Consider the following 72,089-nt stretch of genomic DNA (forward strand, 5'->3'; position numbering starts at 1 on the left):
GATTCGATTCCCCAACATGTTCCTTTATTTTTTTAATTTCATTACAACAAATCCACACTATAAATTATTCAAAAACTGAAATAATCACTAAATAAACTTGATATCAATTTATTTTAGCTCTCAGAAGAAAGTGAGCTAGAACATACATAGCTCCACGCCGAGGACCACGTTGTCGACCACGCGGTCCCTCGGAGAAAGTGAGCCAGAATATATATATATATATATATATATATATATATATATATATATATATATATATATATATATATATAGCCTACCTATTACAGCAGTAGTACGTTATAATATTATTATTAAGTCAGAGAAATAAGAAATTAAACGAAATTGAATTTTCGAATTTTCTGTTAGATATCGGAAATGATACATTGAATGATAAGAATGATTATATCGATATTTCTTAACAATGTATATTATCATCTACAACAAGCTTTGTTAATGACATTTTTGGCAAACTTATTCGTGACAAGAAAATGGATAAAATAGGTATATACAAATATGTATATGGGTAATTCTAGGCTATTTCGATTGACTTGTAACCCTTAGATTACGGATTTTTTTTTAATTTGGCACAATTGTTGTACACATAAAACTGAGATTTTTCCCAAATTTTGGAGACGATACATTAATTATATCAAAAGTTATTAACAATTAAAGAAAAATAATAAAAAATTTTCAAACAGCTATATTTTAAAAACTAATAAAGATATCGAAGTCGGATTTTTTTCAAAATACTTATAATGCCTTAAAATTTCGAAATAATTACAACAATAAACAATAAAAATTTTTTTTCGAAAGTTATTAACTTTTTGTTTAAACAATTGCTAATATCTCAAAAAGTATATTTTTTTTTTGAAAAATTCTTGCTCCTACGTATTCCTGAGGATTTTTGCTATCGAAATCAATCATAAAATTCAAGGGCCCGACATATCGGAAAGCGTAGCCCTAATCAAAAGAAGACGCCTCGGCGTAAGGCTGCGGTAGCGCTCCAGCGGGCTCACGGTCGAAAGGTACTTTAGCTTTAATCTAAAAAACTAATAAAGATACCGAATCGGAGTTTTCCCAAATTACTTATAATACCTTGAACTTTCGAAATAATTACAACAATAAACAATAAAAATTTTTTTTCGAAAGTTATTAACTTTTTGTTTAAACAATTGCTAATATCTCAAAAAGTATATTTTTTTTTTGAAAAATTCTTGCTCCTACGTATTCCTGAGGATTTTTGCTATCGAAATCAATCATAAAATTCAAGGGCCTGACATATCGGAAAGCGTAGCCCTAATCAAAAGAAGATGCCTCAGTGTACGTCGCAACGACAGCAGGACGTCTTCGTGGTCTTACGCTGAGGCGTCTTCTTTTGATTAGGGCTACGCTTTCCGATATGTCGGGCCCTTGAATTTTATGATTGATTTCGATAGCAAAAATCCTCAGGAATACGTAGGAGCAAGAATTTTTCAAAAAAAAAATATACTTTTTGAGATATTAGCAATTGTTTAAACAAAAAGTTAATAACTTTCGAAAAAAAATTTTTATTGTTTATTGTTGTAATTATTTCGAAAGTTCAAGGTATTATAAGTAATTTGGGAAAACTCCGATTCGGTATCTTTATTAGTTTTTTAGATTAAAGCTAAAGTACCTTTCGACCGTGAGTCCGCTGGAGCGCTACCGCAGCCTTACGCCGAGGCGTCTTCTTTTGATTAGGGCTACGCTTTCCGATATATCGGGCCCTTGAATTTTATGATTGATTTCGATAGCAAAAATCCTCAGGAATACGTAGGAGCAAGAATTTTTCAAAAAAAAATATACTTTTTGAGATATTAGCAATTGTTTAAACAAAAAGTTAATAACTTTCGAAAAAAAATTTTTATTGTTTATTGTTGTAATTATTTCGAAATTTTAAGGCATTATAAGTATTTTGAAAAAAATCCGACTTCGATATCTTTATTAGTTTTTAAAATATAGCTGTTTGAAAATTTTTTATCATTTTTCTTTAATTGTTAATAACTTTTGATATAATTAATGTATCGTCTCCAAAATTTGGGAAAAATCTCAGTTTTATGTGTACAATAATTGTGCCAAATTAAAAAAAAATCCGTAATCTAAGGGTTACAAGTCAATCGAAATAGCCTAGAATTACCCATATACTCGTATAGTTATACGACAATTTTCAATTAAATTAGCATAGTATACTATGACTAATTATAAATCTCAAGGACAAACTTTCGGAAAAGTAGTTATTGACTTACATATAGGGATGTCTTTAACCACAGATAATTATATACATTGCATTTCTTGAGTTGATAGAATCACGGAATTCTATTAAAATATTTTTTGGAAATCATGTGCATAAAAAAAATAAAAAATAACTTTTTTCGATATATTTAATAAAACTTTTGAATTTATTATTTTACTTTCATATAGTTGCAAATTTATAAAATATATAACAAATTATATAAAATAAGAATTTATATCGCGCGCGCGCGCGTGTGTGTGTGCACCTTCTCGTTATTTAAAGTATTGATAAGAATATTAGACTATAATTTGATTTCATTGATATATATAGTAGATTATTGATATATTGTTTCGATAAGAAAAATATCTTTTAATTGTAGAAAACACTGCTAATATATTGATCGCTTAGTGTCATTCTAAATTGGTCTTTTCCTATTATTACTGGTTTCATGCTTAAATATTATTACCAAAAATTACATGAATATTTAATTATTTAGAATTAAAAATTTACTAATTGTAAATATAAGAGTAGATTTTTGTATAAAAAATTTTTATTATGTGTTTTTTATAAAAATCTAAGTATAAACAAATAAAATCTATACTAAATTAATTGTTTCAGTCATCATTGATAATTTTTGTCTATAAATGAAATAATAATAATAATAATAATCAATCACGAAGTCCATGATATTTTATGAATTTATGCTGTGCTTGTGTCTCGAAAATATTTTAAATAACGCGGTTAAAAAACACATCTGGCAACATCGCGCTTTACACGTTGTGGTTGCCATCTCTCCTACTAAATCCTATTCATTGTTGTACACACAATATCAGGTGAGACAACGTGTGGCTGATGCATTTGTAGATGAATAATAAAATTCTGATATTTTTGTTATATATTATATATAGTTATATGTAACAAATAATCTTTACATTGTGTATTATTTCGCCGAATTCGCGCGTCAGCGCATCGTGCAATATAGACAAAGTTTAACCAACCTGCTGATCGAGTCATTATACCATTGTTCGGTTCCATTGCAATACCTATATATTAGAAACTCGCTGCTGAATAAGAAAAGCTACAGAACGCCATGCATAAATTGCAAGATTTCCGCATAGACTTCGATAAACCTGATGCCACTTACGAACCTGGAGAAAATGTGTCTGGAAAAGTTATTTTAAATCTTTCCGGCTCGAAAAATGTTAAAGGTGAGAACGACTAAATTCATTCGTATTTGTTAACGACTTTTTGAATCGGCTATATTTTTCAAATTGCTCAGTCGTGTTTCAGAATTTTACTATCAAATTATAATTAATCAATTTTGATGTAGCTTTACAATTTGCTCTTTCTACATTCGAAATTTCGTCAATACTATTACAAAACATTATTATGACATGTTAGTACAATATTTAATGCATATTTATAACAAATTTTGTAAATATTAGTTTTGATAGCACATGAATTTATAGATAGAAGGCCCGTAGAATAAGGGTAATATTCAAATAGTGCGAGCACATGCATACATGACAACTACCATCTGCCATCTGACAGTTGTGTGCGCGCGTGCGCACGCATGTGTGTATGTATACATATAACTTCCAAACGTAATATAGAGTAGGGATGATATCTGCTTTAATTGAAAATCTAATTTTTTTCGATCAGATGTTTTACTCTATCAACATTTTTCGAATAATAATATCTCAACATATGATGTCAAAATAACTTCAAATGTTATATCTATAAACATCGTTAAATTGTCTGTATTTCGATGTTTTTTCTCATCATTTGATTACTATAATATAGTCTGGAAACAAATTCCCTGGTCAAATTGACCTAGATAAATACAGTAATTTTAGTTTGATTCTAATTACTTTAAAATAATTTCTTGTAGAAGATTAACTTGAGAACGAATGTTGTCATAATTTTATAGAATAAAATCAAATGATTGTATTGATTTAGAGCAATTTTGCTAAGGAAGCTCAGAATTGAAAATAAATTAGATAATATTATACAACACTTTTTCGCGAAAACATAAATTAACGTTGGAAAATTCAGAGTGATAATCAATATCATCAATGAGTCACGGCGAACTATTTACAGATTATGAACTAATCATGAAATTGCAATGAACTCGAAAATCGCTTGTGATTCCGGATTACGAAGAAAAAAGAATTTGTTGCTCGTAACCGATGATCATGCATAGTATATAAAACGAAATTAAAAAGAGAAACGAAGAATAGACACAATGACATGATGAACGGAACTTCGGTATAACGCATTACGTAGTAATACGTTCTTGACACTTTTGTCACACTATCTACAATTGTGGTTATTGCATATTATTACAGAGATACGATTGGAAGCTCGTGGAGCAGCGGAAGTTCACTGGACCAAAAACCGCAAAGTTAAAGACAGTAGTGGTCGCCGTCACCGCCATACTGATCATTACAAAAACAGTGAACATTATTTTAGCATATCAAATCGATTACTCGGCAGTGGAACTGGTACGTATATAACGATTACGAAACTTCACGAACATTAGAACACAACTGCATTTTTTGCTTTAGTTTATTGCGCAATTTCAAAAAAATAACAGTAATCATAATAACATTTGAGAAGTCACGTAACATGTGCAAAAATGACATATTATACGTCAAAAAGTTTGGAGAATCTTTGTCAATGTCGTGTTGTAATTATGAATGTGCTACATAATGCAATTTTACGTTTTCAAAATACCAGCTCTTGTAACACATAATATTGTTAATGCATGCTAAATTGATTGACCAAAAACCTTAGTAAAATATCTTTCATTGATCACTACAACGTCCATCTCATTTTTATATAGTTCAAAAATAAAAGAATAATAAGTACGATTACGTCTTACAAGTATTACATATTTTATTATAAAGAAATTCATTTAATTTTATGAACTTATTATAAATTAAACCTGATAAATATTCGCATAATATTCTATGTTTGAACAGCAGATGGACAAACAACAATACCAGCGGGTCAACATTCTTATTTTTTTTCTTTTCAATTGCCTTTCAACATTCCCTGCAGTATAGAACATAAATATGGACGTGTTCGATATGTTGTGAACGCGATACTTCATCGACCCTGGAAATTCGATCACAAAGTTCTATCAGCATTTTCGGTTATAGCCCCGTATAATTTGAATACTCAGGAAAACGTTACTGTAAGTTCAACATTTATGGTTGGGGCACATTTGCATGTTCAACAGCATTGATATACCATACAATCTTTCCGTGAAATATAGTTGCAAAAAGCAAAAGTTATAGAGCTTTCTGACATATTTTACCAACTTCGAAAAGGAGGAAGTTCTCTATTCTATCTGAATATTTTATATGTATGATCGTGCCTATCTCTGGAACGGATCAACCGATTTCAGTGTGGGTAGGCTCATTTGATTATTCTTCCGTGGTGGTTGTTTTACTATTAGTTTAATCAAAACATTAGTGATTGCCAAAAAATGAATTTGAAGTTGACTTTGTTTTTAAAAAAATATTACTTTTCGTGCAGTAAGGCGCTACAGATAAGACTGCATTTTCTTCGTATATCTAGTATCGTAATGACCTGTTGAAGAATCGAGTCACACTATTCATGTACTATTAAACCATAATTTAATGTAACTATTTTTATTAAATAGGACAAACTTCATGTGACCTTCATAGACTAAAAAGAACATGAATAAAATTGTATTCGTATTCCAGTCGGGTATCCATGACGAGATTACACGCACATTCCTTTACTGCGGTTGCTGTACTTCTGGTGGAATGAAAATTAATGCGGACAGCCAAGTGAGCGGATTTGTTCCAGGAGAGATAATCAAAATGCTAATTAACTATGACAACTACTCTACTCGAGTTAACATAACAAAGTTGAAATTGAAATTGATTAAGGTAATTAATTGTTATAATTAGTACGTTAAAAGGTTTGAGAAAAAGTAACTAATTAAATTTCAAGTAAAAATTTTAATTAAAAATATTGGCTTTCTTGCAGAATATGACATTTCATGCTTCATCGCCAATTCCCGATAAAATGTTTGATACAGAAATTGTAGAAAAAGTTAAAAAAAATAGACCTTTTGGCAAGAAAGGTGAAAGTTTGTTAAATATTCAAGTACCGTCACTGCCTCCCTCAAATTTAGAATATTGTTCTATTATCCGTGTCAGTTATCAGCTTGCTCTCTGCATTAACGTTTCAGGATTGTGAGTTTAAAAATATTAAGAAGAAAAGTAGAAGTTTCTAATAATCATACTCAATGTTTCAGACACTTCAACATAAAGCGTCTTTATCCAGTGCAACTAGGAACAGTGCCTCTGTTTCATCAAACGGCAAATTTGTCACATTATTCAGTCACACCTTATATTCCTTCAGCTCCGCCAATCGATCAAGTCACTTCTATTCCACAACCGATGCCTCAGCCACCACACATTGGTTTTGCCTTAATGGACGCACACATCCGCACTCCTGCTTATCCATCACAACCAGAGATGGGTCTGTACTGTTTTAGAATTATTAAAATCACCTAACTTGAAAAAGTTTTATTTTTGATAAAATAGTTTTGATATTTCTCAATTTAACGTAATTTAATTAATTTAAAATCAATTGTTTACTTTCACACAGTAAATTATATTTTCTTTATAGTTTTAATAATTTATTTCATTATTAGTAATATAATACCGATCAGTTTTATTTATTATATTGAGTTTTGTTTAAGTTTTTTATGATTAAACTGTTCTGAAAGATGATTCCACAAAATGTATTTTCTGAATAAACAAAACTACAGATCCAATTTTAGAAAAAAAGACAATAAGAAATTACAACATGCATGACAAATATTAACAATTTTTTTCGTTATATTTATCAATAATTATTCTATGACTAATTTGAATATAAGTAGCGCTTTTTCATTGCGCGAAGTCTTTCAAAAATATTTCCCTTATCTGTAAAAAATGATCTATTTTAATGTTTTTACATACTTTTATCATAATTTAATCTTTTTTCTATTTCAGCGCCTCCATCATATGAAGAATGTGTTTATGGAGTTAACACCGTTTCTAATCAAAATGAACAAAGACTTCATGGATCTACGGTCCAATTTGTACCAAAATATCCCGTTTATAAATTTCCAATGCCAAATTCTGTATCCAATTCATGTTTGTAACTTGATTATTTCAGATCCGTCTTAATAAAATTGGCTAAAAGACAATATGATAATAAATCGAAGAAATACTCCACTTTAGATATCATAACAGCATCATAAATTACATTTTAGAAAATAATTTATAATAGAATGTTAAGTAGCATGCAGATACTAATTAGTTCAGATTATAATTAAAGAATGTTCGTTGAATTATTCATGAAACAAAGATTGAACAAACTTGATTGTGGCAAAAACTGAGTGTATTCTAAAATTTTCTGAGCTATGTACGAAGCTGACTGCATAACATGTAATTATTTATAATATTTCTACTTACACAAGTATTTTTATATGTTCATTTTATACTATTTATATTTTTATGCATTCAATAATAAAAATATTAGTTTTTTATTGGACTTCATTTTATTTTTATTATCCATTCATCAATATGATCTGTAACATTTCATCAGGAATATACTCATAACCAAAAAGTACTCATATGTATCTATTACCCTATCAAGAGTACGAGTAATATTCTTAAATTAATTAAGAGAAGGTTCCCTTGGCTTTTTTCAATTGTTTTGAAATTATTTCCCATATAAATCTTCTCTAATCATTGGTATTAGCATTATCTATACCTAATATTAAACTTGATCAATAGGTCATAGTAGAGTAAAAAAAATGTTATTATTTATATGTATTTACACAATTTATTTTATATGTCAACATTTTTATACGATACTTATAATTGTCATCAAGTCATATAATCGGTAGCAAAAGTAACACTAATTTGACAAATTACTGTGTAGAGTTCGTACAAATCTAAGAGTGTAGAACATTAAAAAAAAACTTTCATAAAAACTTTTTCAATTTCATAAGATTCAATTTAAAAGTACAAAATATAATGATTATTTTTGAAAAGTAATAGACGAATATTCTTATAAAACAATTTGCTTTCAAAATACATTTATTATAACCAATTCTATTAGATGACAATTTTCAAGTTTATCTATTAAAGTGAAACCAGTTCTTTAATTTATACTTAAACGATATCAATATGAATTGAAAATTGTCATTTACATAAAAATACTCAAGTTCGTATTCCACTTTCATTTGACAAAAAAGACGATACGTAAAATCAAAATTGATAAAATATAACTTCAATTATTATAAACTATCGACCATAATACACAAGCAAAGTTTTTGTTGTATAAATATACGTATCGTCTAATTAATCACCTCAGCTGTATTAATGAAGTACACCTACTACAACTTTAATTTATTCAAATAAATCCACATACGATTTCCATTAATAAAAGTTCATTAAAAGTAAATTAAAGAAACGAGATGCTTTTTACATTGTATTTCTCTTTCTATACATGCCAATTCTCTACATCTCGAATGCTATTTGCAAAAAGTAAGTTATTTGCTTTGATAGCAAATCCATAATCATATACAAGTATAAAAAAATATTATAAAATAGAATGTTCAAATAATTATCTTAAAATGTTTTTATGATAAAGATACATTTTCAAAAATCTATACGTGACAGAACGGCGTACATTTTCATTTCGTCTTAGTTTTTCTATTTTCCCTCAATATGTACTTCACAATGGTTTTCTTTTTCTCTACAGTGGTCCTGTTTATTTAGGAGGAAAAAGGAACTGTGCGCTCCGGCTTTACAAAATTTTTCAATTATCGTTATGTTACAATAATATTCACTTCCCTCGGTTCAGGACAATCAACATTTTATATATTATCATAAATAAATTTGGTCTATAGGTAATAATATGAATACGCCAATAAAAATACTGGCAGTATTTGGTTACAAAATCGCTTTTATTGAAAACTATAACGCTCAACCGAGGATATTCAGTTATTCTTTTATAAATAATGAATAAAGCTTAAAGAGAATCACAGAAGTTTTAATATAGAAAATAGCGTTACAGCTTGCAACAAGCGCGTCAGTGAAATTGTATCAACTGTTAGCCAGGCGTTTGAACTTCTAAGATATCAATTAGTATTGAAAAAATATTGCGAATTTATTAACATAATTTAGTAGAATTAATTGAAATTGTTCCAGAAAAATAAAAATTGTTATATATGGCATATTATCTTGACAAAAATGAAAGCAATAATACTGTTTGTTACAAGAATTTTCAGAAGTTACCTGGCCAACCACGTTATTATCTAAACCTTTTACTATAATTATTAGTATTATTGTATTTTTGTAGTATTTCTTTAAAAAATATAATTACTGTGATTCTAGTGTTATTGGGTTCAAGACGAACATCAACAAGCGGCTTAAATGCTGTTACAGTTTAATTTTTGAGATTGTTAAAATGAAAAAAATCATATCCAATTACTTGCTTTAGGTTAGTAGTTGTGTTGATCCTAGTCAAGAACCAGAGGCTTTTATATCTAGTGCGAATGTGTTTTAGATTGTTTGGTGTTCATATACGTGTGTTGTCAATGCCATCACTTTATAACATTACACTTTTGTTTTCAGTCTGCACGCTTTTTAAATATCTGAAAAATTTTTTTTTATCAATTATAATTGCATACAATTATTTTATTAAAATTAGATTCATTCAAAAGTTTTATTTGTTGACATGTCTTGTTTATGTTAAACTCAAAAATTTTTTTCCTTAATTATAAATATCACTTATAAATTTACAAAAAGATTTTGTTTGAATGCTTCAAAGGCTATCTAAGTTATACTACTTAAATTCTTATTACAATCTATGAATTACTTATAATTTTTATTGGTTTTTCTTAATTCTCTGGGGATTGTGGTGTACTAATTATAAGCTCTTTTCAATAATAACTTATTGTAGAAAACTAAAATTTAACTTAATAAAATTGAAAATATTACGATAAAAAAAGGAACAATGAGTGAATAAAACAAACTTTTAGTCACTAAATTTAGTCAATAACATTTTGTTAGTAATATCACTAACCTTATTGAGCTTTGTGTTTGAGGAGAAAGAGAATGTAACTCATTGCCAGTTCAACTATGATTATAATAGTATTTTTTACATTGAAACTATGATTATAATTGGACTGGCAATGAGTTATATTTTCTAGTTTACATATATATTTATTCCTAAAGCAAACAGCCTGATAAGGTCAGCAAAATTACTGACAAAACGATGTTGACTAAATTTAATGACTAAAAGTTTACTTTATTAACTCATTTCTCCCTTGTTTGATTGTAATATTATCAATTTAACTAAAAACATGGAGAGAAATACACATATAGTGGATAATATTTAACTTCTTTATTTATTAAATTTTAAATAGATATAAAAATGAAACATTTTATGAAATAAAGACACAAAAAATATTAGAATTATTATTACTACCTTCCATTATGTTCGTATGAACATTAATTATCAATAAGATAAGTCAACCTGTAAAATAATCTTTTTTTATTGAAACCTTCAATCAAATAGAGTTGCTGATTATTTTATGGGTTGACCTTACCTATTGATGATTAATGTTCATACTACACAAAAAATACCTTCATACCATAGAGAAGTTAAAAAATAACAAAAACAGCTTTTTAACTTACCGGAACAAATACATAATGAGTTTAACCTTCTCTTTTAATGGCACCTGGAGCTTCTGCTAATCCCTTAACTTTTAATCGATCCGCCGTTTTTAAAAATGCTGGCAACTGATCTTGCGATACATTAACCTCCCCTGCATACATAAATTCTAAAATTGCCTGAAGGTGACTATATGCTACATCCTTTAAAATGATTATAGGGTGTTTGGACGGATTCTCCTATAAAAATGGTTAATGAAGCTGTTAATACAGTAATATAAAAGTGCAATGTTTTTTCAAGGCATATTAATTATATTGATTACAATATATATATATATGCATGTGCACGGTAAGCATATATTTTAATCGTTTTAATAAAATTTATCTTCGATATTTCAGAAAATTGAGGGCATTATATATATATATATATATATATATATAGACACACACACACACACAATAAATTAAAGCTTATTAAAAAACTAAGAGAAGGACAAGGATCAAACTTTACCTCTAATAACGACTTGAAATATGGACTACATGCTGATAAGACCATTTTGTGTGCTTTACATGTCTGTCCATCGCAAGCTAGCGTTACATCTGTAAAACTTTTCTCGTCTCTTAAGTGTTTAAAGGAAGAAACCATATTAGATTGGAAATCATTCCATTTGAGAAAAAATTGCTGCTGTTCTCCAGACATTTTTAGATAATAATGTAGCAACTGTTATCTGCAAATAATTTTCATTAATTTTATAAATTCAATAAATTATTGTACATGTAATCAATTATTTTTTAATTATTTTGATTGAATAAACTTGAATACTGATAAAAAACTAAATATATTGATACAAGATTATTAATCCTATTAATGTTGCTTTCTAAATGTATTAATGTACATTATATATATAATTCATCCGTTTGAAAATATTCAATTTTCTTGTTTTCTGACATACATTTAGTAGAAGATAGAATAAATAACATGAGATTCATGAAGTGTTAATATAGATGTACATATCGTATTTATACAATCTCCACGCAGACTGACAATTTATGTGAAAACAAGACAAGAAAAAAAAAGTAAAAGTAGCAAATGAGGCCAAGTTGACTCGAGTGTGTAACCGTCTTTTTCTAGGTTAGCTTTGTTTGTGACGTACTTATCTACTAGAGAGAGAGAATATAATACACTGAAAAACTTTCGATTCTATAAAAATATAGGGATACAAAAATAAGGTCCTTATTAAGCCTAATTTTTGATTTAGGAAGTTCTAAGTCCACTTCTAAAAAAGGCAAAATGAATGACCACGTTAAAATCTGACTGAGGGTAATAGTATGTTGCTTAGCTGACTTAATGATTAGCGTGAATTTGCTATTATGAAAAACTACGTAGGCAGCGTCGTTTCAAAACGATATAAAATCATACCTTTTATTCTCGATGATGTGAATATGTTTATTGGCGAATGGCTTCGAAAAGCGTGTACTTAAGCAGGTGCGAATAGAACAAGCTCAAGACGCTTAATGCACAAGCCCTTGGAGGATACCTATAATGGAGAAAAACAGCTACGTGCGTACCGTTCGTGCTAATGCCAAAAACCTAAGCTCTTCCTCTCTCTCTCTCTCTCTCTCTCTCTCTCTCTCTCTCTCTCTCTCTCTCTCTCTCTCTCTTTCGCACTCGCTCGCTCACTCGTTCACTTGCTCTTTCTCGCTTTCTGTCTCTCTTTCTCTCTTTCTCTCTCTCTCTCTCTCTCTCTCTCTCTCTTTCCAAGTATAGTTTTTCAGAGTATACGAGAATGTTGTATATATATATAGTTTGTCTCTGCCTTTCAGGGAATACGCACACAGATACGCACTAGCATACCACTTCTCCTAGATCCCGTTTCTCGTTCTCGTAAAATTTGGCATTATGTGTGCGTCTACCTACATACACTCTACGGTCTACAGCTGTGTGATATTGATGACATTGATATGTTGCTTTAACATGTGTGCAACGTTGTATAGTAAAATATAGGGACCCTAGAAAGATCAAATCATTTAAATATAGTAAACTCAGCAGACGCTATTCGAAAAGAACTGGAAATACACTATAGCTAACCATTCGTCAGTGTTGTCGCTGGAAAATTTTTTCTCAGGGTCCCTAGAAATTATTGCATTATATTAAAAAATGCGATAATTTTTAGAGACCCTAAAAAAAATTTTCCCGCGATAACGCTATCATTCGTTTAATTTTATGCATATTAGGTGATAAATAATTATATTAGGTGATAAATATCTATATCAGAGATTTTCTTATCTATGGATGGCCTTAATCAATTAAAAAAACAGTAGATAATTTCCTGAGAGATGTAATAATAATTTATAAAATAAAATTACTTGTACACATGGTTGCAAATTAATTTATAGATGTTTCGGTCAACAGCATTAAAAAAATCCCCTTGAACTAAAAGAAGTCTTTTTGGTATAAACAGATTTTTCGTTTAATAAAACTGTAAAATGATCTTTTTCTAGAATAAGAGGACTTGATACAAGCAGAGGAATAGTTTTTCTCATTCCAGAATAATTTCAAATCATAATCTCTTGTTTTCTTAAAACAACATATTTATTGATTGTGCATTTTCATTTTTATTACCCATGTCAATTATTCATAAATTTAATATACTATTAAAATATAAATCCCCTACTTCTAGACATGTAATGCAAAAATTTTTCTAATAGCAATGCTGTTGCAATGAGTTATTTTGAATTCTTAAGTTGGAAACAATTTGTTGCATACGATTTTCATGGCTAATGGAGAATCAGCCTTAGTGCGCTTCGTGCGCTCTATAAATATTCTTTAAATTTAATATTTTGATAATTAGATTTGATTTCATGCATAGCTCTAAAATTACAATGCAAAAAATAAAAATGTAATTTCCTCCATTTTATTCTATTCATTTTTTCTCTCTTCTAATCATAGTTTAAGATGGTATTATTAATTTCACATATGCTCATTAAATTATAGATGCGTACTAATTACATTCTAGCGTAATTTGAAAAAATAACTTATTTTCTTAAAACGATTGACGGCTTTTATCCATTTTCGCATATAAGGTTATCCATGTTAATTATTCAAGAATTGAATTTACTGCTGAAATATAAATCTCATACTTATAGATACATAATATAGTTATTTGAAAGTATAAGAAAATTCTATGAGAAATATAGTAATTAACAGCTATATATAATTATATTTTCAACATTTTTATGAAAAAATAAACAATACACATTTTTTTTCTTTCTATGAAGGAAATATTTGAATGTTAATCAAATGGTATAAATTTCACAAAGAGGAATTCTTTTATATTTAATAGAATTGCCTTTTTTGAACACTTTCGTTTGATTGAGTTCATCTCTACACTTATTTGATACTTTCGTATTTTCACAATATTTCCTTACGTACAAATCACACGCTATGAACAAAGTCTTCTCGTTATCATTACATATATTTTATATGTAGATAAGAAATATTACGAATCAAAAATTGTTTACATTAAATAGAATGCTATATATTGAAAACTAATTATTAAATAGTTTAAAGGTGTTTTTTAGATGTTAATTAAACATTCTATGAATCAAAATATATCATCAAGTTGGAGTGTCTACATTCTTCAAAGATTTAACAATACATCAACGTACTTAATTTTTCTTTCTTCCTTCAAATCAAAAGTGTCGGCCAGGTGTTGGTTGTCGTTCAAACCTTTTACCATTAATATTTTAATAATCAATAAGACATACTTTTCGTACTAAATATTTGTGCCCGACTACTCAAATCTCTGCTAACTTAAAAAATATGACCTCTTGCAAAAATTTTCATTTTCTTTTTAGCATTTTAATCAATTAGAACACCTTTTTAATTAATTGAAATTAAAATATCTAGTTTAAGTATTATAAATATTCAGTTATAATGTGAAATTCTATATAGCGTTTGTTGTCATAAAATTTTGTACAACACTTTTAAAAGTTCAAACAGTTTTACAAAATAAGGCATTATATGCTATAGGCCGGGTACACGGCATCCTTATGAGAGAAGCTATCGAATTCTTTCGCCTTAATCATGATTATTTTACCTGAATTTACCGCTTTGATCGTTATTTATTCCAAAATCCAGAAGATCGTCATCGCTCAGCGGATGCGTCTAACTTCATAGCATTGAGTTTTTCGCCGTGTAAACACGTCAAAAGGAAAAGAAAGGGAAATTTTGCTCTTTTTTCAAGGGATTAAAACTAATTATTTTAATATTAGTACTCTTATTCTACCATCTAAACATGAACTCGGAAGTTCAGAATAGCGATGACAGTGAGGCTGACATTGACAGTGAGACATCGACTGTGGAATCACCGAGCAGGTTATCTAGCAATTCGGAGACTGATTCCGAGACTAATGGACACGCCAATTATGTTCACCCAAGAAGCTTACCACCTCGAAAGAGAGCACGCACTGACAGCCGTCATCCTAACGCTCTTTATGTTATGCAGCAACAAATAAATTGTTTATCTGAAGTAGTTATCCTTACCCATTTCAAATTCTGCCTCATGTTCTTCATTTAAAGGTATGACTGAAAATCCAACAGCATTTTTGACCAGACCTGCTGAATCTAAAACTTTGTCATTTGGTGATTTGAAAACATCTGTCGATGAAAAACGCACCGTTCCTTTAACCCGTCCAATTCGTTTAAACGAACTTGTTAATTTACAAAGATTCTGCACGAGTGACTGGAAAGATGTTAGGTATTCTTCTGCTTTGAGAAGTTTTTTGTCTACCCCTGGTTTTATCGAGTTGAAAGTCAACGAAGAGCTTTGCCACTTAGAAAAAGGCAAAGATCCTGTTGCTCCTACTGAACGCGCTTTGGCAGGACTCTCAAATGCCATACTGGAACACAGAGATTTGCTTCAAAAGAATTCGCGAAGTATTGCTGATTGGACTACAACAAATCCAAACGATTTGAATCCTCAAACATTATTCGAACGTCTAGATTCTCTATTTGGCTCAAATTCTTTAATTATTAAAAATTATGAGCAAGTTTTACAGATTTGATGTGGCAAAAGAGCTGAGTGTGTCGAGGCTAGGCGGGAAAAACTGATTTTAGAGATCCCGAATAAAAATTTGCGGATGGCTTTGCGCAGACTTCCTCCAAGCTCCGAGCATCTTTTTACAAAAGAAAACCTTTGTTCGCTCATGCAATCTCTAGGAGGAGCTCAGGTTTGGTTGAATACTCCATCCTATCTCAAAAAACCTTTTAGACAACACCAGCAACAACAGCAGAATACTTCAAGAGGTTATCAACGTAACAATCAACAACGCAACAATAACGGTTCTCAGCCGATTCCAACTCAGAGAGATGAGCAAAATCATCGTTCAAATCATAACAAGGGTTATAGAGGCAACTTTCGAAAAACAGACCAGGCTAAACCAAAGAATGACGATTCCTTTCGTAAAAAAGCAGATAAGTGACTGTATGATAGACGAACAATTTTCAGGAGGCCGACTCATAAATTTTCAAGAGCGATGGAAAGAACTCGGGGCCCCACTTCATATTCTCAAAATAATCTCTGGAACTCGAATTCCTCTTGTGTCGAGACCTCCGTTGCTTCGAAATTGGAGAGCGTTAATTTTAAAACGGAGAAATCGTCAATGATGTCCGAACAAATTCAACTGTTGAAGCAACAAAAAATTTTGGAAAATCCTTCGAAAATCGAGCACAGCTTCATTTCAAAGATGTTTTTGGTAAAAAAGTCCTCCGGCGGAAGTCGTCCAATTTTCGATTTGAGAGATTTGAACGATCACGTTCAAGTAACAAAATTCAGTCTCATTTCGCATTTCCAAATTCCAAGATTTTTACAGGACAACGACTGGATGGTAAAAATCGATTTCAGTCAGGCATACTTTCACATTCCAATAGCGGAATCTCATCGCAACCTCCTTCGTCTCGTTTACAAGGAGGAATTGCTTCAGATGACGAGCTTGCCCTTCGGCCTCTCATCTGCACCTTACATCTTTGCGATGATAACGAATTAGGTTGCAGAGATCCTTCGTTCGCAAGGTGTAAGAGTGATTGTCTACCTAGACGACTTCCTTCTGGCCTCTCAAAACAGAACCAAATTGATTTCGCAAATACCCGAGGTCCTCAAATTTTTGAGATCACTGGGTTGGCTGATCAAGCCGCAAAAATGCGTTCTGGAGCCATCTCAAGAGATCGAATTTCTCGGACTCGTTTGGAACACCAAGTTAAACCTTGTGCGTTTACCGAAAGACAAAATCATAAAAATTTTGGAGACACTGGACCAAATTTTAATAGAAAAGAGCTGTACTCTCAAAGCACTTCAAAGTCTATTGGGCACTCTCAATTTTGCCAATTTCGCTGTCCACAGAGGTCGACTTCATTGCCGCAACTTACAACGTTTTCAAAAACAATTTCGTCAGTCGAGACAACGAGAAAGGCGCGCCGTTCATTTTCCTGCAATAGCCGAACTCAGTTGGTGGAACAATGCAGTTTACACCTCAACTCAACTTCACAAGGGTCCTGTCACAAACTTTCTTACAACGGATGCTGCAGATGCAGGTTGGGGAGCTCTACTAGACAACAGTCATCTATCGGGCTCGTGGACAATGGCTCAGATGTCTTGGCACTCGAACAAGAAAGAGTTGTTCGCAGTTTTTGCGGCAATTCGACAATTCTCGCGAATTCTCCAGAACTCTCACATTCTCGTTCAGTCGGACAACCGCACTCTCGTTGCATACATCAACAAGGAAGGTGGTACTCGCTCGATAGAACTTCTCAATTTGACGTATCAACTGCTCGAAATTGTCGATTCACTAAATGTGACACTGACAGCAGCATATCTACCAGGCAAGTACAACGGTATCGCGGATCGTCTATCCAGGAAAAAGTCGTTCCCCGAGTGGCATCTATTACCGGAGGCAACAAACAAGATTTTTAATCGGTGGGGCACTCCGGAGGTCGATCTGCTTGCATCAACGAGATCAGCGGTGGTGGATCGATATGTAACAATCGACTCGACAGACAGTCAAGCCCTTTTCATCGACGCTTTCAGCAAAATTTGGCAGTTCAAGTTGGCTTGGGTCTTTCCACCTCCGAGTCTGATTCCCAGAGTCCTGGCGCACCTAAACAAGTGTCAAGGTCAGTATGTGATAATTGCACCCAAGTGGAGTCAGACATTTTGGATGTCGGATCTAGAGAATCGGAGCACTCAACCACCGATAGAGATCACGGAATTGAGTCGGTTATTGATCGATCTATCGACAGGTCATCCACCGAGCCAAGTAGATCAACTTACTTTGCAAGCGTGGATAGTTGGATGTGGTCAAGATTAACGACTAACTGGCCTACAGAGGCACTCAATTTATTTAAACAAAGTTGGCGTCAGTCAACTTTGAACACCTATAAAGTTCCACTAAAGAGATGGTTAGATTGGTGCTCCAAAAATCAAGTAGAACCTCATTTTCCTTCCGGCAGTGACTTGGCAAGATTTTTAGCTAGCTTATTTATTGAAGACAAATTAGCGTACAATACAATTCTTTTGCATAAATCTGCAATTTTAACATTTTGTTCAGGAGGACTATCAGCTGATCTTTCTTCTGATTTCTTAGTTCGACAAATTTTTAAAGCCATTTCTATTGCTAATCCCGTCGAAAAGAAAAAGTTTGTGTGGGATGCTAAAATTTTAATGAATTGGCTAGCTGTTGAACCAGTGAAACTATCTCTATTTGAATTGTCTAGACGAACTGCTGCTTTACTTTTGTTAATGTCTGGAAGAAGAGAGCACGACTTGACTCTATTAAAAGTTTCTGAACAACATTTTGAAAAGTCTGATAGCGAGATTATATTTTGGCCAAGCTTTGGTTCTAAAACTGACCGTGCGACTTTCAGACAATCAGGCTGGAAACTAAGTAGAAATCCGAACAAATGGCTTTGTCCTATTTATTTATTAGACTCCTATTTAAAAAATTCAAGTGAAAGAAGAAAGGATTTAGTTGAAGAACCTTTATTTGTTTCAATAACAGCTAAAAAGAAAGCTGCTTTTAGCACTATCATAGTGAATTGGATTCGTACTGTTTTGAAAGATGCGAATATAGATGCCTCTCCCGGAAGTGTTCGTTCAGCAGTAGCTTCTCGCGCTTGGCTAGATAATATTCCAATTCAGGATATTCTAGATCATGGAAATTGGAAATGTATCGAAACTTTCCGTAATCATTATTGCAAGGAAGTCCAGTGTATTAACCGAAATTCTACAAGTTTACTTTCAAGTAATTTTCATTGTGTTTGATAATCAAGTTTCAATTTATTTCTGTTAATAAAACCGAATTTTATTAACGATCCTTTAACGCAGTTTCATTGACTTACTATTGACATATTTTATTTAGTTTTTCACATAGCATTGAGTATTATCCAGTAGATAACAAACACGTCTCTCATAAGGATGCCGTGTACCCGGCCTATAGCATATAATATTAGTGTTTTGCATTATAACAAATCATGTATTATATGCGAGCGGGAACACGGCATCCTGGTAAGTATCTTACTGAATATGAGAAGACTATGAAGTTAGACGCATCCGCTGAGCGATGACGATCTTCTGGATTTTGGAATAAATAACGATCAAAGCGGTAAATTCAGGTAAAATAATCATGATTAAGGCGAAAGAATTTGATAGCTTCTCTCATAAGGATGCCGTGTTCCGGCTCGCATATAATACGTGTTTTGTTATAATGCAAAACACTAATATTTATTTTTTAGAATATTCGACAATAGTTTAAAATAACCTTCAATCTATATTTGAAAGTAAATATTTTCTGACTAAAAATGATTGAAGAATAATTTAATTATAACAAGAATTTCAGCGTAGCTATTGAACTCGGAAATAAATTCATTACTGAGCCTTGAAAAATTTATAAGTAATTTTTGGAGGAATTTTCTTGTAGATGATATGATTGAATCCCGAATTTTATTGACTAGACTAGATTAGAAACAGCACACTATATATACAGGGTGTTTCATTTTAATTCGACCATGCGTATAACCTAGTAAAAACAAACGTTATCAAAAGATGACCTCTACAAAAGTAATAGGGGACTGAGTAGGATACCAAATGCTATCACCAACTTTGACCCTTAATTCGATTTTCAAGGTCATCTGAAGGTTAAAGTGCTTTTTTTAATTGGAACCCCTATTTTTGACACCGGAATCGCGTACAGCGGGAAAAATTACATCCAAAATGATATTGCAAGTTCGTATTTATGACCCGAGAAGGTCAATTGAAGGTCAAATGCTCAAAAAACCTCCTAATAACTGGTTTTTTTATTTTTTTGGTAGAATAAATATTGTAAAGATACCTTTTGAAAGTAATTGTGTAAAATGCTATGCTGTCTTTGAAGTCATTTTGCAAGGTCATTTGAAAGTTACAGTGCTTGTTGTAACAGAACATTTTTTTTATCATGGAACCGAAAATGGAAAAATGTTCAATTTGAATATGATAATGTCCTGGGCCCTATTATCGATATTCAAGGTTATTTGAAGGTCAAATTTTAATCCTACCATTAGCATCACCCAGGAACAACGATGTGGACGTAACAGGATTGTGTTCCCTTTGGGATGCTTGATTAGACTCAGTCTCCTTGCCTCTCACTTTTCTTTAGAATTCAACGTACGTTTTCAAAGATACCACCATTTTTTTGAATACATAATTGTATTCGCTGCTTAAATTGTTCTACTGTTCTGAGTAATACAGACCTTGGGATGTTTTCTCAAGCGGTTCGAATTCTTTGCATCATGTCTTCTCTTGTTGTTGATTCGTGTTCATAAACAATATCTTTTAAATATCCCCATAAATAAAAATTATATGATGTTAAATTTGGAGATCTTAGTGGCTATCGAACACCAAAATTCCACGCTCGATGCGTCCAATCCACCTGTCACGATAATATTGATCGAGATATTGTCTAATTATTCTTACTATTTCTAATTATACTTCTATACTTTTGTAAAAATCTATTTCTTCGAGAAGTACTGGAAGATGGTCTCTCAGAAACTGTAAAAAATTATGCATATTTGTATTTCCATCGAAAAAGTACGGGCCTATAAGGTATCCATTAACAATTCCACACCATACGTTTAGGCTCCATCGATTTTGATTATCTATCTGCCTGTGCCAATGCGGATTAACATCCGACCAATACTGACAATTATGTCGATTAAGCTGCCCATTGCTTTGAAAGTTTGCTTCGTCTGAAAACATTACGATTTGAAAAAAGTTTGGATCATTGGCAATCATTTGTCGTACCCATTGGCAAAACTGTAGACGTAATCTCATATCAGCAGGTGTGATGGCTTGAGTCAAAGTGATATGATATGGATGATAACGATGATTTCTTAGTATTCTCCAAACAGTAGCCATTGGTTTACCAGTTTGCCTTTGAATGTCATGGGTACTGGTGTTACGATTTAAATGAACCATTGCCAGAACCACTATTACACGAATATCTTCTTCATTGTAATTACGACGTTGTCTAACCTGTGCTCGTTGCCCTTGTTGAGCTCTACGGTAAATTTCACAAATTGTTGTATGACTCGGATGTCTCCTGTCGGAATATCGATTTCGATAAAGAGCAGTAGCTTGTCAGTAATTACGCCTAGATTCACCAAGAACTAATAAAATATCGACCCTTTCAGCCGCTGAGTAATCAGCCATAGTGAAAATTTTGATTATAACATAGTAAAAAAAAACGAGATAATTTTTCTGCGACTATTAAATTTAAGAAGAAAACAATGTTAAACAAAAGAAATTTAATTAGTTTAACTATTCAATAAGTAGTGCTATATTAAATATAAACTATATGTAACAATAAACAGGGGTCAAAATCAATATGAAAAATTATTTTTAACTGAAAAAATTATCTACTTCAATAATAAATAGGGGACAAATTCATAATGGAGAATCAGAGATTTAATTAAGTTAATTAATTAATTATACAAAGACATCAGTATGATAAAAATACAGTTTTTTGAGCATTTGACCTTTAATTGACCTTCTCAGGTCGTAAATACAAACTTGAAATATCATTTTGGATGTTATTTTTCCCGCTCTACACGATTCCGGGATCAAAAATAGGGGTTCCAATTAAAAAAAGAACTTTAACCTTCAGATAACCTTGCAAATCGAATGAAGGGTCAAAGTTGATGATAGTATTTGGTAGCCCACTCAATCCCCTACAACTTTTGTAAAAGTCATCTTTTGATAACGTTTGTTTTTACTAGGTTATACGCATGGTCGGATTAAAATGAAACACCCTGTATATATTCTAGTCCTGTATTGCCACTTAATTTTAGCACAGCCTGTTGGTGTAAAAAAACTATTTAGTTGTATCTATAAAATGAAATAAAAATGATTGATAATAATTATTAATAAATAACTTATTGAATTTATTATATATGATTAATATGTATAGTCTCAGCGTTTGTGTTATTTTTGTAATAGAATCGTATGAATATTTTTTATGATTCTTTACAACAATTGAAAGTGGATTACAAAGTTAATATAAGAAAAAAAATTTGAAAGCTAAAGTTCATAACATCAGCTCTTACGGAAAGTTAGTTTATGAAGTAGGATATCAAACAAACTAAAAAACAGTAGATCTGTTCACCATCGCAGACATTTAGCGTTGTGTTGTTTGATACGGAAAAAAAGTACAAAATTTTGAAGTTTCCTATTTTATTATATATATCTAAAAATATAAGATTTACATTTCAGCAGTAAACTCAATTTATAAATAATTAATATTGACAATGATCTGCAAAAATGGAAATATGCCGTTAACAAATCGTTTTAAGAAAATAAGACATCATAGAAGTTATCTTTTGAAATCATACTGGAATATTTACTATGAATAGATCATTTAATTCGAACAGTATGATTTTTTCACATATATGTATACACTATTAAAATATCTCAATGTTTTTTTTTAATGGAACTCCTTGATGATACGGTCTCGAACTAGAGTGAGAAAGAGAGCACGTGATATAACTATACGTGGAGCAACGAATATATGGACGTCTGCAGAGGTAAGGTTGTTGGTGAAAGTAACAGGGTATAAGTTATGAGATATAAAAATAAAAAATTAATAGTATAACAATGGTATGCAAAAGCTATTGCTTATTTTATCTAGTACGCTCCAGCAGATCAAATTAATTATGCATTGAATAATGTTTGGGAATATATATTTGTAGTACATTACGATTACAAGCATGGGAAAGTAGATTCTCGCTTCGCTCGGGCGTAAACGCCACACGAGACGAGAAACTCTTTACTTGTATCGTAATGTACTACTTTATAATATGATAGTGATAAATGATAAATATTAGCAAGTAACGTCCAAAAATAATAATTAATTGGCACGAATAGTAAAAAAAATCATACAGAAAATATACGCATGTCGTAACGTGCATCCTGCAGAATGCAAGGTTGAAGGGCGAAAACAGACTCAGGCATTTGATACGTAGTCTACGGCCCTGACAAGCCAGCGTTGACGTTAGTGCTGTCGGAGGAAGCGGATGAGTGGAGCGCCACCTGGATCTGTACCCATAATGCATTGCGTTTACGCTTGGCGCGTCTACCATCTTCCTCCCCCATAGTCCCCACCCTTCTGCAGTGAGCGCGTCACTATAGTATACGTTCTGTCGAGGTCCTCATTGCTCGGTCGGTTCCATTCGACGGTCTGTACTCGTAGGGATAAGACAGATTTTGTTACTTCGTTGCCGTCTGACCTTTACAGTCTCATTTGCTATTTGCATAAATAGAAGTAGAAGCCTAGCTATGACTGAACAAGAGAATAAGGATTTCAGCGAGGACGTCGCCGAACAAAACTTTGAGCAGAATGGAGAAGCGGAAAATGGCGATCAGGAGAATGCCGGTGCTGGAGGAGGCGATGCTACCGAAAATGGACAAGAATCTCAGGAAGACAGGTACGTTATAATTTCGTTTTTTCGCTTTCCTACCTTTTGTCCTTCCTTCCTTTAGCTCGCTCGTCTATTCAATATTCGTTTGTCGACACATTCGAATTTTTCTAGCGTTGTATCGAATTATTTATCAAGCAATTTAATCCCACGTTTTTCAATCTAGACTACGTGTGATAGAACATTTTAACAGTAATTAGTTAATCGAAGCACGTGATGTGATAGTCTGTTGAATCGCCTCGTTTTTTAAGCGATAAATGTGTTCGCGTTGTCGATTAAAATGGCCGTCGCATCGAGGCTTTCAGCGAACGCCGCACACGGCCACCGAGAATTTTTCGGTAATCCGTAAACATCGCACTATTGCCGTAGATCTTGACAATTTTTTACATTTTTTCATGAAAAGCAAACTTTATCAACTCAATAATACACTTTCGTTTTTACAATTACAATTGCTTTAAGTGGTATTTTCAGCAATTTGCCCATTTAGCTGCAGCCACGCTGGCATTTGATTTTATGCTTCGATATTCGTCTAGGCTTTCAGAGTAAACGCGTAAAAATTATCGGTATTGACGTCTATTCCAAGTCACCAAGGAAATTGGTGTTCAATTCTGAATCTTCATGTGCTTGCTATATAAATGCGTTCCGTTGAGTTTTTTCTCATACCACCTAATGGCGTCGCTTTTGCGGCGTCACTATCTAACGCGGAAGTACGTGATTTTTTCCCTTTTCCCTATGAACATATTGTTGACTATACCATAATGAATGAAAATTGATTTTATGTAACATAAATATTTTTATTCTACGTTTTACTACGTACATTCGTTCATTGGATTTTACATCGATATGAAAGATATATAGAAATTATGACTTCTTAGAAATCAATTTTCATATTTAAGGTTATTACATAAACAATTTTTATTGAACTGTTTATCATATTCAAACATGTTGATTAATAATTGATAGATATATGTAAAACTTTATTCATTGGTACTCTCTTTAAGTTTTATTTTGAGATTTTCATTGTACATTAAATAAAGCATTTGATATGTAAACGGTAAGTTTATATAATGAATAATTGCATACTTTAATCAATTAGTAGAGATGTTAAAACTAAGTAATAACTATATTGTAACAGTAAGTCTAAAAATTCTTTTTAATACTCTATTCAACTGTTTATTCTATATCTCTCATTTCTTTAAATACAGTTTATTGAAACTTTTTTTTTAGAATGTTGAACTTCCATTTAAAACTGTAGGATCTAAAAATCACCTGGGGCTGTGTATACTAAGCACACACATTTACACTGAACACATAACATTTTAATTCAATTTCAGGTGGTAATTTTTGGAAAATTTTTCTGTTTTCCAACAGGATTAGTTTGTCATTTTTCTCGACAAACGTTTAATTAATTTATTTATTTTAAGATCCATAATAACATATCGAATTGAAAATCTTAAGTGTAATAAATTAATTAATTTTAATGTCCAGATAAGCTGTTTGAATTTGTAATCACTAGAATTTAAGTATTCAAGATTAATATTTTTTATAAGAAAAATTGCTGTAATTCATACTTTTTCAAAAAGTTTAGAATTTAGAATATTTTGCAGCTGTCTAACTGTTTATTTAACATCAAGATATTCAGAATACATCTTGCCTCTTGGGTTACCAATAATCAACGTTTGCTTCTACTACATCAATTCTTCAAACTTCGATACTTCAAAACGTCAGATCTACCTATAAATAGAATTCTCGCGAAGTCTCATAAAAAATTCATGATCAATCCAAAAACAGGTGCAATTGACATAATGTTGTACAGAATGAACATATTGATTAACAAATGTGATTGAATGTATGCATTCTATAATTAAATTTCCTAAGACAATTTTTGAGTTATAAATGCACCATCTTTTCATATATAGTTATAATGGACTCATGATTATTTTCTAAAAAGCTACTATTCCAAGGATTGCATCAAGTAAAAGTTTGTATAAATGGTGTTTTTGAACTTTGTACAGCAGTGAGACTTGAGATAAATGCTGAAGTGCACTCGCAATGTAAATTAGAGACTAATTTCCTAAAATAAATTTCTATTCTTTTAATTAATCAATAATTAGAAATAATAGTTCTGAATACATTGACTGTTCAAATTCAAGGATTGAATAAAGCTACTTATTGGAGTAATTTTTTTGAAGTTGGTCAGAGATTGCAATTATATTGACTACTATGAATTACAAGTTTTCATCTTGAAGGAAGATTGATACAGTCATTATTCACATTAACACGGTACCTTATAATGTGACGTTTCACTGAATTAATGAAAAACTATTTGTGGCTTTCAAAAGATAATGGTGAAAACCATGTTCAAAGATTGGATTGGATAGATGTTATAGATGTTGTAAAACCTCAGAATGTTCGAGTAATAGTGCTAATTTTATATTTGCGTGCTCAAATTTTCGACGCATTCTGATTAACTGTGAATATATTTCATGAATTCTAATGTCCTGTCTGAATAAAGCGCAAGTGTTGATAGTCGTATTACTGGATTGTGAGAGTTGTTAAGTAATTTTAACTGTAAAGTAATTGAAAAAACTTTCTGCACTCGAAAAAAAAAAAATAATGTTTCAGGCTTGTTGATAAAGTAATGTCTGTTGGCAGTTTATATTATATTTCAAGTTTTGAGTTGATTTAAAAACTCCAATATAAGTGCCAATTGCATCGTGAGCTGAAGCACAGTCTCTTTGTTAGCAAAAATTAAATGAGGTATCAAAGTAAAGACTAAAAATCTTGTCTAAATCATCAAACGAATATGGTATAGGATCTTGGAACGCCACTAACCCCAATTTGTGTGGCTTGGTCTGCAGGTAGCAAACCAACGAACGAGAAAATGGATCTCCGTGATGAAACTGGTGCTTGCTGATGGTTGCTTTCGTGGCTCCAACACCTGACAGCTACATCAGAGAGCAGATGACGTCTTTCGGAAGCACTTGCCTCCACGGTATTTATCAGCAGCGGAGTTCAAACCTCAAATTAAAAACTTTGATCTAGTCATACAAAGTGAATTCCCAAAGTTTCTGCGCGATCATTAGTAGGGTCGTGTTATCGAAAACTCTTGATTCTTTTATGACAAGATATAAATTGAAGATAATTTACGTGGTAAATTGTAAAAGTACAACTGATTTGGATCAATTTTGAAGACTGATTACAGCAATTGTGGTTAAGATGTGTTAATAGTATTATAATTCGCCTGAAATGCATTTTTTACGTCTTTTTTATAATAGTTTTTAAACTACTTGCGAATCTAATAATTCTTGTGAAAGTTTGTAATCTTAATTTTTTTTCTTGCGATGTTATGCGAGTTGTGTAAATTTTTATTTTTATGCTATTCAATCGTTTTCATGGATACAGTGATTTTATATTTGTTAATGTATTACAGTTGCGATGTCGTCGTCAATATTTAAATCTTATCAATTTTGTTGACATTATGTAAAGAATCAACTGAATTGGAGTTTTTCGGATTTCAATCGTTGAACCTATTTACTTAACAGGGCTATATTTTCTCGCACTCCAGGAGTTCATATTTTAGTAAATTACTAATTATCTAACTTGAACTGTGATGCAAAAAAACTCATTTTTCATTTATTTATTTTTTTTTTATTGGCCAAATGTTTAGTGGATTTTAAAGAAATAAGATAATCCTGTGGTATTTCTCAAAGTTAATACCACTAAAATTACCTTTACAGGTCTGCTAAGGAATTACAGGATACACTGAATGATAGGTACTTCCTTCCTTCCTTTCTTTCTTGGCTTTCCTTGATGAAGTTAGTCTTGAAATAAATTTTGAATACTGAACAGTTTTCTCTTTAATCCAGCAGATTGAAACTTCGTTTAGCTGACATCGAGTACCTGATAATTGTGTAATTTTTTATTAAATTGTGAATCAATAAATCTAATGTTTGATTGCCATAAATAAACAACTGTAAAATTTTGAGTTTTATTATCAAAAATAAACATTGCCTATTACTAAATTTGAATATTAATTCACAGCTTTTCAGTGATAATTATTTTGAACTTCCGATAGTTACATTATAATTAGTAATTTAACTGAACAAAAATGTTGTTATTTCAATAATTTTATCTAGAAACATATTTAATACTGATGTTTTCTTCTGTTTTCATCGTGTAGAAAGCTGTTTGTTGGTGGACTCAGCTGGGAGACAACAGAAAGTGAGTACAAATTAATTATGATAATGTATAGTTAGTTATATTGTATAATATAGTTCTTCAAAGTCGCAATCTATATTTTTATTATACTACTGGTAATGAATGTCAAGCTGTGATGTATATTACCTTAGGACACCTTCAGAAAGCAGAATGGCACTGCTATATGAGACAACTAAGAAATTCTGAGCTTAAAATTTTATCTAAATTTTTAATTTGGTTCTTTCTTCAGATCATTTGTCAAGAATCAATATATATTACTTTAATATTTATTTAATATTTTTCAGAAGAGCTGAGGAATCATTTCAGTCAGTTTGGTGACATTGAAAGTATCAATGTCAAAACTGATCCATTCACTGGCCGTTCAAGGGGATTTGCTTTCATTGTATTTTCCAAAGTTGAATCTTTAGACAAGGTATTATTAAAAGTCAAAATGATCTTAAAAATTTTAACTTTCCTCAAACTCATGTGATGATATAAAAAAGTCAGTTCTGCTACTGATTGGAATTGAAGAAATTAACTTTCTGAGAAATTTACGTTTGAAAAATAATTAACAAACATGCAATTTTATATAACTATAATTAAATAAAATTTATTGCAGGCAATGGCACATGGTGATCACATCATAAACAACAAGAAAGTTGACCCCAAAAAAGCCAAGGCAAAGGCACGCCATGGTAAAATTTTTGTTGGAGGTCTTTCTACCGAACTTTCAGATGATGACATTAAGAATTTCTTCATTCAGTTTGGAACGGTAAATATTTGAAAATCCTCGTAAACAGTAATATATGTCGAACGTTTCTTGTTTTCATGATCATTAATTTGCAGATCATTGATGTTGAGATGCCATTTGACAAGACGAAAAATCAGAGAAAGGGTTTCTGTTTCATAACTTTCGAGTCCGAACAAGTTGCTAACGATTTGTTGAAAACTTCAAAACAAACAATCAATGGCAAAGATGTTGAGGTGAAAAAAGCCACACCCAGGCCTGAAATGGGAGGTATGCGCGGAATGGGTCGCGGAGGTCGAGGTGCTCGCGGTGGACGCGGCCGAGGCTTTGGTAGCCAAGGTGGATGGGGCCAGGGTGGTTATGGCGGTGGTTATGGCCAAGGCGGATATGGAGGAGGATACGGTGGAGGCTATGATGGTTATGGGGGAAATTACGACTACTACGGAGGTGGCTATGGAGGCTACGGTGGTTATGACTACAGTGGATACGGTAAGCCAAGTTTCTTTATTCTTCATACACATGTCATATTCGAAAATATTTCAACGTCGTAATATTCATCAAAATGGTGTTACATCTTAAAATTCTCGTGATTCTTCGATACTTTAAAGTTCATGGCTACGGCTATAAACACGTCTTTTTCCAAATTATTAAGTGTATCTTAGTTTTTATTTTGGTTTTTTATAAACATATGTTTCGCGATAAACATGCACGTTATCTATTTGTAAATTTTTTTTTTTTTTTTTTTTTTTTTTTTCTAATTCAATAGTCATTGTTTTAATTTGACATAGTGATGTGGCTAATCTGTTATTGAAGTATTTCGTAATGACCATCATGTGCGCGAAGAGGCATATCAGTTATATTTGATTATTTATTTTAATGAATCAACATAAACGACTACCAATAATTATAAGTGAAAGGAACTGTCTTATTTTCATACCGTATGTTCCATGAAAATGCAGACGGCTATGGCTATGGCGGTGGTAGTTACGATGGTGGCTACAGTGGTGGGCGCGGTGGTGCACGCGGCAAAGGTACGCATTAGCGTTCCTTTTGTTCAGTTACAATTATTACTCAAATAACCACAATTTTCATTTCTGTCTGCTTTTCTGTATTGTTTCCCTACATTTTATTAGTAATTAATTTAGACTTTCCAATTAAAATTAATAAAACACATACTATCTTTCATATTCATACCCCTCGCGCACATGGATCGACAATTATTTATTTTATGCCTAGATACATCAGTGTAACCATTCCCTTGAGTAAAATTGAACATAATATATTGAAGGTATTAAAGGCAGATTACAATTACATGTTACATGCAAAGTATTGCTATTCTACCACATAAAAATTTAATGATCATATTTATATTTCCTTTACATAGGATAACTTATAATTATAATTATCATACACAACTCAATACAAAAATTTAAAAAAATATTCATCAAATATTTTTCATGCATGCTATGCTTTTGCTACTGATATTTTTTCATCTTGCATTGATCATGTAATCACTTGTATAAAAAAAAAGTTTGCACATAAATAAAAATAATGGAAATCTATGGGCAAGAAAAAAAGAGTTTGCAGAAAATTTAGGGTATTCCTTATTCTGTTCACAAAGAATCAAATCAGAATAAAAGGTATAAAAGGAGAGAGAAATAAAACCTTTGAAAATGTCACTGTGAAATAAATTATCTGCAACTCTTACTACCCAAGCCTGTAGCCTCTAAGTAGAAGTTCAAAAATTCAGTGCCTCTGTTTTCTGTTACACATTTTTACTTAGGATTATCAATTCTTGAATTGGCGCATATTATTTTCATACTAAGCGCGATTACACTAATTACTTTTAATTTTGATTTTGTTTTATTAACTAGTATCAATCAAATAAATTCTATAGCTAGCAAATTAGTTTTTGGCTTTAGTGAAGTAGAGAGTAGATATCTTTTGCTTAAATAAAGTAAAATAAAGTCTCAAACATTCGACTGATTGTGTTTCAGGAGGCTCAGGCTTTGGCGGAAAACAGAGAGGTGGTGGCCGTCAAAACCAGAGGCACCAGCCCTATTAAATCGACAATTTTCTTTCGACCGCGGTGCCATTTTGCATCGTCATGGTGAGTTTCTCTCTTTTTCAGGCCTTCATCACACTTACTTTTGTTTATTTAACAATTTCATTTTTCAATATCGTAGTTTGTTTTATTTTGTTTTGTTTTGTTTTTTATCTTTTCAATTATACTCAACGATTACATTGATTTTCATTATTTTTATTTCTATCGAATTCTATAGTTTATTCAGACATTGTATTTTATTTGTTCATATTCAACCTTATTATTTCATATTAATCACATAAAACCATGTTAATTTCAGGTCAGTAATCATCAATGTGGAATAATGATTAGATGAATTCATCTAATTGATCATCTTTCCACGGCGATGCCTCGCCGATCAACTCATGGCGCGGAAGCGTTGAATTTTCATTGAGAAATTCAAATTTTTCATCGACATATACGACCATTATAATTACGACAGTTCATATACCTATACATTAAGTTTAGTTTCATTTATACAGTTTTGTGTATATTTTAATTTTTCAACAATGATTTCATTACAGTATTTGTATATGTTTCCATTATAACTCACAAAATATAGTTGATGATAAAAATTCATCAAGATTACAATATTGTAATCAGATTAGCATGGAGTTGTAAGATGTAGATAATAAGTGAGCGGTTTTTTATTTCATTAGTAATAGAAAAGAATTATGTACAAAACGGTTCAAGTCTATGTTTAAAAATAATAGAAAAAAAAATAGTTCCGCAAAACAGTAGAGCAAATTAATTTGTGTTACTTTATTTATCATGCAAACAATATATAAATGACTTCTGAAATAATTACAAAATAATGAATTATAGAAAAACAAAAAAAAATGGCAGTGTATTTTTTTACATACAGTGCAGAATTATGAGTTGACATTTTAACTTAAAAGTATATCAGTGCATTTGATGTGAACCAAAAAACAATAACAATAAGCAAATAAATAAAAGAAACAATGAAATTATTGCTTCTTTAAATATTGTCAGTAAATACATATAAATTCATTTTATGTATATAAAATCAGTAATTCTTTCTTCCCTATTTCCTGATAGTATTATACTTTCATTTATTCAATTCATTGTGATTTTACATCATACACATATTGAATTACAAACTATATACTAATTAAGATATATAAAGTTGGTTTCATTGATTGTTTTAAAATTATATGGTTATTTTTTGTTTGTAACAATTCGTGGAAGTAATCTTCAATCTGCAATATCAATATTAAAATTTTAAATGTACTACAAGGTTTCGATAACGTTTTTAGAACAAATGGCATTCTCGGTTGGTAATATTGAAAATTTTGTCACATAATTTATTGTTAATTATGTTTAACATTAGGGTGTAATACATGATCAATGTGTAATATTGAAATACTTTGATAATCGAGTATACGTGTATAAATATTCTAAACAATTAAAAATTTCTATTTTACCAACAATGAAATATAGGGACTGTAACTATAGATGTTTACTTTATTGGTAGAAGGTATTTTTCAATAATGCTGATAAACAGAATTTTTTTGTACCCTATACACAGTGACTCGCCCATTTCAATTAGAAAAATGTTTTTTCGTTATTTACACGAAAACAGTTCAACTATTTACTTTTAATATATGGTGCAGTGTATTTCACATTAGATACAATAGCGACAAAAAATTGGTATCTACTTTATTTAGAATCGAAGTCTTGATAATTTGATTTCAATTTCATGATTTCTTACATTAAAATTTACTAAATTATATTAAATGTGTATTTCGTGCAAAAATTATTAGCATTGATTTATTAGCCCTTTATCTGATTGAAAATAGAATCTTCTCTCTATAGCTAATAGTTATCGTCTATTGATAATTTTTATAAAAATTCAAGTTCATATATAACGTTTATGTTGAACGAGTCGTCTATCAAAATAAACACTATATTAAACAGTTTGACTGGAACAGAAAGAATACAATGTCTATCGTTCCAATTTCTTTATAATTCAAATGACTGATTTTTAACTTGGTTCATTGCATACACTTAAAAAATTAAGATAATAGCATAATGTGCTCAACAGAATTGCACTTTGAAAGAATGAAAATAAGAAAACTGATGAACTTTAATTGATAAACAATAAGTATTCATAATTTTAACTAAATCGAGTCCTTCGAGACGTGAAGTTAGACTGTGATTAGATGCTTATAAAAAAAATGTTGAAAGAATTATATGAAAAAATGATCAGAATAAACTTGTACATTTTGTTTACGATTTTACACGGAGTTTTAAGAAGTAAAAAATTTTTTAATATTGAAAATGTGAATAAAAAATTGCTGTACTTCTACTCGTCTGTGAATTTGAAAAACGATGAATAGACGTGGGTGATCAATATCGTTGAGGACGGAAGGGTGCTATTAGCATCCGAATCTATCGATATTAAATGAAATGATGCACTTACATTAATCGATAATAATAAAAATGAGTAATTACTGTTTAATAGATGTTCTTATTCTAAAAACATCTGTAGTTGCAAGAAAATACTATATGGTAAAATATAAAAATATAAAAATATTTCTTCACTTTACGAGGTGTTTACTGAACGAACAAAACATTATTCGCATATAAAAATGGAACGTAAAATAGTAACGGCATTTGTCCGTGTGTCGGATTGTCGACAACTATCCACAAGAATGCAAACGACAGTTGGAAGATTTTGAAAAGATGTAAAATGCGAACGCAGCTAAAGAGAATGACGATCTTGAGCACCATTGCGCTGAATTTGAAAAATGTTTGATCAGTGATACAAATCGAAGAGCATGGACCGCAAAGCGCAAAGGGTCCACAACCTACAATCGGAGCAAAGCGCGAAACAATGAGAGTAGGTACGTGGCGGTAGGAGTGGCCTAAGCGCAGGCGAAACGAGGCTGGATTAGTCTTCGGAGACAGTGGAGGGGACAGCCAACCCCTGGCGCGGCAGCGAATCAGAAAATCCGACTACGGCGTGCAAGGGCTTTTCCCCGACGTGGCTCGCTGGGCGCGGCGTCACCCCCGACTTCGGGGGCCGGCCCGAAGACGCTAGGACGCTCGACTCCGATCGCGGACGTGCCCCGACGATCGACGCAGAGCGACGAGCGCGAGACAAGCTTTTTCGGTTACTCAAGATTGCGCAATCGAGTGCAATCTCAACTGGCATTATTAAGCCGACGATCGCGAGCATCTAGCCCGCGCACTTTTCCTCCGTGTATTTTCGGTGCGATCCGCATGCGCGCGGCCGAGCGTTTGGCTGCACGTGCACTGGCGATCGAGCGCTCAGGATCGGGACGAGCCGTGAGAGCCGTGAGAGCCGCGAGAGCCGCGTTCGCCCCCGGACAAGGAGGGTAAAAGCGGAGCGTGGCCGAGGCGCAGGGTACAGTCCAAAGAGCGCGAGCCGTCCGCGCGTGGACGTAGGCAAGACGGAAGAGACCAGAAGCCGGAGTGGGCAAGAAATGGCCGATAAAAACAGAGAGCTGCGCGAGCGCGGCGGGGGGCGAGGACGAGCGGAGAGTGCTCGTGTGCCGCGACTAGAGCTTGATAGAGCGTCGGCCGGAGAGAGCGCGGGGTCGGCGGTGGGGCCCGTCGGGAGCGCGCGATTGGGCGCAGGCCTGCAGCGCGCGGCCAGCTTTACGCGCGTTCACTCTCTCTCTCTCTCTCGCTTCGCCGCTGCGGCTACGAGGCACATTGAAAGCTTGCGACATGCCACGGAGGTGCTCAGTCGCGCGCCAACTCTCGTGAGAGCCGCTTTTGAGCAGCTCGCAGCTCCGTCACACGTTAGCGTACAAGCGCGCACTTGCGCTCGGCAACCGAGTTGTAGCCATCAGCAGCAGCAGCAGCAGCAGCAACAGCAGCACAAGCAGCCAGGCAAGGCGCGCTCGGCACGTGCAGCCCATCGGGACGAGGACGGCCGCAGCGACAGTGATTCGATATCGCCAGTTCGGTGCAGTGGCTCACCCCGACCCGAGCAAAGTTAACGTTGCCCGATGACAAGTGCCTCCGACGGAGGATCGCCCGACGGGACTGTGTGAATCGCTCGGTGAATCGATCGACGAACGAACAAGAGGATAGAACGACAGAGAGAGAGAGAGAGAGAGAGAGCGAGGAAGAGAGAAGACATTGTCGATCAGAGTGGCGTTCTCGATCGGTGCGATGTGTGTTTGACTGTTCGGCACGTCGTTCGACAGAAAGACAGTGAGAAGGGACCGAAGAGAGCAGGATCGATCATCGCGAGGGTCGCGCGTCGATGGATTCACCCAACATGTACGACGCGCAAGCTCACCAAGTGGGCCAGCAGCAGCTGCAGGCCGAGTTGAAAAAGTCGAGCCAGCTGCTGGGCCAACAGAACAACAACAACAACAACAGCAACAATAATAACAACAACAATAACAACAACAACAGCAGCCTGCAGGTAAATCACAATCAGGCCTTGAATGGCGTAAGCAAAGTATCGGCTTCAAAAGCCTCTGTTCACCAGCAGTACGCGGAGCACTGCGCGGTCGCCGGCGAACTGATCGATCTGAACAACCCCGAAATGACGGTGGACCTGCAGCAGATGATCGACGACTCGCACTTCAACGACGGCCTGCTCGACATGCTGGGCGCGGCGAGCAACGGCATCGTGGCCGCGGGCCTGAAGCACGCGGCCGCGGCGCGACTGCCGCTCGTCGGCGCGGGCGCCAACGGCCAGTCGCCGTACGCGCGCCAGGCCGCGGCCGCGCTCGCCTACATGCCGCAGCCGGTGCACAGCGCCGCGGCCGCGGCCGGCAGCTACCACCACGCGGCCAGCAGCCACAACAGCTGCAGCGACAGCAACAGCTCGAGCAGCGAGTCGCCGAGCATCAAGGAGGAGCCCATCGACCCCAGCGACTACCGGCGCCACTGCCAGCAGTACGCGCCCGCGCCCGCCTACGCGCCCGCCGCCGGGCCGTTCGCGGCCGGCGCGCAGCAGCAGCAGCAGCAGCCGCCGCAGCAGCAGCCCACCTTCACGACGCTCACGCCCTCGGGCCTGGGCCACGCGCTGCACGCGCAGCCGGCGCCGCAGGCCCACCCGCAGCCGCCGCACCAGCAGCCGCGCGCGCCCGGCGCGCTCAAGCAGGCCGGCCTGCTGGGCCCGCAGGCCGCCGCGGCCGGGCGCAAGCAGAGCAAGTCCGTGGACAAGGCCAGCGACGAGTACCGGCGGCGCCGCGAGCGCAACAACATCGCCGTGCGCAAGTCGCGCGAGAAGGCCAAGGTGCGCTCGCGCGAGACCGAGGAGCGCGTGAAGCACCTCGTCAAGGAGAACGACGTGCTGCGCAAGAAGGTGGAGATCCTCACCGAGGAGCTCAACGTGCTGCGCTCGCTCTTCAGCAGCGTGGGCGTGCTGCCGGAGCCGCTGCAGCGCGAGATCTCCAGGCACATCGACCAGTTCCAGCAGCACGTGCAGCCCATGTAGCGCCCGCCCTAGTGCCCGCCGCGCTCGCCGCGCTCGCGGGCCCTCCTCTGTACCATAGCCCCCGATGCGCTCTCTCTTGCTCCGCGCGCCCCGCCCAAGTTACCACTCTCGAGCCACCCTCGAGCCCCGCTACTGCCCCCTTTTCTACTTTGCGCGCGCGCTCACCTCCGAGGCGATTTTGTACAGCGAGATTCTTCTGGTGTGACTCGTGACGACGAGCGGCCGCCATCCGCTTGGCCCGCTCAAAACCAAGTACAATGTGATTAGTTCGTAAGACGTCCGAGGGCTCTGATACCCGTTTCCAAGCTCGCGCTTCCCTTTCGTCTCTCCGTCTCGGCGGCGAACGAGCGCGCGCCTACATTTTTGCCGTCGCTCGCGACAGGGAACGGAGCACAGGACAACGTTATTGTAAAAAAAATTTTGCGCGGTTACACATACCTTCTAATGATATACACATAGGCATTCGATTTTTTTTTTCTCTCTTTTGGAAGACTTACGTATACGTGAGAAATGTCCAATAATATGCACAGCGAGCACGTACGAAAGGCACAAAATGTTCATGTTACCTGCAGGGGCCTCCTCTGTCGTCCCGAAAATTCAGTTACCGTGTATCGTGTGAAGCGGGCTTCATTCATCATTCGTTCGACTGTTGACTGTTGTGTGCGAGCGAGTGACATTACAATTACATTATAAATATTATATATACATAAATATGCAAATATATGTAAAGAGAGAGGTTTTCATTATGTATATTTTATTATATACACATTATAGATATATATATATATATATATATTTTTTGTGAAAATCACAGAGATGGTTTTGAACGGCTGATTCTACAGTATGCTTGTGGGTGTATGCACGTGTGCGTCCATTATATGTATAAGAGCGCGAATGAATGCGTCTACGTGAGAATGAGTGACGACGCTTGTTGGGTACGATATTACCTGTCACGGTTGTCATCTTGTCTATGCACAAATATATTTTGATATAAAACAACATAGAAAACCTGCCTTTTCATTTGATGAACCTTGGCTTTTGAAAAAATGACGAGAACAAGAAAACAGAGAACATTCGATGAGCAGAGTATGGGACAGCCGATGATTTCCTTTCAACGGAGGTCCGTTAAATGCAAATTCATTTGACGTGAATCACGTCGAGCAATTTCGTTGGCATACAGGTTAATGGATTGACACCGTCGCCACAGGTGCAGCTCGCTTTCCAAACTACAGATTCCTACGAGCTATTATTGATACCGATCTTACGGCGAAAAATAAAAAAACCTAGTATATCTACTTGATTGACTAATTCCATTTGCAAGTTCAGTTTTTCAAGGCTACGAGAAAAAGTACATAAACGATCTTCATAGATCTAGAGCAAGACGATTGTTGTCAAATTAATCAATTAAAAGCGGTCTAACACATGTATATTAATCTGTCAATTTAAAATTAAATCGTCATTTGGAGAATATTGACCATTCGAAACAGTGGCTATGATTTATGAATATACCTTGCTATTTATTCAAACGTGCATTACAAGATTGAAAGAATGAAAATCACAATACGTATTCATCTAATATTTCAATCACATTTTATCAATAAGTATTTAGGCGTATTACTGAACGAATTTAGATAAGCGGCTCTTATTATTTTCCACGATATCAATTTATTGATATTAAATGCTCTTTTTGATAATACACAGCGAGCGATTCCTTACAAACTTGGAATAATTAACCAATAGTTTGATTTTCTTTCCTCCTATTTAACATACAACACGTGTCGAGCAGCATTAACAAAATGCCATTGCATCTTAAACAACGTATAATATTGTTGCTTTACGATCATACTTTCATTTCATTCCCATGCGAAAAAAGTTATGTTATTTGCAAATTATTATTTTCAGTTTCTTTTTTTTTTTCAAGTGAAATTGGCTTTATTGAAACAATCAGATGATCAGATGATCTCATGAATAAACTTCCAAACAATTCTAGACAAAACAATTTGCAATTACTAGCACGTGACATGGTAAATATTTTGTATACTTCCTTGTGGCGATGCACGTAAAAAGTATAGAATTGGTATTTTATGTTGTGATGGTTTGCGATTTTGCGTTCGCGTGCCTCTTCTGTTACAGCTTTAATGAAGAAGAGTGGTAAAGAAACCTCTTCTATTATAATTTCTGCTTTTACTTGGCTTCAAACGGCTGCGAATTAATTGACAGAAACTAATCACTGAAGCCCTGTCCGTATACTGAATATTTCGGAACGATTTCGTATACGCATTATTTTTATAAAAAGCCATATCAACTCAATAAATATAATCAACCGTCAATAGTAAAGTAGCGATCAATTTATAATAAACGTCTCAAGGATGCACTAAATTGGGAACCAGTTCTAACGCCATTATGTCTACCTTGAAAGAACGCGAATTATCAGCTGAAATTTATTAACGACGGAGTTTCACCAACAAATTTCAACAGTGCAGCGGAATTTTTGATTAAGTATTCAATGCGTGAATCCACTGTTGGGAACACTGCTATCATAAAAATTCTCACTTTTTTTCGTTGTTTCATTTGCATAATTGCCTAATAAAAATCGTAATAAATAATCCCAAGAAATGTTGCATCTTCTTTTTTTGCCTTTGAATGATAATATCAAAATTGACTGTGGTTTTTTTTTAGAATCGAATCTGTTCGTCTCACTAACACGCTGGAGTATAAGTTGACGATTCTCATGGATTTATAAAGGTAACGGTATTTTTCGAGGTAAGTTTTTTTTGTTGAGAGACAGATAAAATAGGAGAGTTTAGACTGACTGAAAGTAACATAAAAGTATTTGAATTGACGAGCACTGGACGAGCACTGATCAAAATTGAATGGCTCAATTTGCAATGATAATCTTTTGAGCATTCATCCCACTTCACTGAACTTTGTCATAAAATTGACCTATACAGTTCGAATAGCTTTCACCAAAATGCGTTTAAGAATGACTTATAACTCGATACTCAGTTTCGTACGAATTGACGTGTTCGTAACATAAAAAATGGAAAACAAAACGAATCGTTCGCTCGTACGTACGAGTAGGAAAATTTAATATGCAATAAGCCGATGTGGTTCGATTAGCTCAGCGAATCGTTCGTCAAGAGACAGTCGCGTAGAAACGCGTATGTGATCGGCAGTATCGATCGTTCGTATGGTACATCGAAAATCAAAGATGCGCGCGCGCGCGTTGATGTGTACGCGCGTGCTTTGGGGACGAGGTTTTAAAATAAAACAGTGCGCTCGCGTTGAGGTGAAGCTGCACGAGCGTTGGTCTTGGCGGCGAGCGGCAGCGGATCAAAATCCATTAATCTATCTATCTGCCCGCACCTATATCCGCTTATCCATCTACCGCTCGCGCGAGCAGCTGAGAAAGAGAGAGAGAGAGAGAGAGAGAGGGAGAAACGCGCTTATTCTGGCTGGCACACAGTGCATATGGGTTAGGGCCAGAGCTCTGCCAACGGTGACGCCGTTCACTTCGCGCGCGAGTTATATCGCTCGAGAGTGGCGACGATGCACATGGAAAAAAAAAGGATGTTATAAAGTTTTATGTGTGGCCGCTATAATACTCACTGCCGCCACTACCACCGTCTAAGGATAGCGCTCAAGTCTCTCCTCTCTCGGTCTCGTAGTTGCGCGCGGATATTATGCATAACACACACACACACACACACACACACACACACACACACACACACACACACACACACACACACACACACACACACACACACACACACACACACACACACATACAGACACACTCACAGCCTACCCACCAAGCCCCGCAGATGGAGATACGGATGGAGAAAGTGAGAGGAAGATCGAGAGACAAAGGGGTACTTTGTGTGTCACGCTTAACAACAGGCCCACCAACGAGCCTGAGATTACTTCGGGCAGCATTTTAGTCGCGGTCCTCCGCCTATTCATCTTGTACAATTCGGAAGGTCCATCGGCATCGCTGGAATCTATGAATATCGCACGGCGCGTGCGCCCTGTTGATCGCTCGCGGAGCCGCGAGTATCGATTCGGTTTGACCACTGATCGTCATTGGCGAGGAGCGATTAACGACTAGACATGCCAAAGAAAAGGTGGTCTAATAGTAGCGCCAACGCAGTTTCGAGGCGAGCACTCGGTATAATTGTGCAGAGGCCGCCAACTGTACGCGCATCGATGTATTCCCAAAGTTCCGGATTCCAAAGACAACGAAACTAACAGAAAAGAGAGAAAGTCGAGGATGAGTCAGGCAAATAAGCCGGGGCAGAGGAGCGAGGCGCGCGAGCACGCGGACGGCACGCGGAAAGAGAGAGCTGAAGCGATAAAGTTAGAGCAAAGCGACAATGTCAAAGTGAAATTTTATACTTATTTTTACAGCTAATTAGTGGAACTGGGGTAGAGAAAGATCGCGCGAGGAGTAGCGGAGAAAGTGAATGGGCGAGCGAGCGATGGAGATAGAAAAAGGGAACGGATAAACAGAGAAAGAGAGGACAGGCGCTTGCACTTGATACGCCAAAGCAGCCGAGCTATTCCAAGAGCTATTGCAGCGAGCTTTCGCGCGCCCATCTGGACCTTGGTGGCGCCTTCTGCCAGCCCACGCCGCAGACAACCTGCAGCCGCCTCCGACGTAGGTTGCGCGACAAGAAAGCTCGCACGGGCGACTAGTGGAACACCGACGATGCCCATAATAGAAGTCATTGTACAGCGGAGCGCAATAGGAAGAGGCGCGCTCACAATGCGAATGCGTTTCCTCAAATCGAACGAGAGAGTGAGAGAGAGAGAGAGAGGAGAGCTGAGACAAGAAAGAGGTTGCGCGCGTAGAGGAAAAGCGTCGACGGTCAAGCTCAGCGGGGTTTTGGCGTAGGCTGAACAAAAGTCGACAGCCGGAGACAGCTCATGCGCCGCTTGCGTGCGTGCTCAGTCACCTCCTCTGCATGCGCTTCGCTCGCAGCGGCGCGACTGGCTCTATAAAGCTATAAGCTCGGCGAACGGCCGATGTGGGTGTGACCTGCTTTCCGCGCGCGCGCGCGCGCGCCAGACGGAGTTTCACTTTGCTGCTGCCCCGCGGAGGAGGATTCGACCCCGTGCACCGCGCTACTCTCCACTTCTCGCTCTGTACGCGTTCTCGCTTACGTCATGCATTGTTATGCCGCCGGAGTAACTCGCCGCTGTGTACACGCGGGAATTAGAATAACATCTCCGATCTTTTCACTTTCGCTCTCTTTCTCGCTCTCCGTATAAGCGCACGCAGCTCGGCACTCTCCACGCACCTAGCGTACCTGCATGTCTCGCTCGACCGTGCAGGCTGTGCTTTGCCGTCGCCCGCTCCTTACGCATCTATCCGGCTGTGACCCCCCGTTACTCCCGATTCGCCTTTAGCTTTGGCCTTTTTCCCCTTGTCTAGCTAGCTTGCAAAACATGTCTATCCAGCGTCTTTCGAGTCTTCGCACATCATTATATTTAGGCACAGCAATTCTCAGTCAACGTGGATTATTCCTTCGCAAACTTTATGATATTGTAGTAATTACCAGAATGATTATCGTTTGGCAAGTTCAATATTTTCGTGCTTATATCTGTTGCTTAAGTTGTGAACGATCTAAACGTCGTGCAGGCGTATACGAGGCAATTACAAATTCCAGAGTATCCAAAACGTATACTTGAAAAAATAAGCAGTTCTCAGCAGATCAACAACGGCAAATTAAGTGGAGCGTTACTTACTCGGCGAATTTCTCACTGCCGAAAAGGAACAATACACGCATTCGTAAAATTGTTTGATCGAGCAGCATGCAGTCACTGCTTTTTCGTACAAATATTTTTCTCGTTTCTACCCTTGAACTTACGTTTTAGCTGATTCTTCGCATTTCAAATCACCAAGCCGATTCTGTTTACGTAGACCATTCGATTGATCGATTAACAAAATCTCTATCGAGCAGCGTTTGGAGCGAAAAAAAAGAATAATAATAATAATAATAATAATAAGTCAACACGCGTATTTGGGTGGCGTTCAAAAACGAAGAGCATTTTTCGTTGGCGCGAGTCCGTTGACAGATAGTGCGCGAGGGCCGCGAAACTTGGCTTTTATAAAGACACGCACGCACACAGAGCAACGGCATAGAGAGGAGCGCGGGTGCACGCTCTAAACAGCATGCGACCTATATTCCGCTCACGACACATTCGTATACACACGGACGCGCGCGCGCGTGCGTGCCCACGCTATATTCGACGTCCAGGGACGAGCTAATAGGAGAAGAGATTTCTGTTTTCTCTCTATCACCGTGTGCCGCTCCTATTCTTCGTTTTCGGCGACCACCTGTTCGCAGTTTTCATACTAGAATTCAGTCGGATCCCGGCAAGACTTTGGCGGTCTTACGTGCGAGTAAAACGTGCGCGCAGCGACAACTGGCAGTATGGGCGGCGCAAGCATTAAAAGTCTCGACTTCGTCGCATTCATCGGCGCCGTAATCCGATCCAAGGCGCGCGAGCCTAGACGCCAGAGGACAATCAATTCGCGCGCTCCGCTGCGGGCCTCGGCAATTGCGAACGGCAATCGTCGCGGTTGACGGCGGCGACTGAGAGAGAGAGAGAGTCCGCTTTAATTATTGGCCGAGTCTCGGAATCTCTCGAGATGCTGCGAGCTTTGACGCACGAGCGCCCGACGAGCTACTCGAAAACGCCGCGAGGGGAGGAGAAGCGCACGACACTCGCTGCAGCCGCCGGCATGGATATAGCACGCGCGGGCGGCGCACGAGTGGCGCGCTCGTTCAACGATTAATCACGCCGCGTCTCGATCGCCGCGTCCAATCGACGACGCCCGGCCGTGCGCCCGTGCGCCGATTGTTGCATACGTATGCTCGAGCTCCGAGCAGGGCTCCCTCCCGATTGTTTTCACGCGTCTCTGCACACCGCAATCGCGATTCCAGATCCCGCGGATACACTGAGCTGCCCAGAACAGCTCGGACCCGTCTACCTCTTCTTTTCGCACCGACGCGCATTTCATTAATACGTCCATTCGATTTACTCGTCGTTGCGCGGTCGCGTTAAAAGCAGCCGGGCGAGAGAGAGAGCGCGTAAGCTGAAGAATCGGCTTTTAACACCGTGAAGAGTGCATTTTAAAATTATACACGAGCAGCGACCAGCTGCCAGAAAAAAATAGATTTTTGCTTCGCTCCGCGCGCGGAAGCGAACGATGCTTATTTTCGTCTTCGCCAGTGTGCGAATCCTGCAAACGCGCCAGTAGGCCGCTGCCTTCCGGTTTGCATTTCACTTGCCGTTTTTCGCAAGCTTCAGCGCCACAAATCGAGGAGCGCGATCGAGTCGAGACTGCGGCGAGCTTGAAGCCAAGCTAGGATTTTAATAAGAAAATCATGAGAACTGATTAGAAGGTTGTGCGCTAGTTAGAGAAGAAGAGACCTCGTTGCACCAAATTACTCGGCTGAGTCATCGCGAGCTCTGCGAGTACTAGTCCGTCTTTATCTATCCGAGAAAGAAGCTCCGCGATGGCTAGGGCAAGAACAACTAGGAGGAGGAAGAAGAGAAGAAGAGCTTCGACGCGCCACATGGTTAACCTAAATTCTAAGCGCCGGCTCCAAGCGAGACTGCCGGATAACCCAAATCAAGGAATAGCGGCTTTGTGACGTATGTGTCGATCGATATCTCCATTCATTAATCATCACTTCTTGACTTTTCGAATGTATTAGCTCGTTTTATTTTCGCTCGCGATCGCTATCCTTAGCCGCAACGCGCCACAGCTGATTATACTCTTCAATTAATTATGCCAATATGCATAGTATACGCGAGCGAAAGCATGAACAATATGATATTATTATCGAGCACATATTGTATAACATGTTTTTTTTTATTGTTACCTCATAGGAATGAAACATTACATAAGGCAATCATTTCAATTTATACGTACGAGTCTTGAATGGATGATAAGTCGCTTACAGTTGTTGCTCGATCGATTGACCATCAGAGATTAAGATTTAATCGGAGTCGAAAAGCCAAAGAAAACGCCGTGCAGACGAAAAGTTGGACGAAGAGAAAGAAAGGAGGAAAGAAGCGAGTCGAGTCGTTGAGGGAAAGAAAGAGTACGCCAGGGCGAGAGAGAGAGAGAAAGAGAGGCAACGAGGCTGTGCGAGCGTACAAATGTAAAGCAGGCTCTCGCTATCTAATGTATATCAGACCGCATCGTTTATTCAGCGCTCGGCTGTGCACCAAAAGCATGAAATGCACAAAGCCCGCTGGGAAAGTAGGTCAGTCAGTGGCTCGCACACGTATATATACGTATAGGCGTCAGTATAGAAGAGAAGTCTACGGAGAAACACGCACATGCAGAGAGAGGGAGCGAGAAGGAGAAAAGTGGGAGGGAGGAGGGGATGCCAAAAAAACCAACGTTCCTCTCCCTCTGTCTACACAGGCATACGCGCCCGCGCGCGTGCACACACACACGCACACACACATACATACACAGAGACACGTCGTATGGCGCATCGGGCCGAGCGAAGAAAAACGGCACATTCCCGCGCGCACGAAGCCAAAGTCGCGCAGGGAACAAGAATCCGAGAATAAAGTTGTCGCTCGTCCGATTTTTCGTGCAGCCACATCAGGAAAGCTTGGCGCGCGAGAGCGAGAGAGAGAGAGAGAGAGAGAGAGAGAGAGAGCGCTAGGTCGACGTCGACGGCGTTCCCCCCATTAACTGGCAAATGAATGGCATTACGGCGCAGTGCCATAATATCGCGCGAGCGAGAGCGAGAGAGAGAGAGAGAGAGAGAGAGAGCGCCGGCTATTACCGTGACGGGGGTATTACGTGTCTGTCTCTCTTTTTGCCTCTCACTCTCGCCTCGGCTTGCCTACAGCTTTGAATATAAGTGCAGTACAGCGCGCGCGTGCACACACACGCACACACACACACACACACACACACACATACACAAGCGCTCGCTCCATCGGAGAAGGAGATAGAAACACTCTTACTTACTCGCTCGCTGCCGGCAGCAGCCAACTGCCAAGCCAAGGAATCAGGTCACTGCGCTGCAAGAAAGCAAGCCGCTGTGCTTCGCTTCGACAGCTCTGTTCGCTTTTGCCGCTGCTGCTGCGGATTAGAATCATCGAATAGCCCGGCCGGCGAATGTGCATGCGAGTGCGCGAGACCCTTGACGTTTCCGATTACATATATGTATAACGCGCAGACGAAGGATCTTGCCAGGCAGGCACCTTCTCTTTCGCAACTACCCTCTTACTTCTCCTCTTCTAGATCTTAGCTCTACTTTTCTCTCCGCCGTCCCATTATGTTTTTCTAATCCTGAGAGTACTCGCTACACCTCCGAGCTACACGTTCGGGAGGCTCGAAGCACCCGAGTCTCGGCGAAAGCTTCGATCGATCAATGAATGTGCTAATCGTGCATTACCGAAGCCAATTCGATTCAAGTTGAAAAGGTGCAGTGAACATTTGTGCATATAAAAAATGTGCACAAATGGGCAAGGTCGCCGTGTTTGCCCTGCAGTCCAGTCGCCCACGGTGATACGCTGAAAGATACCTGTTGCGCTCGGAATCCATTCAGTAGAAATGGCCGTGTTTGGTGAGACAGCCGCCCGCCTCGCGCTCTCCATCTTCGCTGGCTCGCGCAGATGAAAAATAACGCTCGGATGCAATGCTATGCTCTTGATCGTTCAAACTCGATCGGCCAGTTGGCTCTAACGTAATCATTGCAAAATTTATCTCTTTAACTCTTCTCTCATCACAGAGCGCGGTTATCGTCCTCTCGCTACCGGACGATAATCTTTATCGAGTAGCACGCATTGTAATTTGCTTGCTCCAGATGCATGCTAATAACCAACATTTTCAACCAGCCGTTCATGTTTTTTTGTTTCGACGGTACTACAACTGGTTATGTTAATAAGAATGCAATTGAGCAATAGATAACTTCTAAATTTAACTATCACTCGGAATCTCGCATAGAAAAAATACGGAGATATCTTGCCCGAGTCGTTGATCGCCAAGCCGTATATTCATTTTTAATTGTGCATAATTCATGCGCGTATCTTGTGTCGGTCACGCCAACACTTCCAATATGCATTTCAAAGAATAAACTCTGTCGCGTCAAATTGCGATATAGAAAAAATATTAAATTAGGCCGTCGACTGCTCCATTATCTAGATTGTGAAATCAACCAAACTCGCGGCTTCGCAAAGTAGACGAAGTACGAGGCAGAGCACAAACCAAAACTATGGCGAGGGATGGAGCCGATTACCACAATGACTGTGAGATTAGAGATCGATGGCGCGTGCATAAAACTGCTTATTATATACGGAATGGCAGATAGGTGAGCGAAAAAAAACAAGAAAAAAAAACAAGCTGCGGAATCTTCGTGCAAGAAAATCAGCGAGTAGCGTCAGACGCGCGCGTTTGTATATATATACTTTCATTTTCACATGCGGCTAGCATAAGGATCGGGGTCATTAAAATAGCGATATTCCCTTTCGTTTTTCAGTTTTTTATGATCGAATCGATGCCGTCCTTCGCTGCGCGAACGATGCACGCTCTCACACGCGTTCGTACACATAGGATACGCTGCCTAGGTGAAGTGCCTGCCGAGCATTATAGCTCTCTGTCTCTCTCACTCGTGCACTCCTCTTAATAGATTCTAAGAGTATAGTCAATATAATTCATGCGCACATATCCAAGTGCGTAGGCCATTCGCGCAGATATGCGCGCACGCGGCCTTTTCGTACGCCGGTGTGAATGTGCACACGCATAGTAACATAACGCGCAGTCTGCAACTGCACGAAATCGCATTGCAAGCTCGTTACAAGTCGTGGCCGACAACGACACGATACACTGCTGATAAATTGTGTCAGAAAAGGTAATATCACGACTACCTGTCATCTCTACATCACGTTTTTCATCCCTCGATCTTTGCACTCCGTCAAGCAACTCGACTCAAGTTGTTACTTACATAAGTAAACAACACCATTTTTCTGCATTTTCGATTTTTTTCTTCGGTCGTCTAGCACAGATGCTGCGGCTAATCTTAGTGTTGTAAATAATAAAGTAGGTATGTGTTGAAAGTTTAATCTTCGTTCGTTAGCTCGAATAGTAGCGTTGATAATTTTAAGAAAGTAAAATTGTTTCAACGAAAGCACAATCGAAAAAATGTTGGATAATTTTTTTAATTTCAAGGCAGGCTTTTATATTATTTTTAAGGAAAAGATTGAGAAATAACAGGTCTGTTTATAAAGCAAAGGAGTCGTATCAGCCACTTGAAAATGTGATTAAAGTCGCGTGAGCTTGAGTATATTACCGCATTGACAAGATAACAGTCATCATATAAACAAGCATTTATTTGCAAGTCAATTACAGCTTTAAGTTTATGTATATATTTCAGATGATTTACTTCTGTAAATTTAAACGTACTCTAGTCGAAGACGAAGTTTCCGGAGAATTAAGATGAAAGTAAAAAAAACTGCAAACGAATGCTGGCTGGTACGACTCGGGCCCAGCATTGAATTATTTGAAAAATCTAAATCTCAGTGGCCATTCGCAGAGATAACAAAACGCGCCGTCACAGAGATACAGATACGTAAAATAGCACGAAGTAATGGAAATGCGACGGCTGCTTAATTACAATAAGTAAGCGCATGGCGTCCCACGTGCTCCGTGGATAATGCCGTCGGATAAGTGGCGTTTTCCCATAGGTGCGCACGCGCCTACGTGAAAAGCAAGAGCGACGATTATCGGCCAAGCGAATCGGAGAGGGGCGCAGGGGCAATAAATTCCGAGCACACAGCTATAATACAGCAGCAGCAGCAGCAGCGGCAGCAGCAACAGCAGCAGTGAGCTTATTTACGTGTGTACGTCGAGTACCGCTCTCGATTATCCTCCACGAAGAGCATGTAGCTAACACGACTTCGAGGCAGAAATATGCCTAGCATTGTCGTTCTTTTCTTTGCCTTTTTTTTATTTTAGTACAAAATTTACAGGCGAGCGTTGCCGAACCAAGGCTGTGCGTTCGGAACGTAAAGGAGATATATAAAAAAATAGCCAGTCGCGCTTTAGTTGAAGTAGCGCGCGTTGTACCGATGCAGTTTTTACTGCCCGTTGCGCGTCTTTGGCGCAGTTCAACGATCGTTCCTCGTTAATGAATTTCAAGTTAATACGATTATTTGGGCTTAGCGTCGTGGAAGATATTGTTACGACTCGAATAAAATCGTTGCATTACAAAACTCCGAAGAGGAGTTCCAGTTGCTATTTTTTAACGACCGAAGATCGAAGCTTACCATGGTAAACGAGAATGATAAGCAGAACTCGAAACATAATGTAAAGATTGGAAGCAACGGAGACAAAAATATAGATTGCATGGAAAAAATAATAGCGTATGAAAGGATAACAATGGACGCAACACGCAGGTCATGGTTGAATTATAGTATACTCTTCTTACAATATACAAAGCTTAGGTGAAGTGAACGTCTGAACACATCAATTCAGGGTCAGGATAGTACTAAACAGTACAGGAGGCAGGGCTCACGTGTTTTCCGCACGTTTGAACGAGGAAAATTGATGCCAATCGGTCGCCTCATATATCCGAACAGCAAATACACGACGATTTTAAGTGAAGCTGATTAAAGGGTTCACTTTATTTTGAATGCCGATGGCAAGGAGATAGCGCGCTTTCCGTAACTGCTTGGTGGTGGTTTGCTTGCTCGAGCACATTGTATCGTGGGCGATTTACTTTTATTCTTACACGTACTGCTAGAAAAAAAAAAAGGGAGAGCATTGCGATGAATCACGTTTCGGCGAATGATGCTGATTCAACAGTTACGATCGACCATACGATTTGTGCTGCAAATCTGAATGGTAGCTAAATTTTGGCTACACTTGTAGTTGTAATATTTGGATAATAACTTGGAAAATGTAAAACTATTAAACTTGGAATTTCTCGCTGGAAATCTTGGAAAATGTCTGCACGCGATCGAAAAAATTTGCTATCCGGGACAGTTGCCAAATCGTTTACGAATACTCTGTGTTCGCGTTCTGGATGACGTATCAATAGCAGCTTTCGCGCCACGATTTGTAACAAAGAACCTACAGCAAGTCGAAATAATAGGTAGCAAAGCTGCAATCATCAGTGCAGCATTCGTTCAATTGCACTTTAAACGAAAAAAGTGCAAAAGTTGCAAGTTCCTCGGACATGACATGTGTAGGAAAGCATCATATAGCCACTCAAAGGATAGACGTGAGATGCCGTTAGCTTCCTGGATTCCAGCGTAACGTGCAGCCAGCAAGGACGAAATCGACGCAACGTTTCTAATTATTTTCCAGCAGCATCCACGCTGCGCGAACGATACCGTGCGCTCGGACAGTCGATTCATCGCCGAAGCACGACTACTTTCCGCGCTTGGCTTTGTTTTGCTCTAGCGCAATCGCTTCCAGTGGCCGAATTCTCGATCAACTTTGGCTTACACCGATATCAATGAGCGTTGAGGCGCTGGCCCACCTGGCCGCGGGAATTCGAACGGTACTACTTTCTAGAACGAAAATGAAATCGCTATGATAGTTATCGAACGTTTTGGTTCGTCGAGTAATTGCCCAAAAGCCGCCTTTTCTTGTCTCGCGTTGAAAGGAGAAAAAAAAAGAGAAAAAAGAAACTGAACCCGCAGCCCGCGCAGCGCTATAACGAAAAAAAAGACGACGTCATAAGCAGTTGGGCGTGCTTGCGCGCACCTACTCAAAATACATAATGACAATTACGCGCACGGCTTTGGATTCGTCTACGTTTCGTGTAGGAAACGCGTGATTGCAGGTCGTCACCACGGAGAGGCTGCGCAGCGGAACGGGAGCCGTCAATAATGACAATGACGTCGTCGTCGTCGTCGCGAACAGACGATAAACAACTGCGTCTATACGACGGCGATGATGGTAATTATTGCATAATAAGACGCGCGCGCGCGCGCGCTCGTGGGTAATACCTCGGCTTGAACCCGCAGCAGTAGTGGCAGCAGCAAGCCAAGCCGCTTGCTCACTTTCCTTTTCCACTGGCCTAGATCCTCCTCCCTCTCTCTCTCTCTCTCTCTCTCTCTCGCGACCGAGCGAGTGGTAACTTTGCACTTAACACTACTGCGCTTACGCGCTCAACTTTTTTTCCTCCTTTACTGCCCATGTTTATACTTGTCGTATTTGCGAGCGCGCCTTCTTCATCTCAATGATTTTTACTTTAACGTCGCTTTCCGTTCGACAACCTACTTCACCTCTCGTTTTTTCTCTTCGCGATAGCCTATTGGGCAATGGCGCAGTCACTTTTATTCATTTGTCAGGTCGTTGTGTATACTCGTCCGACGCTTTATTATACAGCCATGGCAGTACTCAAACCTGACAGCAGCCCGGAGAAGATCGCTTAATTGTATGAAATCTCGAGCTAAGAGCTTTTACGAATTTCTACGGAATTTCTACGTTTTACAAGTTAGCTTGTCACCGTTTTACGATCGGACCGCCGTGTTTTATGACTCGAACAAGACCCGTCGCGCGGGCGTCGTCGCGGCATTTTATAAAGCGGTCGATTAAAAAATTTTTCAGGTTTCGCGGAAAACCGCGAGCACACCGCTGACACACTTTGCGAGGGCAACGGACCGATTCCTCCTGTTCTCGCAGCGGACAGTGCAGTGAAATTCCTGGTGTCCGTGCGCGCTCGCGCTGAAGCTGACAAGCCGCGGAAACCGTCATTTATCTAGTTGAAAGCGCGACCGCGGAGTACCTACGCTCTCTCTCTCTCTCTCTCTCTCTCTCTCTCTGTGCATCCGCGCACTCCAAGATCAGAATACGTCTTCTCGAGACGCGATGACGCAACTCTCCTCCACGTTTGCAGTGAATTCGCTTTGATTTTTGATTTCCGTCGTTATCACGTTGCCCGAAGTATATTGCCTTGCTTTCAATGAAATTTCAGTAATTGCATCCAATTTTATATAAAATTGCGTTTGAATGCGTTCAATCGAACACGTGTATCGGCTATCAAATCCTTATATTATTATTTATCCCGCATTCATTTTATATAAAAATTTTATCCGACTGAGCGCTATTGTGAAGGCGGAGAAGACGACATTATTTTTATTAAAATTATACTTTATAAAACGACCAGAAACAATATAATAATTTCCATATTTACGCGTATAATGCATGTGGACAACGATGTCATAACGTTCAACTGGCGTCAAGCAGAATTAACTTCCCGTACCTCGTCGATGTACTTGATTTTACTGGTTTCATTCAACTTTCTCGAAAATTCCATGTTTACAAAATTTTCAAACTTTGCTTCACGTTAATATATAAAAAAATATCTTACAATAACATTTTTTAAATAAACTAATAATTAAGTTTATCACAGGAAATTTTTGTCATGCTTAACCTCGTGGCTTTTTTTCGTGGAGTTCTCTAATTCTTTATCTCATATCACCGGACTAAATGTAGGTCAGAGATAGAAATAAGTGAGAAACGTATAATTTTAGTGTAGGGAGAACATTTCTAAGACAGCAGAGCACCATCTCATAAGATTGAACTGTCTCCACGGATTATTATGAAAAATGTTAAACAGTATAAATATTTAAAGTTAGCGTTTTACATAAAATAATTGCTTGTTTAAATTTTATCTTGTTTTTTAATGGCTCGATCCATTAGATTAAACAACGAAGAAACCAATAGATCAACGCTAATCCATCGCTTCAGCAAATGTCAAAGAAAAATATGATCATCGGTTAATATCAATGCTGCTTTCGAGAACTGTTTGGTTTCATCTAGTATATCGAAAAAAGAATTGTTAATTACGGGGAAGAACTTTTTATGTATTTTAGTTCTCACTCGAGGGGTTTGAAATGCAACATTCAAAGATATTTCAATGACTTTCAATGTTAAGAAAAAAGCAATGAAAGTATTGGACATATATAGGTTTTAATCGTTGTTCGGATATGATTTGCTATCGGATGAGTGCTTATGACATTCAACTTGCAAAGTGATCATTAATAACATGTGATTTGACATTTTCATCTCTGTACGAAATAAAAATGTTGATTTTAGACTGAGCAAATACAATCTTTATTGAATTGAAGGGTAAGTCTACAACTCAATGAGAAGATCTTCAAATCAAATTAATATCAGTAAGGTTCACCTTGTATCTACGTAAAAATTGTTTGTGGAACACTCGAGTTCATAAAATAAAGTCCGACAAAGTAAAATGCAAATAACAAAAAATAAATGAAAAATACAAGTCGAACTCTACGTCGTAATTCGATTTATATTTGCAGTTAATACCAATGACTGCAACTTTTCAGTTTGCATAACGTTGGTGTATTTAGTAAAATTAATGTTCAGTGGGAAACTGACGGCTAAGATGAGGTCATTAAGCCTCTCTCAAGCACTGCTTCCAAAATAGTTAGGAGTGACTGGAATGAGAGTGTCTCTCAACTGCTTTCTTTTACAATTGAACTTGGTTATCTGTTTAACTGCACTCAGTTTTAATCTCGTTACCGACCAAAATTTTCTCTTCCAACAAACGTTTTTTATACGTGTAATATCGTTATTATTGTTAGGATCGGTAAATAAAAGGTTACAATAAATGAATGTTTGTCCTGTCGAATATACGAGCCACATAAAGCGAGCGCTCGTCGGAATAATCCTTCGACAAATGCAACATCGACCGCGCTAAAAGCTGTGCCAATCAGCATCGTACATCAAGAGCATATTGACAAAGGAAAGCTCTTGCTGCAGGATCGAGGTGAAAAATAGGGGCGTGTCGAAATCGACAGGCTATTATAAGCGCAACAGCGGCGGCCGCCTTCTTATTATTCTTTCTTGTTCATTAGCGCGCGCATCTGCAGTGTGGTGTAGGTCTGTTTCTTAATCGAAGCGCGCACTGCAAGCTTAATAGCTTCCTCGCACACACAATGACGAATGTGGGCAGCGCGAGGATTCTATTAGCTGCCGATGCAGGAAACTTGCGCTGCCTGGACAAGCTCCACTCTCGCTGTACTAGCTGTACAGCGGCCACGCGTGTGTGCTCTTTTCTTTACTCTCTCGGTACACATCAACGAACACTTAGTCAGTCACTGAACGATCGGAAAAGGGCTCGTTCCATTCTCCACTTTCTAATACTATGTCGGTGTTTACAGCACTTGGCTTATTTCTGTTGAATTACTGATTGGTATCCACGAAAGTAAAGTACGCGTACGAGTAGCGCGGTGTCATTCACCCTTCAATGTCCAAGTCAAGTGTGCATAAATAATAATGAAAAAGAAAGATAAGAAGGACCGAGTTGTATTACACCTTAAAACTTGTCCGAGTGCACGATTAGGACTCGTATTATTCGCGATAGCCTGCAGTAATTTGAGCGGCAGTCAGAGTCGAGTGTCGTCTTTATAAGCGATTCCGGGAGTCGACTTGTACAATGAAAAAAAAGGGAGAAGGTGAATTGTAGTTTTGGAGAAATGACTCATCGAATTATTAAGAGACTGTTGGGTCATTGACTTTTACGCTAATTACTGTCGCTGCATCGACACTTACTACTCACCTCTTATTCACTATCGTACTTTGGATACAGCGCTTCTCCGAGAGGAGTAGCTTTTCATTGTTCAACTCCAAGTATTTTTACCATGCTTTAACATTATTTATTTCTTCTTTTAAATTTCAATCAATTATGATTTATATTTCATTTTTCCAATACTTCGTCGAATATCACTGAAATAAGACAAAAATATATGTACTCTTATTTTCTTAATTGCCATCGTGAAAGAATACGCACGTCATGCACATTGCCAAACAATCAAAGACAAACAAATGCGCAAAAAAAGGTCAACTTCCGTCTCTAGTACAACATTGATACTTTCATAACTACCACGAGCATCATTCATACACCACTACGTAACAATGCAGACAAGTGATGGATGACACCTTGACAGGCCTTTATATTTTCGCGAAAATTTCATACGACCTACGTTGCTGGCCTACGTGCGCAAAGCTGCTATTGAATGTTAATTAATGTTAACGGCGCCCTCACGATTCTCTATGCTCAAGTCAGCCATGTAAAAGAGAAAAATAGCACACGTGATGAGTAGCTGTGTAAGACCTGCCTATTGATGCTTGATAAATAAGTCATTTAACGATGTTTTCAATCATGCGTTATTTCTAAATGCTAAATTTATACCAATAACAATATAATTTTTAAGCACACCAGTCAATTATGTTGAAAATAAACGTCCTCCTACTTCGATATGTTTTAATTTGTCCATTACTTGAATTATTTTCTGTATACATAGTTCGAAAAATGTACGAAAGAACAGTTGATCTGACATTTAAAAACCCATGAAAGGTGAAATGATAATTCACACCAATACTATGCTGTAGTATTTTGCATTTGTCAGCCTGGATTTCAAGCAGTAACGCGATTATAAAATATTTTTCACTAATTGGATTTACAAAAATTATACTTATCGATTTTTTAATCTTCGAGTTCATTTTCATCGAACTTTGAAATATCCGGCCTTGAAATAAGTGATTTTAGTGTTTGCGATCATAGCAAGCTTAATATCTTAACATTGAGCCACTATTTGCTCATGATAGATTTTTTTTCATGTACAATGTATTCTTTATGTACTGAAACATAATCAAATATGGATACCTCATGGGGCGCGGGATCTTTAAACGATATTTGTTTTCTAATGAAATCAACATTCTTGTCCCATTATATTTGCTTAATTATGTTCGAATGTGCACCTTTCTTTGTTTATTTATTCCAATCTAATATTATAGTAGGTATTCATAATGCACCTTTTGCCTTCACATTCGTGTAGATAATTAGATGAATTAATGTAGACTAAACTAGAATTTATCGGATCTTATAGAGCTAACGAATATTTGCGCGAAATTCTATCTACAAAACAGTTTTTAGAACTATGCAAAATTTTTACGAGTTTTACACTCGTATTTATATTGAGTCAAAAGAACTGAAATTTGTTTTCATTGAAAGCATAGCGGTAAAGTATAGAAGTAAAAATATTGTCAGTCTAAATAATTTATTTGCCACGGGTTAGTTGATATAAGAAGTTTATAGCCAAGAAATAGTAATTTTATATCAAGCAATGTAAACTTTTATCAGTCTTCAACCTATCATCTCATCGTGCATATAGAGGCTCGATCGACCTTCACCAATTGGAGATATTAATATTTGTGCCTGTCAATGAAAATTAAATGAAGAGTCAGAACATTTATGTGTAGACAGGTGCTTGCTAGCTTCTTGTTTGTTCGAGTTGTCCGTTATAGTATAGTTCGGTTTCCTTATTGTTGTATGTCATTGTCTTAATTTTTTGTTTCACTGAATTTCTGTAGCGTCGAAATAACCAAATGAACAAAACTTAATTTTCCGATTTGACAAAATCAACAAGCAAACCTTTCTTTTAGATTTCTTTTAGATGTACACTAATCACGTCCATAGATAATCGAAATGTTATGAAAACATAAATGTCGCTCAATGCTTCATTTTTGCAGTTTCGATAACAATGATTTTTCTATGCACTACTAAAATTCTAAAAAATTTATAAGAGTTGATATTTGGAGTAAAAAATCACAAGTATTTAAAAATTTTATCAGTACCACAGATCGAAAGAATGGAAAATTGAATAGGAAAATCAAGAGTACAAATAATTTGAATGTTTAACAAAAGACTTTCCAAATTAATGCATTTTTGGTGGCATTAACCATATATTTAAACAAATGAGCTCTAACAATACGCAATGGTTAATCGATACTTATATTTGATAGTAGACTCTCGATTTTAGCACAAGATTTAATCGTCTGTCCGTATCGTAATTTATACATGATCGATCATTTTACCAAGCTACTCAAATATTTTCACACTACTATAGTATCGAAGATATGGTTATTAAATTCACTGATAAAGCTTCCAAGCAGAAAAGCAAATAATGTTGAAGATAACAATGGACAAGGAGCTCTGGAAATCCAAGAGATGAGATGTTTTTAAAATGCATAGATTGGATGTGGCTGTAAGATAGTAAGAAGTAGGAAGACGAGGCAGTTTACCGTGAATAACTTAATTGATTTTTTTCGGGTTCTCGTTGGAATAAAAAAGCAAAATATTATTCAATAGCTTCCGCGACTTGTGGGCTGTTGATTGCATAACGGCATAGGCTCAGATTGCCGAAATCGAATCTATCGGACGGAACGGTGAAACTCGGTGAAAATGTCTGGCGAGCCTAGACTACTGGCCCGCCTGGCGTCGTCGTTAATTTTTTCTTGTCTACGCTGCAGTCAGTGCCCATTTATGGGGCCAATACACCGAATAAAAAGGGACGCCATACCGATGCGACGCTGTTCCGCAGATTGCGAAATGGTTAAAATGAAAAGTGGGCATTTTCGCGTTTCGCACGCGACAGGATTGACAGTGTAAAAAGTGAGTTTGCCGTGCAAGACTGAAGCAACGCATAGCGGACTATATGTCTTTTTGTCAATATACTGGCGTTGGAGAATCGTAATCGCAATGACAAGGAGATCGGTTGAGAAGACCGGTCCCATCGTAGCGCGACAGGCGGAATCTGCCTTGTCGAGTAAATACTTGGCAGCCCAAACAGAGAGAACCGCGGCGCGACCGTTTAAGGAAATCGGCGCTGCGAGTTGGTGACCAGCGCCGAAAGTCCGTTCTCGTAGCCAAGAGAAAGGAAGAGGTGCTCGCGCGCGCAGAGGAAATTACAGCCATTTTGCTTTCGGGAATAACTTGTTCCACCGCGAAACGCGGGGTAGTCGCACTTGTACTTGTGGGAAAAACGAATCGAGCTCGGACACCGTTTGGCGCTAAGGTTAAGAAGCCGCTGCTTTCGGAAGATAAAAGGCAAAAGGTAATGAATATTTCGAGTGAAAGACAGAGGTATGGGCATAGAAAAGACAGGCGCAGCGAGGCACGTTAATCGGCTGGCAAAGCGAAAGGAGCACTAGCGCGCAGAAAGTATACCGAAGAGAGAGAGAGAGAGAGAGAGAGAGAGAGAGAGAGAGAGAAAACAGGTCGGCCAAGTAGTTTCGGGAAGAATGGGCGCGAGATAAGCGGAGCTGCTATAGCGTGCGAGTTGAGAGCGAGAGAGGACCAGCCGCCTTACGTAACCGGACGGATTCTCTCGAAGACTCGAGCCGAGCTACGTGATTGCTTGGTGTCTGTGCTGCCAAGAAATGGAAAGACGAATGCTGAGCCGAGCTGCGCAACGCATATATCATTCGCAGTTCGTTCATCGCCGCAAAAACTATCAAAAAACACCAAGAAAGCGGACTTGGAGAGGAAGCTCAGCGGACGCTCAGCGGACGCTCGCGATGACCAGTCGAAGGGCGTAGATGCACGCACGTGGAGCTGGGCGAGCTTGCGAGCTCCTGGCAAGCCAGGAATGTGAAAGGAAGAGGCGCGAAGTGCGTAACGAAGAGGACCGAAGCCATCGGAAGTGACGCGGTGGACATAGCCGCGCGTCGCGCTCGCGACTAAAATCGAAAGAGAGAGAGAGAGAGAGAGAGAGAGAGAGAGAGAGAGAGAGAGAGAGGCGAGCTAGAGTAGCCGTCGCGCGCGAGGTGAATCGCGTCGCTGTCTGTGGCTCTACGTGAGCGGCAGCGGCGGTGCGGCGGCGGCGTCGGGACCCAGAAGTGTGCCAAGGTGCACCTCTCGAGAAAGCCGGACCGACCGGACCAGCCAGCTAGCTAGTCGCTTCTCTCTCTTGCTCGCTCGCTCGCTCTATCGCTATGCGTGGACGTGCGTCCCTTCTCTCTGTACATGCTGTGCGCGCAGCACAAACGAACGTGCTCGCTCGCGCGTTCACGGCTCGGCAATTTATTAGCCGATCGCCTCTATGCAGAGGGTATTGATAACAGTTTTTTTCATCTAATTGCCAATCGATGGCAAGAAAAAATGCTTGCCATTTACCGGACTCGCCAAATATCCATATATCCTTGAGCATATAAACTAGCATTTTTACGGGTGCTACTACTTAATTGAGGATAGCGTAGCTTCCTGTAGGCGCGACCTCTTATAACGCAGTGACTGTATACCAGTGACGTTCTTATCGACTAAACGTCTCATCGCGTCAATCTAAAAATATATTAACTGCACATTACGAGGATTCCCAAATGAAACCGTGGCTATTCCACCAAGATAATGGTCTATTAAAATAAGAGAATGCATTAACGCCGCATTAAAAGTGGAGGCAAAAAAGGAACGAAAGAGAAAATAAGCGAGCATTGCCTGAAATTAGCGTAACGATTATTTTATCCTCATAATCGTTGCAGTCATTACAGCGCGGCGTTCTCCGACTGTGACGACACACAGCGCGCGCCATGAGCTGCATGTATATAATGCGCGGCGTTGGAGGGAGAAGGAGCGCGCGTGCGACGACAGACGCGTGCACATCTCGCATCCGCAGGATCGCGATAAGAGCGGTGCGCGCGCGGCAATCCTAATTAACACCTCGCGTCTGCTTCTGCGCGCCGCCGCGCTCGCGCCGATTTTAATGAGGATCGCTGCTCGCGCTCGCCTGCCTTACAACTTTCAGCCTCTGCGCCCCTTCTTTTTTCTTTTCGTTCTCACTCCTGGGAAACTGCGCTTCGCGCTCATCCATCACGCAGCTGCGAATATAACAGTTGCGAGATCCCGTTTTTATTTCGCTTTTAATCGAGCCTCCGCAAGCTTCATTTTACGCCAATTCAAACCCGGACGGACTTTCTGATTTCATTCGACTGCGCGCGGCATTTTATTCCTACACTTGACTCGCGTGATTTTCACGGTGCGTCTCATGAATACGCGCAAACAATAGTTTTCGCCGCGTACTCCAAATTCGGATTTCGTTGAACCGACTCGCGTTAGATTTGTTGCCGTCTCGAGCGTCAAGCTCGTTGCAAAAATCAACTGGAGCCGCTACAATAATATTAATAATTGGATCCGAAATAAAAGAGGCGCTTTTTTTCAGGCGCGGTGCGAACAAGTAAGCTGTTAGTAGCCAGTAGTTGCCATATTGACGCATCTTCTATTGATACTACTACAATCTATTTGTTGGTCAGCAAAAACAATGTTTACGCATGCTTGCCAGCGCTGCAGACGGAAACTAATTACAGCTTAATAATATGCATTGTTTGCTCGTCCAACTAAAGATACCAATTTCTTTCCATCTTGATATTTTATATGTAACCGATCTATCAAAAGGTGAATGATGCGCAAAACTCTAATCTACAGCGGGTCTCTATTATTGCTTTTCGCATGGAGCTTTTAAAGAGAAATGAATGAAAGTGCAAATCGCATTGCCGATGGAATAAAACTTTATCGTACGACAATTATTTGAATTGAGTTCAGTATACCAAGAGATAAGGAAAGCTCATCCAATAGAGTAACATCGCAATCAGGCAGAACGTCAATCAACCGATCGGACACGACGAGCGAAGCTGAACTTTGATGGGGCAGCAATAAATAGCGAAAAAAAAGTCGAAAAATCACGTGCACGCGCGCGTATATGCATTCGTCTCGTCGATTCTTTCTTTCGCTCCCAGCCTCTGTGCCTCAGTGCCGCGTGAGTCTCTAAGTTTCATCAGACTATAAGAACCGAGCAACGTCGTCATGCAAAAGCATGATACTCCACGTGCTGAAAGCCAAGCCCCATACATCGAAGTGCTTATCGTTCACACAACGCCGGAGTCATTCAGTCACTTCTCCTAAAGCTCCGAGCGCACTTTATCATTTTATACTTTTTCGCTTTGTCAGTCGCGCTCAGTTACAAATGTTATATACTTTCACTTTTTCTCGAATTACATTTTTCCAAAGAGCGGACGGCCTTTTTCTCGCGTCTGCAATCATACCGACATTCTAATATCATTACAGCGAACAGATATCTCGTTATACGATTCCAAAGCGGCGGCTGCTAAGTTTTGACAATCCAACTGTGTAGCGAATTGAAAGCGAATCGTAGCTCATCGAAAGCGGTATAGTTTGGTCATAAGGTGAATTTAATACGAGCGTCATGGTATTTATAAACAATACACATTAACCTTAACCCGAATGAAGACGCGGAGTAAACTATGTTCTATTTTCGCTGGCTAGATGTTCTCTCTCTCTCTCTCTCTCTCTCACTCTACTCGGCTAACGGCAGAGAGACTCGTTTGTCTTCTTCTTATCATCGTTTGCTCGCGTACGTAGGACGTGGCTGTGATGAATCCGATTCCATACTTCGTATACAAACCAATAAGTGTAGTTCCGTTTTTTTCCGACGTGTACGCGGGTACACATCGGACTACAACGGAGATAACGCAGCCTCGCGGACGAATAATTGAACTTCCTCGTGATTCATGCAGCGCCAGTGCGCACACTGCGTTTCAAAGGTCTACGACTGCCTATATATGTGTAGTGTGATCTATCGAGAGACGGCGACAGCTCTTGTCGATAATAAAGTACAAGGCTACCGACCCCGCCAAACACCAAACACACGCTCGGCAATGATCATTATGTTGATGCTGACGGATGAGCGCTTGCTGGCTGGCTCACCCCGCTAAGCCAAACCTCGCTCTTTCAATGCTACACTCACCTCTTTCGTCAAATTTTCAGTTTCACCTGCATTCTAAAAGCCAAGCCCAGTCCTCTGCATCTAATCTCGACTTTGTATCGCTATTTCATTACCAAAATTCGCGTTACGTTTTGCGGGATGAACAATCAAATTGGCCGATGACTTTGCCGGATGCCTCGTCAATGCGAATAATTAATAGCTTTTTTCATGATCACACACAGAGTAAATACGCGCACAGCTCGGGCCAATTGTATTCGGATTTCCAACAACAATGTGGCCGTTTTTTTCGATGTAAATTTTTCTGTGACTCGCTGTACAGTCGATCTGGCTTTCGTCGCTTCGCATTGACCCTCGTTGTGCATCGCGAGCAGCGCGGCGTCGTACCCAATTGTGACGTTACCTACTGCAGCAATTAACGTGACGTTGCTATTGCGTTGTGCTTCTTTAAATAAGAAGCGTAACTGTTCTCGCTCTTGCTCGCAATGCATTCTCTCTCTTTCTCGATGTGGCTTCGTATTTACCATATTCATTTGATTCGATCGAAATGTTTGACCACTTCTATGGCGCCTTATATCACTCCTTATTCGCGTTCATTTCTTCAATTAACATCGTGCTTTCGTTCTAATATGCATTTAAATGCTATTAAAAGTCAAACTTACACGCGCGCATTCACAAACGTAGGATTCTTGTTGACCGATTAACAATGTTATTTCCGAGAAAAACACATTAAGACGAGACAAGCAGTCATACTATATCTATAATCTATCGGCACGTGCCGGCACATAGCAAATCATAAAGTTCATAAAAATAAAATCTTATCTTAAGTATAGCGCTTAACGACACTGTATTTCTATTATAATCAGTTGCAAGTTTTCCGACGATTCGATCAATTCAAAAGAATTTTCAACCGTTTTTAATTAATTGCCTGTAAAAACGTCAACCAAAAACTGTTAGAAATTTGCAATGTGCATCTGAACATATATATTCTTTTTCACAATTAAAGATAGTACACTATAACGGGTCTTACGAACTTTTCCCATAGTCCCGGAAATTATAAAGATTAATTAATATTTGAATTGAGATTTTGTTTGAAAAACATCCGGGATATAGTGGATATAGTTAAAATGTTTCATGCGGTAATTAGGCATATCGAATGATATTTAATAGGACAACGCGAAAGGTGACGTGTAATTTTTCTTCCTTTGGATATTCCAGTATTGAGTTTGAAGTGCGTTCCCAAACTGACGCTCAAAACAAATGATTTTACTGAAGCAGAAACGAATTAGTGGATCACGTGAGCTGTGTTTGTTCGCGTAGAGTTGTGAAAGCGTAGCTTGGCAATCTTAATATTCGACTAATGGAGGATAGGCGGGAAAGTATCGGGTGCTAGATGCGCTGGATTGGGGGGGAGGGGGGCAGTGGTCGCCGACAGAAGATTTGAGAAGGAAGAGCACGGACATTCGAGCGCGGAAAGCTGGGCGATAAGGCGCGCGCGCGCTTCGCCTCGGTGAGATCTCGGGTGAAGAATGAGCGCGCGTTTATAGTGGCAGCTCGTTGTCACGTGTAGGCGCGGACGCGAAGCAGGCGGCGAACAAGCGCATGCCGGATATAGATGCTGGTATTGAGGGCATCTTCCTAATAATAGTCAGGCCGAGAAAATTTTTAGCCCTTGGATGCCTACTGCGCTACACTGCGCTGCCGGCCGATCGAGCGTCGGCCGCGGCCGTCGCGCGCGCGTATGCACGGCGTCGCGAGTCTTTTCGTTATCCCCGTCGCCTCTTCGGCCATCCACCGCTAATTTCTCGTGCGACATTGCGTCATTTTCGACAACTCTTATGTCAGCCGCTTTCCATTCGCGCGCTCGCCTACAATCTCGGCCACCTCGCGCTGACATTCCTTTTCATTTTTATTCTCTCTCGATGTAATGCGCAAATGGCGAACGCCTCCTCCACAATTAGACATTTTTATGCCGGCAGAGCGCTCTTATCTCTGCTTCGATCGTGTGTACGCGACAATCGAATTCCATATCATTTGATATTCAGAGAGCTGTCACCTCAACCGGCCATCGATTTTTTATTCTCTGCCTGGCGGCAGGCATCTGCCATACTTTTCACATTTCCCTAAGAATCCGAACCGAGATTCCAAAACAATCGTCCATATTGAACTTGCAGTCTTACTCTGATCGTCTTGGCTGATTCCGAAAATAGCACTGTTCGAATGTACGTTCCGCTTTCACAGTGGCTCTATGAAGATTCACTTTCCGGCTACACACCAATTGCTATCCGCTAGATTTTTCCACTATGAGTCCAGCTCAAACAGCTATTCCACGAGTCACGTACGTCATTTGGCGCGTTGCTGACTTATTCGTTTCCTCTAGAACGTAACTCTACAGATAAGATATGAATCTCTTAAAATAAGATAACCTGCGAAAAGGTGTGTAATTGTTGAATAGGACAAAGTAACACGGAAGCACTCCATCTTATAATCATTATATTCGTTCCAATTTTTTCCCTTTTTTATACTGTAAGATATAAGTTGCACGCCAAGTCTATTCGATTCGCCGTACATTATTCAAATAAGTTTTTCAAGCCATAACATATATTATTTTACTAATCGATATGTACTTCGACAACATTTCCCACAGCCATACTGTTTCCGTAATTAAAAAACACGATGAAAAGATAGTTGTCTATGTACATTTTTAAATTATAGCTAGATAGAATCTATTTTCATCGCATATATCCATGCAGAGATAAGATATAATCAGAGTGACAAGTGCAAGCGAACCGACAGGCAAAAATCAAAACCAATTAGGATGTGAGTATCTCATTCTTTGTCGTTTGTTCGTGCAGTTTGGGCCAAGGGGGAGTCTAAGCTATTCATAGCCGTACTAGAACTAGATTCTGAAGCCACGACTTTGATATAAGATCCTCATTTTGGCTCGCTGACAGCGCTCGATATATGCTGCTGACTGTTCCTGAATTGAGCTACACCTCGTGTCATTAAACAATGAACCATTTCGTATTTTGATACCGCTCATCCATCGCAAGCGTTGATTGAATTTTAATTCATCCGAAATCATAACCTATCATACTACATAAAATCTATACTGCTTTTAGTTCGGATTCCATAGTAACGCTACACTAAACATTTATAGAAACGACACTTCCAGTCTTAAAAACAATTAGATCCTGGAAACTCAAGGTGAACATATGCACATACTTTTTATTTTCAAATTGCAGTTTATACACACATGTATAACATATACATACAATTGTCTTTTTCTTTGAGCGGAACAGTGGAATATCTATGAGAGTAAAATATCATATTTCGGCAGTCTCCAGCCATTCGTTTAAAAACTTCCTTGAACCGACAGATAAGGTATTGGGGCATAAAAAAAACGAGAGAAAAAATTATCATCTATACGCAAAAGGGGAAGCAGCCTTCACGACAGTGAAAAAAACGCAATTAATTGATAATTTCAGTCAGACTATGTTCTTTCTCGAACGATACGATAAGTATACGTTTAGCTTTAATCTTCACACGCTTCATTCGTACAAATCTACCAAGAAAAAAATGTGACTTGTGGAACATATATATGTAATAAGATTATAACTTTTCCAATCGACAATTTTAACGCGCATTATACCAAAAATTATTTCTCGAAAACAAACGTGACGTAATGGACTATAACGTAAAAGGCTAAAAAAGAACGCTTTCCCTTACATAAGTATGCGCGTGTTTTTGACAGAACCCTTCATTTACCGAGTCAAACAAATGGCCAGGAGAACCTAACAATTGACTCCTTACACTTTTTTTGAATGTTGGTTTCGAGTAACGAAGGTCAGCTTTTGCATGTGCGCATGTGAATACTTTTTTCAGCACGCTCGACTTATTGCCAAAAGAGAAAGAAGAGGGAGAAGGAATCAGCGCATAGGTGAGGCATACTTAAATATCAAGAAAAAAGAGGCAGGAAATATGAAAGAGGGAGAATTTCTCTCTGGGATCACGGCTCTCGAGCCCATGCAGTGACCTACTTTTCGCCCATCTGGTCCCAGCGCAAGTGGGAGGTAGCCAAAATTCCACGTCAGCGCTGAACAACCGGAACTGAAAAAAAACGCCTCCTTTCGCACAACAGATGATGATAATGGTGATGACGACGATGTTGGAGATGCCAGGAGAACGGCTGCCCCCATGTCGGGCAAGCGAAGGACGACGACGGCTCAGATTGTCATGCTATTATTGTTGTAGCCGTCGAAGACTTACACTCGAGTGACGCACTCGTAAGTTTTCTTTCTCCACCAACTCCTCGCTCCTTGTATTCTACGTTTGGGCATGCACGCTGTGCTTTATTTAATGACTATAGCCTGCCGCATGGCTTCGGAATAGCTTTCGCTTCTGACAAATTGAAATTGTTCATCTGGCTACAATCATGCTGTCAATTACTGCATTCACACGCACTCACCGCCTTTAACCTCTTGGCTTTCAATTCTTATTCATTCATTGATATTCAACAATCTTTTTTTTAAGTAAACAGCATTTATCGAATATTATCGAAATCGATTGTTTCTTCTCACACAAAAAACTTTGCTCCCAAAAATACATAATTCCAAAAAAGTCTCATTATTCGATAGTCTTTCTACGAATCGTCAAACTACGTGAACTTTCAATTTTACTAGTGCACGATTTTACAGATCAAATGCTTCATAAGACTCTCGTGCATCCCTGGTACTCTTGTGACACCTATTGTTTATTCGTAGAATTGCTGAAACTACGATAAAATGTCACGGTCAGAAACATAGTCAGAAGAAAAGCATGATTTTCTATGGGTTTTCAAGACTTAATCAAAAACGTCGAACGGTAACGCTGATATGAACTCTGATACCGATTTCTCGATAATCGAAAGATAATGGAAAATTATATTTAATGTATTTTTTACTCGAAATTTGGACTTTGGCAGAATTTCGACACCACGCAAATGTCAATTAACCAGCCCTCCGTTCTTTGGGGGTTTGATGCTCTGTTGTAATTTTCAAAGGACTTTATTAGGTTAATACTTCAAATTAGAATTGAATGTATTTTTGACGTAATGCTTGAGTTTGAGCTTGGATTAACGTCATCTCTTATACAAGCCATCCTCCAACCCAACCTCACCGATTTCAATATTCATTTGATATGTTGTAGATCATAAAAAAAATAAGTAATACATGCGTTTTTTTATTTGCGGTAAAACACTTTAAGGGAGCGAAATCCGCCCAAGTCCATCCTTGAAAATGAATTATCAATTTATCTCGAAATCTAATTGATATTTTACTATGGCATAACTTTCATCTCATTTCTCATATAAATGCGAAACTAGTACATGCACTTCCGACTCTAAGGGGTGCTATTCTTCTTTTTTTTCACAATTCTATCATTTTTGTGAGTAATACGCAATATATATCATAGTAAGTTATCAATTAGAATCTGTAGAATCAATATTCTACAGATTTTTCAATACATACAATTTTATTGAAAACAATTTTTCAATAAAAACGTTTTTTGAAGATGATTTTATTTCATTTTAAGGGTGTTTCGAAAAATAATCTCGAATGGGTCAACTTTATTATTGTAATCAACCCATGATAATATTTTTCCTAGCTTTTTTTGGCTTAATAAAAATTTTTTTATAAATAAAGGCACAAAAATAGTAGAATTATCAATAAAAAGAAATAAAGGTTACATTCGTAATGGCCGCAATAGTTCCGGATTTACATGAAAAGTGAAATGAAATATAGCTAATTGTGAAATATCAATTAGAATTTAAGATAAGTCGCAAAATTCATTTTTAAGGATGGACTTTGAGGGCGGATGCCACTCACTCAAAGTGTTTTTTCTGCAGATAAAAAAACACGTATTATTTATTTTTCTGTGACCTACAACACATCCAAAAATATTGAAATCGGTAATGTCGGGTTGAGGGGGTTTCCTTGTCAGTTAGTTTAATAAATTTCAAAAGACCATGAAAAATTTCGTGAATGTTTGGATTATTTTTAGAACTTGCAGGAGTGAAAAAAAGTCAGAATAATTTATCCGTAGTGGACCCAAGTGTTGTCCGTTGTACGTTTTAAATGCTATGGAAAAATGAGTATGGGTATGCAGCCAATAAAAAGATGATGATATTCAGTGAAATTGGATATATATATATATATATACACAAGAAGAAGGTTTCTATCGAGTTGATGGTAAAACTATAATTCAAGCGTTAATTCGCATCGGAGTTGCTGTAAAAGCAGTGCTACGGTCGAAGAAGCTAGGCAAAATCCAAATTAAAATTCAGCAGCAGCAGTAGCAGGTATCCGGCGAGCGGGCATTGGATAACGCGCATACATTAGCGCGCGGAGATGCGCGCAGGTATACATTGCCTACGAGGAGCCGCGCGGAGATAAACAAGCCTGGCGGCAGAAAGCTTAGCGGCCATTGTGCCCGAAGCCATAGCGCTGGCAGCGCTGGCAGTGCTGGCGCACAATTTGTCCAAAGAGCTCTCAAAAGTCAAGCCCGAGCACGCCGCATATACGTGCGCATGTCCACGCGCGTTACGTATTCAGCGCGGCAGGCGCGCGCTGCATAGAGAAGCCGCGCGCGAGCGAGGCGTTCGACTGGCGGCCGCGCAGCTCGGTGTCTGACCAGCGTACCACTTTCACTACTTCGTATTTAGGTCATCGCATCCACGACTGCAGGGGCTATACCTCGCCTTTTTCGCGTCGCCGGCGATCGCCAGGTTTGCCAGCTCTTTCGCCTGCCGATCGCTCCTTCTGCTGCCTTTTGTCCGATCCTCCTTCTCTCTTTTCTCGCGCGGCCTTTCAATATCGTTTCGCCGATTCGCACTGTTCTCGCGCCGACCCTCGGCCGGCGATGCCCCCCGTTCCCTCCGCTCCCGTGCGCTCCGGGCTCCTTTCGCGTCCCTTTGTGCAGTTTCTGCAAAAATATCGATCGCCGCCTGCAATTGCTCGCTTCCTCGAGGCTTTCGCTTTCTTTTCACGGACATCTCGCATCCCCCTCGTCCACGCAATCGTGAAAACTTGTGCGCTTCCTACCTATCGACCGGACCAATCGTTTTCTCGATTATTCCGCGGTGCGCACTTGGCACGCGCAGTCTGGAAATTAATTTGGAATGGCCGTCGAGCCAGCGGTAGCTCGCTGAGAGACGAGAAACGCAGGCAACCAGGCAACCAGGCAACGCCAGTGCGTCGACAAATTAAGCGGCTCTGGAAGCAACTTGCTTCGTTTAGCTTTGCGGACGGCATCGCTTTCGATGTAAGTTACATCATTTGTGCGCTATTCGCCCCGCAATATTTTCGGCTTCTCTATCGTATTCTCCGTGGCGAGGACGAGACTGCACGCCATCTGTCGATTATCAAAGTACGCGACTTATAGCGTGTAAATCTCGAGTCCGGGGAACTTACGTAATGCGATTTGACTGCACGATGAAAATAAATAAAGCAAGCGTAACGCGCTCGGATAGTGGAGTGTACGTGCGTGGCGAGGACCAAGCAAAAGAAAACATGTATAGTTTGTGGCTGGAATCAAAACTTAGCGGTAGCTCGAATGAAAGTGAGCCTATTGGAGTAATATTCAGGCAGCCGATGACTGGTTTCTTGGAAACTTAATGTCGCGAGCGACCTTGAAGCTACTTTCGCTTGTAAGTCCGCTGCTGCCGAGAGAGCGTCACGATGCAGCAGCCGCAGCATCCCGGTTTTCTCGGCCTCCGCCGCGACGCCCGCGGGCTGACCAACCGAACACATCCGAAAACGTACGACAGGCGCCTCATTTGCATAGGCTTGTCGTAGAAATTGGTCAGAGCGCTGTGGAATCGAAGGAAGAACGGAAGACGACCGAAGGTCCAGTCGATCGGCGAAGCGTCGTCGCGCTCTCGTTCGGCCCGAGCAGCTCGAGGTCTGCGAGCGTGGGCAAAGCCCGGAAAGGTTTTGCCGACGCGAACGAGCCGCCGACGAGTTTGCCTGGGATTCCGCTCGGCGGAGGAAGAAGACGATGCCGACGAGCCGGGCGAAGTGGTGGCGCGAGCCGTTCGCTTCCAGAAACAAAGAAGTCGCCGCGGGAAAAGGAGCTCGCGAGTTTGCAGAGGCGCATAGGAAAAAGAAAAGCGTTGTGCAGCGGGCACGGGTAAACGGCGTCGATAGTGGTAGTGGCTCTCCCATTTACCCAGTTCCTCTGGCGCTCGCGCGCGTTCGCTCGCTCGCGCGAGTTATGTAACGCAAGTGAAAGTGGCACAGAGTGCCGTCGAGCGCTCTCGCGCACCGGCATCGCCGCCTCTATGCTGCCGCCTGAGAGCTCGCCAGCCTAGATCCACCTCGGCTATGCTCGGCGAATCCTCCGCGCTCCAATCATCCTTTTCGCTCTGCACCAATATTCCACCTCCTTATTCGTGCTTTCCCTTCTCTTTGCGCCTGCAGTACTACCTTGCTTTCCTCGACTCTTCTGGTTTTTTCTTTTTTCTTCCTAATCTACTTCGTTTTTCTCGACTTTCCAGTTTTTTTCTTCTCGTCAAACTATTTCACGCTACTTTTTCCCAACTGATTGTCGTAGGCAGAGCGGGGGAAGTAACGCCGGAATGGCGTCGATCGACAACCATGAAGCTTTGACTTCAAGTGTAAACAGACAGTGGCGCAACGACCGCGGCGGAGCGGTCGCCTTTGCAGTCGGTCTAGCTTGATCGATTATCGAGGTGGATGCTGTCTACTAAGCTGCACAGCACTGACGGCAAGAGGAAGCTGCAATTTCGTCCTGGATATACGAGAAAATCGAACTGTCCGTGATCGTACACTGGACATGCATTTTGGCTGTCTCTCGGCCACCGACTCAATTTTAATGCACTTCAATTGTGTAACGATGTGAGTCTGCCTACGTGAAATTTATAATGTAGATTTTTTTAAACAATCGAGTTTCAGATGCACATCCTCGTCCATTGCGTGTTGGGCTACTTTTCAATATTAATTAGATGCCTTTTTCTTCAAATAATTTTAAACGGTTAATTTTGCAAATATGCAACGAAACATGTCACAAGCTAGTACACTTATGTAGTAAACTTTATCTTGGATAAATTCAGTGAATGTACAATAAAAATCAATTGACTGTGACGTGATTTCGGTTCGTTAATATGGAGATTTCAACTTATCATCATAGAACTAAGATTATGAGATTCTGAAGATACAGTAAAAATGTTCTACTGGAAGAAATAAAGAGTCAACTTTACTGAGTTAAATATATATTTTGTTTATTTGATTTCAGCGGAGAGGCGTGCGAAGCCAACAGTTCAAGTCACTGCATTCAACGTAAAAATGAAGTCACGAAATTGCGGTTTTACGATATAGACGCCAAGACTCTCGCCTACGTGTATATTCATACACGTGCTACAGCACTCAGACATAGACGGCTGAGGCCCGAGTTTCGAGTTGTTATATAACAGCTTAATTACTCTGGCCCATTTTCACGGAGGCATTGTCTCGCTGAAGGCGCTTACTTTCGAACCTCTCTGGCGCGCTGCCGCCGCATTGACGGTGCTGCAGCCGCGGTCAAAGTGCACCAGCTCAGGCTAATAGTCCAAAGCTACTTGTCCGCTGCTACTCCTTCCGTACCTCTTTGCCGTGCAAACGCCATTATATAACCCAATCTTTTTGCCCTCGTCCCGGCTCCAGCGCACTGCGATTATCATCGCCAGCAAATCGCAGCCTTTCGCGGATGTCGCTCGACAGAGGTGAACCGATGCTTCTCCTTACATTTCATTGATAGCCACGCGTAAAAAATAATTCGATCAGCACACGACTAATGTTCATCTGGTTAGGTGGTAATCGATCTGCTCCGGTTGGCAATACGCAACCAGCTGTAAAACGAGCGGCAATTTAGGAATAAAGGCTTTCGTCTCGGCGACGAACAAGTAAATACATATACGAGTAGAGGCGGCAAGACGCGGTCGAAAGGAAACGGGCTTTTGTTGCACGCGTACGCACGTAACGGCGAAGCGTTTGGAGAAAAGCGCGCGTGTAGGTCCGCTAATTGGTCGGCCGACGAATGAAAGTTGCTTCTGGAGCCGTCTCGCGGGCGAATCACTGGGCTTCGCGACTTCCGCCCGCTGCACTCTGCCGTATCTGCTAAATTATTCAGACAATAAGGCGCGAACGCGCGAATAATAACAATGACCAGGCGGACGGCACGCAGGCACAGCCCGCACGCCGCCGAACTCTCACTTTCAGAAGGCTGCCCCGGCGACAATTAGAAAGTCGAGTAGCCCGGTCCCGCGCTCCTATACGGCTATGTATATATTACGCGCAGCGACCGCGGCGATCCGAAGAAACACACAGATATTAAGGCTTTAACGATGCTCATTGTGATTGCCCGAGAGCCGGCGAGCCTCGTTAGGCCGCACGTATACTTGCTTGCTCGACATTTCTTCGAAAGTAAGAGTGAACATTTGCTGACCCAGTTCCGGTCCGCGGCATTGTGCGGCTCGCTCGCGCGATTCGCTTCTCGAACAATGCACCTATGTAGAAGTGCGCGGCACACCACTTCTGAACAACAGCAACAACACAAGTCCGACGCTTGCGTAATCCTCCGACAATCGCCCATTCAATTTTCATGCGAGCCTTTTCGTTTTTCTAGATTCCTTGCGCCGCCTCAATGGGCTTTGCGCCCAAAATTATCTGCGCTACTTGTCACAGTTTTCGTTAAATTAACGCCGAGAAAGCCAGAGAAACGTTTCTCGAACGAGACGGCTAGGCGAGTGCCGAAATAACTCACAATAACTGAGATAAGCGAGTGACGAGTATATGACTTGTTTCCTTCTTTGGAACGCGACACGTTTTGCGGACGAACAAACCACTGCGAGACGTGGGTGCCGTGATTCACAAAAGTTATACAAACGTCGGCGCTAATTAGTAATTAGTTACCTTTAAATATCAATGGTTGCAAGACACACAAATGGCTCTACTTTTTGGTGGCAAAGAATTCTCGAATAACACGGTGCAATGAAAGGCGTAACTATTAG

The 72,089-nt window shown here is 38.8% G+C and overlaps 4 protein-coding genes across 5 annotated transcripts; 3 read left to right on the top strand and 1 right to left on the bottom strand.

Annotated features, from left to right (window-relative positions):
* The first annotated feature begins 3,096 nt into the window (after positions 1 to 3,096).
* LOC131664124 (arrestin domain-containing protein 2-like) lies at positions 3,097 to 7,760 on the top strand. 2 transcript variants are annotated; one of them, XM_058935002.1, is made up of 8 exons: positions 3,097 to 3,459; positions 4,600 to 4,755; positions 5,236 to 5,450; positions 5,986 to 6,174; positions 6,275 to 6,483; positions 6,546 to 6,772; positions 7,291 to 7,379; positions 7,457 to 7,760. In XM_058935002.1, exons 1-8 carry the CDS (start codon positions 3,342 to 3,344, stop codon positions 7,478 to 7,480), a joined length of 1,227 nt encoding a protein of 408 aa, XP_058790985.1. In that variant the 5' UTR covers positions 3,097 to 3,341; the 3' UTR covers positions 7,481 to 7,760. The 2 variants fall into 2 exon arrangements, with proteins under 2 accessions (XP_058790985.1, XP_058790983.1); XM_058935000.1 differs by having other exon boundaries at positions 7,291 to 7,760.
* Positions 7,761 to 7,959: 199 nt separating this feature from the next.
* Positions 7,960 to 12,569, bottom strand: LOC131664064 (longitudinals lacking protein-like). The gene is made up of 4 exons (XM_058934921.1): positions 12,389 to 12,569; positions 11,480 to 11,696; positions 10,993 to 11,208; positions 7,960 to 9,947 (listed from the first exon to the last, which is right to left on the bottom strand). Exons 2-3 carry the CDS (start codon positions 11,666 to 11,668, stop codon positions 11,014 to 11,016), a joined length of 384 nt encoding a protein of 127 aa, XP_058790904.1. The 5' UTR covers positions 11,669 to 11,696; positions 12,389 to 12,569; the 3' UTR covers positions 7,960 to 9,947; positions 10,993 to 11,013.
* A 4,066-nt stretch (positions 12,570 to 16,635) lies between these two features.
* On the top strand, positions 16,636 to 18,333 carry LOC131664083 (uncharacterized). The gene is made up of 2 exons (XM_058934950.1): positions 16,636 to 16,857; positions 17,017 to 18,333. Exons 1-2 carry the CDS (start codon positions 16,636 to 16,638, stop codon positions 18,331 to 18,333), a joined length of 1,539 nt encoding a protein of 512 aa, XP_058790933.1.
* Positions 18,334 to 23,666: 5,333 nt separating this feature from the next.
* LOC131664084 (uncharacterized) lies at positions 23,667 to 36,584 on the top strand. Its single transcript, XM_058934951.1, has 10 exons — positions 23,667 to 23,977; positions 27,709 to 27,744; positions 28,152 to 28,192; positions 28,474 to 28,601; positions 28,788 to 28,940; positions 29,015 to 29,405; positions 29,876 to 29,947; positions 30,914 to 30,975; positions 34,773 to 34,986; positions 35,214 to 36,584. Exons 1-10 carry the CDS (start codon positions 23,829 to 23,831, stop codon positions 36,446 to 36,448), a joined length of 2,481 nt encoding a protein of 826 aa, XP_058790934.1. The 5' UTR covers positions 23,667 to 23,828; the 3' UTR covers positions 36,449 to 36,584.
* The last annotated feature ends 35,505 nt before the right edge of the window (positions 36,585 to 72,089 follow it).

This window comes from Phymastichus coffea, unplaced genomic scaffold (assembly GCF_024137745.1).
Source record: "Phymastichus coffea isolate CEN01 unplaced genomic scaffold, Cenicafe_Pcof_1.1 PCOF00040, whole genome shotgun sequence".
NCBI classification, from domain to species: domain Eukaryota; kingdom Metazoa; phylum Arthropoda; class Insecta; order Hymenoptera; family Eulophidae; genus Phymastichus; species Phymastichus coffea.

What these genes read in the sequence shown, in the direction of transcription:
- LOC131664064 (XM_058934921.1), bottom strand. Translation starts at nt 11,668, where the DNA reads ATGTCTGGAGAACAGCAGCAATTTTTTCTCAAATGGAATGATTTCCAA. An exon ending in ATTTCAAGTCGTTATTAGAG is followed by an intron (nt 11,209 to 11,479) that starts GTAAAGTTTGAT and finishes CCATTTTTATAG; the next exon opens with GAGAATCCGTCCAAACACCC.
- LOC131664084 (XM_058934951.1), top strand. Translation starts at nt 23,829, where the DNA reads ATGACTGAACAAGAGAATAAGGATTTCAGCGAGGACGTCGCCGAACAA. An exon ending in CAAGAATCTCAGGAAGACAG is followed by an intron (nt 23,978 to 27,708) that starts GTACGTTATAAT and finishes TTACCTTTACAG; the next exon opens with GTCTGCTAAGGAATTACAGG. An exon ending in CTCACCCCGACCCGAGCAAA is followed by an intron (nt 34,987 to 35,213) that starts GTTAACGTTGCC and finishes AAAGACAGTGAG; the next exon opens with AAGGGACCGAAGAGAGCAGG.
- LOC131664124 (XM_058935000.1), top strand. Translation starts at nt 3,342, where the DNA reads ATGCATAAATTGCAAGATTTCCGCATAGACTTCGATAAACCTGATGCC. An exon ending in ATTACTCGGCAGTGGAACTG is followed by an intron (nt 4,756 to 5,235) that starts GTACGTATATAA and finishes ATGTTTGAACAG; the next exon opens with CAGATGGACAAACAACAATA. An exon ending in TCCATCACAACCAGAGATGG is followed by an intron (nt 6,773 to 7,290) that starts GTCTGTACTGTT and finishes TTTCTATTTCAG; the next exon opens with CGCCTCCATCATATGAAGAA.
- LOC131664083 (XM_058934950.1), top strand. Translation starts at nt 16,636, where the DNA reads ATGTCCGAACAAATTCAACTGTTGAAGCAACAAAAAATTTTGGAAAAT. An exon ending in TACAGGACAACGACTGGATG is followed by an intron (nt 16,858 to 17,016) that starts GTAAAAATCGAT and finishes ATAACGAATTAG; the next exon opens with GTTGCAGAGATCCTTCGTTC.